The following is a 63,520-nucleotide window of genomic DNA, read 5'->3' on the forward strand; positions in this document are numbered from 1 at the left end:
CTAGAAACAAAATAAGAGAAATTACAACAAGAGGATAGGGATAGAAAGAAGAACCAAAGTGTAGCAATCATCAAGTGAAGGTAGAAGTAGAAGGAGACTTGAATTGAACCTAGAACTATGAGATCCTAATCTAACCCTAATTCCTAATCCTAATTCTAGAGAGAAGTGAGAGCTTCTCTCTCTAAAAACTACTTCTAACTAAACTATGACTAATGATGACAAGTATGAAAGTATGTTCATTCTCCCTTCAATCCTTAGCTTAAATAGCATCAGAAATGAGTTAGATTGGGCCCACAAGGCTTTTAAAATTGCTGGCCACGTGTTGCATTAAGTGGGTCATGTGCCACCATCGGCGCGTCCGCGTACCGTGCGTGTGCGCGCCCCTATGCGCGATGCAACTATGGCAAATCTTATATCGTTTCGAAGCCCCGGATGTTAGCTTTTCAACCCAAGTGGAACCGCATCATTTGGACCTCTGTAGCTCAAGTTATGGTCGTTTAAGTGCGAAGAGGTCAGGCTTGACAGCTTTTTGGTTCCATCATTTCTTCATGAGTTCTCCAACTTTACATGCTTTTTCTTCATTCCCTTGATCCAATCTTTGCCTCCTAAATCTAAAATCACTTAACAAACATATCAAGGCATCTAATAGAATCAAGGTAAATTATATTTAGCTATTTTAAGATCTAAAAAGCATGTTTTCACTCTTGAGCACAATTAAAGGAGAATATACAAAACCATGCTATTTTATTGAATAAATGTGGGTAAAAGGTTATAAAATCTCCCTAAAATCAATACAAGATAAACCCTACAAATGGGGTTTATCAGTGGCCCTGTTTTTTGCAAAAAGAAAAAAATTAGATTTTTAGTTTTAAACTGAATTTCAGAACTCTAAACCTCTATTCTCATATTGATTAGTTCTAAACTTGATTAGGAAGCTTAGTACTGATGTGAAGTTAGGAAATTAGGGTAACTTGAGGGTGAAGTAAAGGTTAAAATGATGAAACAATATGAAGGAGAAGTATGTTTGAAAGATTTATATATGATGCTAAGGCTTGAATAATTGATTTCTGTAATTACTATGAAATGTATGAGGCATACACATTTAAATTATCTGAGATACGGGTATCTCTGGGTAAAGTACCGTGGCTTGCCACCACGTATTTCAGGTTGAGCCCGATACTCTGTTGACCCTACGACGTAAGATGTGATCGGGCACTCTAAATTCCCAGGAAGGTTGACCCACATTAAGCAATTTATAATATGAGAAAAAGCTATGCATAGACTCTTGGGGATGCGCGTCGGGAGATAGTCCAAAGATTTAGCAAACCGGACTTGTCGGGTTGGCTTAATAACCGATATATGAGACTCATCAGCCATAGGACAGGCATGCACCATATGCATATTACCTGAATTACTTGTTGTGCAATAAATGAGAGTGCTTAAATGTATTTTTCATGCTATTTGTATAATTGTTATCTGCAGTACTTGTACCCTTCTTGTATTTGATTTTATCTGTTTAACTGTGTGTGGTATACCATCGGAGATGGAGGTTCGGAGGAAAGGTGGAGCGGAGATAGGACTAAGGTTAACATATTATAGGCTTGGATATCCCTAGAAAACCACCCCCGTTATTGTTTCTGTTTAAAACTTTGAGTCTTTTAATCTGAATATCGGCGTTCTAGGATTGCCTCTGGCATTCTCAGGACCTTGTATATTATATGCGTGGCACCTTTACCATGCTGAGAACCTCCGGTTCTTACCCTATACTGTGTTGTTGTTTTCTGATGCAGGTCGAGAGGCTCATCATTAGGCATCTGGACTCTGAAGCGGAGTAGTCTCTGGGTTTATTTTATTATTGGTACTTCTTAGAGGTTTTATGGAGAGTTAGGGATTTTAAACATGTTCTTTTGGGCTTTTATTATGTATATATTGTATGTAAATATTCTCCGACCAGCCTTAACTTCGCAGGTTGAGTTAGGAGTCTGTTATTCTGTACTTTTGGCCTTCCACTCCCGTTTTCTGCTTAGTTACCCCTATAATCTCTAGTTTTCTTAGCACGCAAGTTATCTCATCTTCTGAGCGTTGCGCTTTTTATTTTCGCGATTTTGTTTTACTTGTTTTTCAAGGCTCTTAGTTTATTGTATTTCTTTGCTGTTATATGTATATATTTTATTTCTTAAGTCATAATACCACACTACCTCTATTTTACGGCTTAAGCGTAAAGCTTTGTGTAGTAGGGTGTTACACATCACATATCAGCGTGTTCAACTTTATTTTTAACATATATTTTTAAAATGAGTTTAAAAATAGTATATAGTATTAATCATTAAAATAAAAATATTTTAAATACTTTATATAATTAAAAAAGATATTAAAAAACAATTTAAAATTTAATTTATATTTAAATATCAATAAAATACTAAAATATCATTATAATTTATCTAAAAATACTTTATATTTTATATATGCAGTATCCTCGAATCTTATAAAAATTTTAAATTCACATATCTGCGTATCCCATATCGTGTCATGTTCTTTATCTATATAAATGTCTGTATATCATAAGTTATAACCTCAGGCCAAAACAACTATGTTAAAAATTCGAAACAAAATTGTTTTTCAATAAATACGCATCCCACCAATTATTTTTGGTAACATTATTTTTTAAATTNTATATTTTTTAAAAATTACAAACAAAAATAAAAATATTTATTTACTAAACACAAAATGAAATTTTTGTAATTTTTTAAAATAGACACTATCTAAAAATGTTACCAAATTGGGTATAAGTATGCATTAGTATTTTTACTCGTCTAGAAACGGGTACATATTCATAATTCATTTGACATTTTATTAAATCTAAAGCAAAAATAACAAAGAAAATGACTATACATCACAAGAATTTCATAAATTCATTCAATAATAATAAGATAAAAAAAATTAAATTTGTCTAAATCAGATGCATCAATGTTAGATTAGATGGGCGTTGAATAAAAAGTGATTTGACATTTAAATCAAAGCACGTATAGATAAAGCATCTTCCTAATATGGAAACTTATAGTAATATCTATCTGTTACGACTGAACACGCGTAGCAGCAATTTTATTCGTCTGGGAAACCTAATTCCTGTATCAAGCCAGATGCAAATCACCTGTGTTTGTTAAGAGATTTTTGAAAATAACAAAAAGGGTTTACAAATTTTATTATTTTTAAATAAGGGTTTTAGAGTTTTTTTATTTTAATCCTCTAAACTTCTCTAATTTCCTTGTTTTCAAAATTTTCAAATTGGAGAATTTTTACCCAAGTTTAATTTAGTTTACGTTTTTTATTAATAAAATTATTATAATAATATTATAAATTATATAATTGCAATAAGTTATTTTCTTAAAAAATCATATAAATATATAATAAACATTGCAATTTGTTCATTATTTATTTTAAAGTCATGAGTATAAACGAATAAACAATTTTAAGTCTTCTCACCGTTTCTTCATTGTCTTTAAAATTCAATTTATTTTTCTGGCAACTCACAAAACACGCCTAAAAGTAAAGACCTTATTGCAAAAGTAGCACTCTATTTTATTAAGTAAAATAGTAGTGCAAATTAATATTACTATTTAATTATATACTTCCTTTTTTAATAAATTATACTTAATAAATCCTAAATATCTGCTTAATTAGTTAAAGGATTATATCAATATAGTAGGTGTGTTTATTAGAATATTACTACTATACGGGAAAAAAATATTTAAAAATTTCATCATAAGCACTCCATAACTATCTTTAGGAGAAAGTTAAAGTATGTTACTATTAATTATGATGTAAGTAATAATCCATTCATTTTAAAATAATAGTCATCACTCATCATCTTAAAATAAACTAATTTATTTCTCTTTTGAAATAATTTCTTATGTTATTTTCTTATTTTCAAACGAATATTGTCCCTAAATTAAACCCTAAACTAAACTTAGATACAAAAGGTGAATCAGACAAAAATTAGCAATCCAAGTTATTTGAGACCAAAAGAAATACTAAGTTCTGGAACAGATACAATTAACATAATAATAATAATAATAATAATAATAATAATAATAATAATAATAATAATAATTGATAACTAATTATTTCTCTATTTAAAAATTAAAAAAAGTAGAGAAATGTTATAAATTTCTCCTTTGACAAAATAAGTTGACAGTGCCGCCACTCTTGGTCATGAATCATGATGGCACAGCGCCGCTTGGGGATCTAACATTGGTTAAGATTAGATCACATTAGTTTATGATTATTGACTTTGATTGTGATTAATCAAACGCTAATCCGTATTTTTGACCGTTCGATTAGAAACTGCAGGTGCATGTGTGGGCCCTGTTTCACCTGTTCCGACATGAGGGAAGTAAAGACACACAAGACACAACACAACCATGTGAAACAATCCTATTTCTACATTACTTCTTTTGATATTTTATGATTTTTTTTTAATATTAAGAGTGAAACTCGAATCCGTGATTTTTAGATAAATATAAAAAAATTATATCATTTGAGTTATAATTCGTTGACGATATTTTATAATCTTTAGTTTGGGTATTTAGCTGAAAAATTATTATTATCTTTATGTGAAGTTATTGATAATAAAGAATTAAATGATTTGACATATGAATATTTATCGGGTATTTATTAATAATATTTCAATTAGAATATGTGTGTATGGTTTATTATTTTAGAAACGTTTTATTTTAGTAAATATATAATAAATATATTAAAATTTTAAATTTTGTATATTTTTTAAAAAGTTTTATGACATATATTAGTTAATTTTTTTATTTTATTTTATATATATTATATTATATTAAAGGTTATTGAAAATTAAATGTCTCGTAACTTCTAATAGAAAAAATAATTGCTATATTTTTATTAAGTATTCTTAAACCAGTCGTTAACAAAATTTTATATTCAAAGCATTGAATCTTCATGTGGTGGATAGATGGAGTTAGGCAAGTGTCATATGGAGCAATATTGTAATAAGCACATTTGAACCAATCATTGAACTGCCCAACATTGAGATTTGTGGTATATAGTTAATCATAGAAATTATTTCGGAAGATAATTTCATTACGATAAACAATTTATTTTTAGGTTTAAATATATATGATGAAAATGAAAAAATGCATTGAAAATTTAAAATTTTGGTTTTGCAGAAAAAATATTTTTATATTTAACATATGATGCACGGACACGAGACACGATACGACACAAAACACGCTGACATACTAATTTTAAAATTTTATAAGATACGGAGACACGCATACATATAAAATATAAATTATTTTTTAATTATATCAAGTATTTAAAATATTTTTATTTTAATAAATAATAATATATACTATATCTAAATTTATTTCAAGAATATATGTTAAGAATAAGACTGGATACGCTGACACGTAATGGTATTTAGGTGTGTCCAAGCGTATTCCACTACAAGAAAATAGAGTTATTTTAACACTTTATTTTTTAATATCATAATTAAATATCAAAATTAATATATATTTTTGACAAATATCACAAATGTCAAATTTTCTATATTTTCTTGATAAATAATTTGATCGTAGAAAATTACTCCTCAATTTTAATACTCATTTGTTTTCAATTTACTCCACTATTTTTCTTCTTCTTTGGGTTCTGTTAATTTTGACATTACACTGCTCTCAGTTTAGGATTATACTACTTATTCTTTATCTTCAAAATCTCAATTTATTCTTTAGTTTCAATATCTCATTTCATTCTTTGTTAAAATTTTTTGTTGAAAATATTTTAGAGTCAATAAGTGTCAAAATAAATAGTATTTTTGACAATTAATAAGTATCACAGAAAATATGTTCTCAAAATTTTCTAACAAATTATTTTTGACAGCCAATATTTATCAAAATAATATTTAAATTTTTTTCACAATTACTTATACGTTAAAAATACTATTTTTGACAAAATTTTTATTGACATATTTTCATAATTAAAATAGTGTCAAAATTTATTTTTTTGACAAATTTTAATTTTCTTTTACACATTATAACCCTAAAAAATAATCTATATTGTTGTAGTGTTCGAAAAATAATTTTTTACTTTTTATTAAGACACGATTGAATACAGCAAATATGTGTATCAAACAAATATCAATAAGTGTCGTATCCAAAATATATCTGACACGTAGACATGATAATTTAGCGAAGTGTCCGTAATTCATAAATCTAACTCTTTTAATATGTATAGTACTTTTAGCTAAACTCAAATTTTAAAACACTAACAGAACCAATCTCCTCTAATTTGTTCAGGCATATGAACCCTAATTCCATCACGTAGCTAGGCGGTGGTTCTTCCCAAATGCTCATAAACATCTTTCATAACGAACGTGAAATGTTACACTAATAATTCTAATATATAATGAAAATTAAACTTGTTAAGAAACTAAATTTATTAGAACATACATGAAGTTAAAGGTAATAAGGAAAATAAATTTGATGAGATCCTAATTTGGAACAAGTGAAATATACCCGCATGAATTACTCTATCTATTAGTAAATAGCAGCACATAGAGAAATACTAAAAAAAGATAAAGAATATCCAATTGGTATGAGTGTGTGTTGTCTCCTTCATCAAGTGGCACCTGTTAGCTTTAAACTCCTTTAACATCACTATATATATATCTATATCACAGATTCGCAGCATATATAGCAATTGATAATTATATTGCCACTATGATCATGACCCCTTAATAATATACTTCAGTTTTCTTTTCATATTGTTCAATAATGGAAACTTTAGAGAAAAGACACCAAGCAGATAGAGCTTTCGAAAGTGCTAGAGAGACTAACGTTTCCAATGGAGCAGGGACTTATACGTCATATCAAAGGACCAAAAAACGGTTCACTGAAAATAAAATAGCTCTCAGAATACCCTTCATCATCAATCTATGGAATTATTTGGGGGGAAAAATGTGTTCTTCTTTTCTTCTCTATTAAGAAATATTATGTCACAATTTAATAATAATAATAATAATTTTACTAATATATTTTTTAACGACACATTTTAAATATACTATGAAAAAATTATTGTACCAAAAATTATTAATTAAATTTTCATTGTGTTGAATAAGTTAAACATTTAAATTTTTTTTTGGAATAAATATTCAAATTGGTTTTAATTAAAGAATTTTAGATTGGATATTTTAGTTTACAACAATTTTTATTCACTAGAAGTATTTGAAAATTATTTTTATCAGATAAATTAATCATTTCGTCATTTTCAATTAAATTTTTTAATGTCCGTGTTAAACAAATAAAATAAATTAATCCCATCAAAACAATGACAGGACCAATATATCCGACATGAATAATTTTTGAGGAGTAGTTACAGGAAATAAAAATTTATTAAAGACTAAAACGTTTGAATTAAATTTTTTTAAAGACTAATTTCTGTGTTTATTTTATTATTATTATACTACTAAAATATATCTTTATCTTTATTATACCATATAGTTAAATTGTAATACTAATAATGTTATTAGTGCAAATAAATAATTCTATTATAAATAAATTACTATCTCTGATTACTCATTAAATATTAAAAAAAATATTCAAAGGTCAGCAAAATTTTGTTTTTTTTAGTTATTCATCCAACTCATTTAGTTTAGTAATTCAATAACATGTTTTTAATTAGTCTATATTTTTATACATTGATATTTAACTATTAGACAAAAACAATCCGTTATTAGTCAAAGATGGATACCGGAACAATACAATGAGTTCCCCAGAGAAGGACACAGATAAAATTATATTTGATTCAAAGAGCCACGTAGGTAGCAATTATATTATTATTATAGAAAACTTGGATTTTAATTTGCTGATCCTCCTATATATTTTGTCATTTTCACCCAAAAGTAGGATCTGCCTATATATATAGCCTATAGTAAATTCACTAAATTGATTGGTTTAAAGACATAGGTGGTTAGGCACAGTACATTAATTACTGATTAGCATGCAATATCTCATTTTTGTATTTTAATAATGTATTAATTAGTTTCAGTTCACCTCTCTCTCTCCACTTGTTACACATGCACTACAGTAAATTGCGGGCAGAATATGCCACAATTTCTGTTTGGTGTTCGTCACCCATTAGAACGAACCAATTGTCTTTTTATGTCTTAACAACTCGAATTATTGGATGATTCATGTCACCTAGCTAGGGGGATTAATTAATCCAACACTAAATTATTTAATAACATGTCAAGTCTAGAATAATTGTTGTATTGTATCTAGCTTACTTTAGATTATCTTCAAGATTATATGTAGGTTACATTATATTGGTTAAGGGTTGGGTTATTGTGGGACTCGTGAACATGATGAAATGAAAGGGACAAGGACCTAAAGGGTATTTCACAGAAATCGCTAGTATTGGTGTTTTTTTTTTTCCCTTTTTTGTGGCACCTAATCTTAAAAATCGTAGGGAGATTGGTGTGATGATTCATTGGTTTCCAGCACAACCGCAACTGACAATTGACATTAATATATAATATACAATATATTCTAAACGAATAACATGCATATGAAAAGAGTGGTCCAAACAAATTATATAGTTTATTATTACAGATATGATGTTTTTCTAAAGTCTGTTTCTTTTTATAGCTTTTCATTGTAAACTCGGGGATAAAAATGCTATGTATATGCATAGCATTGTGACATCAATAATTGAGAAGTAGCTAGTACTGACCATAGTAGCGTAGCAAATGCTTGAAATTAATACATGAAGGAATCTTGGATTCGATCAAATTCAAGATGTTACTTAAGATAATTTAGTTTGCGCACTACTTGAAGCTAATAGTTTTGATTGAGATATATATTATTTATAAATAAGCTAGTTCAAGCTTGAGTTATTAGGGCTACATAGTAAGGGCAAGGCCAACCCAACCTAGCTTCGAGTCTCAACTAAGTATCTTGTAGTACACAATAGAAAAGCTGCCAATAAGGTCGTTATAGATCGTAAAAAGAGTAAAATATAATTTTTATTCATAAAAATAAAAAAAGTCTGAAAATTAAACCAATCACCAAACCAATAAATTTAAAAATTCAAAAATTTAAAATTCAACTAATATTTAATCAGAATTGAATGAGATATAATAAAATAATATATTTATGCAAAATATATATATTTTTTAAAAAAAGTTATTTTTTATATTTTGTTATTTTTAACCAATTAACCTTTAAAAAATTCTACTAGTTTAATCGGTTAACCATCTCCGCTCCCACCATCGTACCCTCCACCACCGTCACCACCTCCTCCACCTCCATGACTGTCGTCATCACTTCCGTCATCCCCGTCACCACTATCGTCGTCCTCAGCACTACTATCATCCTGCCTGCCTCTACCTCTGCGTTAGGCTCCACCACCACGACCACGACCTATAGCTCCTCGCACTCCACGAGACCTCCTACCTCGCCTCCCATGACCCCTCCCCTCTATCTCTGCGCAACCTGACGGTTGTCTGGAACATCTGAAATTTGGTCCATCACAGGGACTCATCCAGGACCTCTCTGTATCACCTGCGCTGGAATTGCAGTTGCCCTGGGACCACCTAGGAAGAGCTCAGGCAACAAGAATCTCCTGCCGTATTGATACCACCAATCCAGGTACTCATGGAAAGGTCTTGGATCTGTAACCACGTCAAACTGCAGCACATGCTGCGCCCTATTGGCCCAATAAAGTTGCCAACTATGTAGCGTATCAGAAAACCACTGATCTTTACCTCTCCCATCTTTTGACATCAGAAAATCTATGTTTAGGATAGCATGAGGTCTACCCTGAATCCCACCACTGCAGCAGTACCCAATCTACCGGATGTCACTTAATGACAGCGAAATAGATCAACGCTGTTGCAGCCCTCTACAACGCCATATGTCGTGGCTCCAATATCTCGAGGTGCACCACCTGAACGACATCTGGCAAGCTATACCGCATCCACAAGAACTGTGCATACGAGTATTTATTCGTTAGTCACCATAACTAATAAAAGATGCAAACTCTAATCTAGTTATGAACAGATTGAGACCAAAAGATATTCACATCACTGGGCTGGAGTAAATCTATCCTAAGTGTCCAAGGCGCAACACAAGGCCCCTTGTCGCTCAACGTGAGCTAATAACCCGACCATCTGAAAACCACAACATTTAATTAATAATAAAGTAAATAGGCATGTTATTAAAAAGATGATGCATAACTAAAGGGAGAGTACCTGGACGCAAATAGTCAATGAAAGACATCAAATTCATCTGGCCGAAAACCAGGAAACCTCCAGAAGATCCACGATTGGAGGAGCTGTAGTGGACCGACCAACTTGACGACATTTCTATTCGCCACACGGCACATGCACCTGAATAGTCATGACAGTGCAGCAGAACCCCAGCTATACTGACCCATGTCCTCTAGCCTAGTAACATAGGGTAGCCAACGAATGTGGAGATGGGTACCTGACTTATCCTCGAACAGCTATGTGGATAGGAGCATCATGATATACGCACGGGCATACCTCCTAACCGTCTCATCGTCTGCCCCCTGCGGCAGCTCACTAAATGTCTCCTGAAACCATGTACAGTTCAACGTGAACTTGTCGATGCAGTTCGCAGGAGACAAAACACCCAACAGCTCCTTAAACCATACCCACACCGGGCGACCCCCCCACGATATGTCACGCAAAGTCTGTAAGGCATCTACTGACATACTGATCGTCGATCGGGATCCCTAGCTGATATGCCACATCCTGGAGCGTGATTATGCACTTCTCAAATGGCAATGAAAAGTGTGCATCTCAGGCCTCTATTTCTCCACGAATACGCTGACCAATGGCTCGTCCAGTCGAAACCATGTCTCGTTTAGTCTTGTAAGACGGTATAAACCTGCCATCTGCAAGTACGGAACGATCCTATCGTCCAATGGCATACCGTGTTGCCGTCTCATGATGGTGATGCATCGATGGAGCTGCACAACAATAGAAAATTTCTTATCACAATCGTCACAATACAATTTTCAATGCATGAAATTCTGAAAACAATAAACATTGCATGCTCTAATTTAAAAAAAAGGGTTCACTAAAGCATATAGTCCCACACGTTTACACAGAGAATACAAAGGATTAAAAAACTAAAAAAATCTAACATATTCTACATTTTAATCATAATTATCTAACTCAAAAAATTATAGTTTCAGAAAATATTTATATTAATTTTTTCAAAAAACTAAAATTTTTTTATAGTTATCACTACTCATCAACCAAGTCTCGTTTAATACAAGACTAATAACTTCAAAAATCTAACATATCCTACAATCCTAAATAACTTTCTTTGATACCATTTCAAGTTATCAAAATCTAACCACCTAATAGCTTACTACTTATAACATGCACATGTATTAACATCAGTAGAATACTCTAACTAACTACCACACGATTTATGTTAACATTACTCGAACGACTAATCTATGTTTAAAAAAGGAAAATTTGTTCATTAACCTTGAGGTGGATGGCGCCAGCAATATGCGCGACTCCATCTAGCCGGTATAAACGATTCGGGTTGTCCTCCATGTGTTCAGCTTCCAATATTCCAAGGCTGCTTTCTGATGATTTCAGATCTGGGTGGTGGGGTTGGGTATGGGATTTGTATGTTTTGTAGTTTGAATAAATGAAATTTGATTTATATATATAGCTATTTTCACCATAAATCGAATCCATTGGATTCGAATTACTTGAGAGAGGTTTCGCATGTAAATCGAATCTATGGGTTTCGATTTACTAAAACCACTAAATTAAAACCATTGACTTCGATTTACCATGGGCTTCTCTTCACGTCTAGAGATCGAATTGAATGGATTTGATTCACTAGCATATATAAATCGAATCCATTTGTATCAATTTATACGTAAAATCCATTTACATGCAATTCGAATCCAATGACTTTGATTTAGTACGTATTTGGGTAAATTGAATTTATTAAATTCGATTTATATAGAAATGCAACTTGGGACATTCAAGTAGCCTTTTACATTTTATGGGATCTACGTAATATTGGAATGTTGTTGGTTTATTAAAGTAAATTGTCCTAAAGTTATCGTCAAAATATTCTTGTCACAAAAAGATCATCTTTTATAAATATTAAGTTAATTTTGTTTAGAATAATGTTATATGACTAATAAAATTTATTATTTTTAACTAATATTTTGCTAATTAAAATATTTTTATACTAAATTTTAAACTTCAAATTTTAATAGTATAAAAATAAAAAATTAATCTGAAATATTGAATAATATTGATAAAAAGTATTAGCTCATTAATATATTTTTTTCATCTATACATATTATATTCATTCCTTATAAAAGAGCTTAATACATTAGAGTAGTATAATAGAATAAAATCATGCGAATGAGGGATACCCACATAAATAAAATATTGTTTAAAAATTAAACAACATTTTTTCTAGTAAACACTAATTTTCAGTTTGTCTCTGATACTCTTTCGTGAACTCCATGACTAAGGAGAGAATGAAGTCAATTGGCGTTTCTTTCTCTTGGAGGTTCCAAACTTGCCAATATTTTCAAAAAAGGGTAGCTGCCAATTGAATGCTTTTCTTTTAAATGGATCGTCTTCTTGTCTCCAAAACCATGTTGAACCATCTTTGCCAGAGCTGTTTTGACCAATCTACACAAACGTAGGAACTCATTTCTATTTTACTCCACACCAATTTAGCTTTTGGATATTAAATTGGAGAACACATCAACAATATAGTAGGGATTCTACTCTATTGAGGCATGACCATGTGGGGAGACCTTTATGAAATACTTTTTAGAAAAAGACTCGGATCTTTAGAGAATAACAAAACTCCTATAATAAATTCTAAAATCTTTTTTATCGATTGCTGATCTTTTAATGGTAAAATTTATGGAATGCAATTCTATAACCTAAAGTTATCGTGTACTTGCCACTTCTCTCATCCTTCTAGGTTATCACATCTTCCTCTTCTTTTGAAATTCGTGTTAGCAAAATTTTGTTTGCAATCTATGCTTCAAAATTACTTCTAATTATATCTTCATTCTACTGCCTATTGTTAATGATTAGTTGGCCAATCTATTGGAAATCAAATTTTGCATTGCTTTACCTATTAGTTGATATAGGACATATAAAATGAATCCATGAATCTTCAAATATTTTAATTTAGTTGCCTCTTTCAATCTGCCATTATAATCTATTTTCTAAAATTTTTTGTCATTCTAAAATGCTTCCTCAGGTCCAGGAGGGATTTTGACTTGGTGTTGCCCTTAGAACAGAGGAATATCGAAAATACTTGCTCTTGTATAATCTATTGATTAGAGAATCAGGTTTTGTCAGAGTCCTCCAACTTTGTTTAACCAACATAGCTAAATTAAAAACTTTTAGATTCTTAAAACTCAAACTACCCGACTTTTTAGCGCGACACATAACATCCTAACTCACCCATTGTAATTTTTTCTCTAAGCAAACCCTTTAACCCCATCAAAAGTTTATGGTATATTTTTGGATATCTTTTAGTAAGGTGTCAAGAAGTTTAAAACAACTAAAAGTATACATAGGTATTACAGTTGTCACAACCTTTATCAACACTTTCTTTATCATTGACTGATAATAAAAATCTCTTTTATGCCTGTAACTTCTTCTCCACTTTACCTTGATATAACCAAAGTCTTCCTCTTCAAACTCTGAATTATTGTCAATAAACCTTAATATTATTTTGGTTTTCAATATTTAAAATTTGTAAAATCTGTGCCAAAATATCGCGAATATGATTTGGAGTATTTCTATTAAAAAAATTTAATAATTTTAAAATATTTACAATTTGACCACTGATTTTATTATAATCATCCAAAACTTAAATATTAGCTTATTCTAGCCAAAACTTAAAACATATCTTATAAATGTGTATATTTAGATTTTTTTTTTCTATCGCTATAAACTAAAAGCATGCCATGTTTTTACTGGGTTTGATTAACATAAAAAAAAGATGCATATATCTAAAGGTTCACACTCAAATACAGTATAAGAAGGTACATAACATACAGAATAAATAATAAAAAAAACCCACAAAACAATATTTATTTTTTTCTTCCGTATTTTTGCACATTTTTAATATGTATCAAAATAAGCACCATTTTCTAAAGTCAAGGATAACATTAACATAGTTATCAACCCAAGTTATACAAAAAGAAAAAAATATACAGGTGTACTGTGCAACTTTTTTTTACCCCCTTCCCACTGTGTATAATCTTATATTTTAGCGGTTATTGTGTAGGCACATTTTATGATAATTATCCTATGCTAAAGTAACGTTCATATATATTGAGAAAATAACAGCAAAACTTAGATAAGACAAGATAAGAGTAATAAGGACTAGTGTAAGTATAACAAAGAGAAAAGTTCCATTGACTCCTAAGATTACTAACATCAAGTCATTAATATTACTCTCCTAGTCTCCTTATTGTGAATGTTCTTCTTAGAAACTGAGGGACCTGAAATAGTTGTTAGTGTAATGTGTGTCAAGTTATTAACAACTAACAAGCCAATGCAATGATGAACTATACTGTTCAACAAAGACACGCAACAAACTTGAAAGATATGTTGTGTCATATAAAGTTACAATGTGATTCAAAGGACACAAAAATTGCTTTCAATGATTCTCCAATGTTAGTTCACCAAATTCAAAAGTTAGAAGATATTCCCTTCCCACTGCTGAAAGTTAATGAATTTCAATCAATTGTCAACATTTGAGGGCGAAGGGGGAGAGAATGGAAAAGGTTTTAATGAACGAAAATATTTTATATAACAAATAACAATGCGACGTTAAGAAGAATTCTTGCTATCAAATCAAACATATCATCTCATAGATTTATTCACAATTTCGGGTATCTCAGTCATTTATGAGCAACGAATTTATTTAACATTGTGGGTTTGTAACAATCTTTCTGTGAGAATTAGAGGGCACGTGGGGAACTAAAGCCAATTTACATGCTTTTCAAGGCTGTGTTATGTTGGACTTGTTTGTCCTGCCCTAACATTCTCCTTTCATATATGATCTCTTGCCATTCATTTTCTTCTTAAGTTACATTTGAAATCACATTTAACAAAATCATAGGAAAATTAATTGAAAAATTAACATTTTAGCATAGCGTGAATGTAGTCCACATGGCTAGAAAAAGTTCCAATGGCAATTTCAAAATAGAAAATAATTTATTACCCTAAATCCGGTTGTTTAACTAATGTCACTCTTTTTTAAATTTATTACTAAATTGTCACAATTTTCAAATTATTTATTTATATGCCATTGTTTATGGCACAAATATTAAATTTGGAGTTGAAAAAATGCACACACTTCCATATGTTCTAATTTATAACCACCTCTCCCTCACTTCCTTCCCCTTAACACAAAGACCTCACAGACTGCTATTATCACCTCTGCCACCACCACCAACACCACCCTCTTCCATCTATCTATCTCCCTCCACTCAATTCGTTCTTTTTTACTATTATTTACTTTTTAAAGTTCTAAGTCTGATATTAATTTTTACTTGTATTTTATGGTGGTAGTTTGAGATAGTAGTGAAAGATAATGGAAAACCAGTGGTTGCGGTGATTGTTGTTGAGTTGAACAAGTGATCAATCATGTCAAGAACTAGTGAGCCAAGAATGTTGCAACAGATTACAAGCCTTCATTAATAACAACATAGATTGGTTTATTTCATAAGATTCTTTTGGAGCCCAACTGTGGTCAGACTTCAACAAAAGCAATCTTCAAATCTCCGTTCTTAGTTACAATCATCAGGCTTGTATCACATTGAATAGCAGCTCCATCCATGGTTCTTTTGCTAATCATCCTTGGCACCAAAATGATCTCCAACATGGTTAGAGAAAACAACAATGACTTCACCAAGGAAGAATAAATCAGAGGAATGTAAAGCAGGAGTGAGCTAACAACACATGCAAATAACAAGGACCAGTAAAAAGATTTAACTATATTAGATGGATGGCCTCAGAGGTAGTGACAATTTAAGATTTCATCAGATACATATATCTGATAATACGTGCAATAGAATACATCATTGGCCAAACCATTACTAAGGTGTCTGCATTAAGCAAAGGCCAAGTATAATTTGAAAATTGATTTAAAGGTTAAAACAATGGGTTTTTTAATAGAGTAAAAACAATAACATACATATGTTGAAAAACAAAATACATTTTAACATCAGGTTCATTGACAAATGAAAAATCAACAGAAAGATTGTAGATTTTATATGAACGCATCAGAGAGATTCCCATTTTAGACTAAGTCATCACTCTCCTTAGAGTGCTGATGTCCCTGTCTATTTGTCATCATTTGCGAATAGTAAGAAATACTGCATTTGCAAGCTTAAACATGGATTTTTCACACACTACCTCAGTTTCACTAATAACGAACCCAGAGATCGTAACTATAATTCAAGCAGAGAAATAATAAATGAGAAAAAAAAAAGAAAAAACTTGAACTTCAATTCTTCACACAAGTAGAATGCCAGTTTCAATTTTTAAAAATCCAATAACGCAGAATATGCATTGCTAAATAGATTAAAAAAATAGAGCTTCCTATTATGAAGATGTGAAAAAAGGGGGAAAAACAAAATAGTGAAAGAAAAAGCGGGTGCCTCAGCTCAAAGTTGATATCATCGAATTAAATCTCGAAGTATATTTAACACCATCACTGGCACATATCACGGGATCAAAATAATGTAGAGATCGAATAATAAGCATTTGTTGTTAAATGTAAAACCACGATACTAGTGTTCTTTTCCCCTGGTAAATAAGGGGTGAAATTAGAGACGGAGATGAATAAAAACAGCATTGAAAGAGAAACCAGTAATGAAGCTCAAGGAAAATCCTTGACGGCTTTTGGTTCTGCCCTGCAGTTTTAGGGATTTCAGATTCTCGGATTTATAGGGGAGAGAGAGAGAGAGAGAGAGAGAGAGAGAGAGATTAGGGTTTCAGAAGGGGGCGCGTTAAGTTGTTATGCAGCAGTTTGCTTTTGTTTTTCTTATCTTAGTAGGGAACTTGGGTTGGGTCCAAATGGCAATAGAAATTGAATCGTTAATTAACTAGGCCTGTCAACAACAATCAGCTTAATGGATAGCAAACATAAAAAAAAAAAAAGAACATGATGGAGGTAATTCTTTGGGCTATGCCCCTTCCTTTTACTGAAAAATTTAAAGTGAGTTTGAGAAGTAAGAACTTCTGCTATTTGAACAAAAACATTATCTTTTGAAAAAAAATCTTTATTTTAAACTCAATTTGATAGTTTAAAATGATTTTAGTATATTAGTGAAATCAAGTATGCTACGTGTACATTAAAATCAGTCATTAGAATAAATTATATGTTAAAATACAAAATACACATTAAATGTTACTTACAGAATCATTTAACTGCAGTTTGTTAGTTAGTTTCAAGTAGTTAGTATAATTCAGCAAGTGATAGAGTTAGTTAGAGCTAATTGAGATATTTATTAGAGTAGGTTATAAGATACAATGGCTGCATAATTAGCTAGGTGTACACATATGTATATAAGACAAATGAGCCTACAGTGAATGATGAGTTTTGCCACTTACTGATTTAGCTTCTATCTTGCAAAATTCTCTCCTCTGATCTTCTAATTTCACACACTCTGAAGCTACTCTTACGGCCCTTTCAAAAACATGTTCAATAATATATTTCAAGCAAGTTTCAATCAAACAAATACTAACTCAAATCAATTAGGATGTCAATGTCCTATCAAAAATATTTTTCTTGAAAAATTTCATTAAATTAACTAAGCTTATTATTTGTATGCAAAGACATGCAATAAACTAAGAAAGAATGCAATTAAAGCTCTAAAATATATACAAACTAAGAAAAAATAAAATGTAAAAGTGTTTAAGATTTAGAAATTGTCACCCAAGATTACTGATCGGTGACAACCTCCCCACACTTAAAGGCTTGCCCGGTCCTCCATGCATTCAAAGGTGACCAAGGGGGGTACAGTGACTTCACGAGTTGCCACCTTCAGCTGGTGGATCAACTGGCTGCTGCGTGCTCTTTCTCCCACTTCCCTTGTTGCTTACGATGAGTCATTCATGAAAAAGTGGAAATAACACCATAAGACGAGTAAATGCAAGAATAAGAAAGCATAGATTGTTGGAATGAGGTAATGATCACTAAATTGAGTGAGTGAGTTAGTTTGTGACATGAAGGAAACAAGTGTGTGAATTCTAAGTTACGCGGTTTAAAATACACATAATAGCAAAGAAAGCTATGTCACAATTACACAAAAGAAACATGCACTTTACTCATTCTAGTGTGCTTGAAATGCTTTAAAGAAAACTTGTAGGTTAAGATAAACAAACAAGTAATAAAGAAGCATAAAAGTATTCAAGCAAGAATCAAGGAATTGTGAAATGGATCATGAAGCAACACCTAATTGACATGAAGTGGAAAACATGGCAAGCATAGTCCACAAAGCTTAAAAAAAAGCTCAAAAAGTGTCATTAGGTAAGCTTATGATCCAATTTCACAATTTTTAATGTCAATGCATCAAATAGGTGACTTAGATAAAAATCAATCATAACAAGTATCACCTAACAAAAAATGCATCAACTAAGAACAAATTGCCTATCTATAGATAATGAGATCCAGTTACATGGTGGCCAAAACATGCAATTTAAAAATCCAAAAAGATTCTTGAAGGTAATGTCATAAGTACTTGGTATGTGCAAAATTAAACATGAAAAACTCGATACCAAATAACAAAGTATGACCTCAATAAAGACATCCAACAATAACTATCAATAACAACATCAGCAATTCAGCAATAATGTCTCAATAAAATCAGCAAATCATGGCAATCATCCAACACTTAGCACCAAAATAGAAAATTTAAACTGACTAACTAAATAAATAAATAACTAACTAACTAACTAACTAACTAAATAACTAACTAAAGGAGAGCATGGTAGGAGGTAAATGATAGTGGTGGGTGGTAGTTGGAAGAGGGAAAGAAGAGAGGGGAAGAGGAAAGAAGAAAAGAAGAAGAGAGAAGAGGAGAAAAGAATAATGTGAAATAGGGGAGGGGGTCACGCGTGCGCGTGGGGGACGCGTGTGCGTGACTTGGGTGAAAACGGGAATCGACGTGTACGTGTAGGGGACGCGTACGCGTGAAAGAGAGAAAATGAGGGGGGTCACGCGTACGTGTTATGGGCCAAATTTAGAGGTTGTGCGTTCGCACTATGTGTGCTAATGCCACAGGCAGAGGCCTTGAATTGAAGTGTGCCCATGCACAGGCCTGTGCCCACGCACAGAAAGGAAATTTTTTTTTTTTTTTGAGAAAATGTGAAACATCAAAATTCGACATCTCTGCGTACACACACAGGTCCTTGCGTACGCACAAGGGGCAAAAAGAAGGGGGATGCGAACGCACAAGGCGTGCGAGCGCTCCCAACAGAGGGGGTGTTCATGAGTTTGCATACGCACAGGTGGGTGTGTACGCACAAAATGCAGACTTTGGGGAGGTGTGCGTGCGCACAAGTGTGTGCGCGCGCACATGCTCTGTTTTTTTCCTAAAAAATTTTTAGTGCTCTAAGACATCAAACATAACATCCAAAATAGCTTTTCTAACCGCAAAACTTATTTTACCCTAAAAATGCAAGATCAACACAAAAATTCTACCAAACTAAGCTAACTAAAAGAAGCAAAATTTCAACAAACAAATGCTAAAGGAGAGGGAGAGTTAGAAAAATGTTACCAATGTGGGGTGTCTCCCACCTAGCACTTTTATTTATTGTCTTTAAGATAGACAATTGGGAGAGCTCTTGCTATGGTGGCTTGTACTTGACTTTCCCACCAATGCTTGAATTTCTAATGTCCTCCAGGATCCCAATCCTAACCATTAACAAAAACAAAAGACAACCAAAAAGCAAACTATTTCCATACTAACATATTTACAATAGCCCATAACATAACACCATTGCAACTCCCAGGCAACGGCGCCAAAAATTTGATGAAGGGCCTTAAGCAGGCTAGGAATTTTTCTCGAAATAAGTTTTGGCGTTGCAAGTATAGTCCCCAACCCAATAACTGGCCAAGAATCAAATTTAAATCAAAGGATTATCACAATTAATACAAAATAACCGGGAGTTTTAAATCCCGGGTCGTCTTCCCTAGGAGATGCAATGAAATGTTTAATTATTGGCTTTGAGGAAAATGAGGTTTGATGGCAAGAGAAGCAAGAAATGTAAATAGCAAGAGAGTAAATGATTATGTAAGGAATTAAATGAAAGCAATTAAATTCAAAAGCAATTAATCAAGAGAAAAGGGTAATTCAAGTGCTAAAAACCTCTTGGCGAAGATTGAGAGCTAAAGTTGCCTATCCTAGCCATTAACCACAAACACATGATGATTATGAAGAGTTAATCCTACTTAGACAACCCTACATCGAGGATAAGTCAAGTAGGCATAATTTATTTCAATCCACAAGTCCTAGTCAACTCTATTAATGAAAGACTTAGAGTTAGTGGAAACCAAATCAACTAACTACTCTAATGTATCAAACAAAAATGGACATCAAGGACTCAAGGGTCACCAAAGTCCTCAATTCCAAGTCAAGAGTGAAAAAAAAGCAAATATTAAGCCAAGCATTTTGTCAAACACTTGGTGTGCATGAAAATAAAATCAAATTGAATTGAAATGAAATTAAATTCTAAAGCTATCAAAAGCAAGAAAATAATAATAACAATTAAAGGAAGCAACAATTAACATGAAAACATAAATTGCATTAATTGAAATTAAAATTAACAAGAGTATCCATAAACATGAAAGTGACAAAATTGAGAAATTAACAAGATAAACTAAGGAAATTAAGGCAATAGAACAAAGAAATGTAGAAGAAACTAGATGAAAATAATAATTAAAAATAGAAATTACAAAGAAATTAAGCTAAAAACCCTAATTTATAGAGAGAGTGGGGAGCTTCTCTCTCTAGAAAATGACCTACATGATACTAAACTATACCTAATTGCTCCCCCCTTCATTCCTCTTCACTTTGGCTTGAAATAGCTTCAAAAATAAGTTGGACTAGGTTTTGGAGGCCCAGAATTTGCCCCCAACGATTTACAATTAATGAGCTCACGTGACACGGGTCACGCATACACGTGGGTCACGCGTACGCATCACCTGGCAAAATTCATCCTCACGCGTACGCGTGGGTCACGCGCACGCGTTGCCAAGCTCGCACTTGTGTGTGCGCACGCATCACTGTGTGCACGCATATATGCTGAATCTTTCAAACTCTATTTCCTCATGGTTTCTTTTCTTTTGCATGCTCTTTTTCTCACTTCTTCAACCCATACTTGCCTTAGAAACTTGAAATCACTTAGCAAATACATCAAGGCATCAAATGGGATTAAAGTGAATAAACTTTAGCAATTAAAAGGCCTAAAGAGCATGTTTTTACTTTCAAGCACAATTTAAGAAGAAATCATGAAACTATGCTATTTCAATGGATAAGTGCAAGAAAAGTTGATGAAATCCACCCAAATAGAGCAAATAAATATCATAAAATGTAAATTTATCACATAGTTTTGACCGAGTGTAAATACTTTTCTAAGAGTGGATCTCGTACTTGAAAGTACCCATTTACCTGTTGTACTACTAGGAGTGAATCGCATTACACCTTTAAGCTTGTGACTTCTACTCCCCTGGCTAGCCTTAGGCCTGCCAGTAGAGCTTCATATTCAGCTTGTGGTTGTTGGTTATTTCAAAGAGGAATTTGATTGATTGTTCGGCTCGAACTCCAGTACTATCTTTCAGAAGGATGCCTGCTCCACATCCGTTTTCGTTTGATGCTTCATCTATGTATAGTTCCCATGTCTTGGGTATTTCTTCTTTGTTTGTGAACTCTGAGATGAAGTCGGCTAATGCTTGGGCATTAGGTGATCCTCGTGATTGGTATGAAATATCGAATTCAAATAGCTCTATCGCCCATTTTGTGGGTCGGCCTGCTAAGTCTGGTCGTGACAATATTTGTCGCAGGGGGTGTCCAGTCCGAACTATTATTGGATGTGTTTGAAAGTAATGTCGTAGACGCCAAGCAGTAATGACTAATCCGAACGCTAATTTTTCTATCATCGGGTATCTGGTCCCGGCATCTTGTAAGACTTTGCTCACGAAGTATACTGGGTGTTGATCTTTTCCTGTTTCTATTACAAGCACGGAGCTAATCGTGTTAGTGAAAATTGAAAGGAATATGAAAAGTGGTTTACCTTGTTATGGTTTTTTTATTATAGGTGGGGACCCTAGGATCTGTTTGAGTTCGACGAAGGCCTTTTCACATTCTTCCGTCCAGATGAACTTGTAAGCTTTCTTCATTATGTTGAAGAAATAGTATAATCTGACGGCTGCCATTGGTAGAAATCGGGATAGGGCAGCTAGACGACCTTTGAGGCATTGCACTTCCTTGATAGTTTGAGGTGACTGCATGTTTATGACAACTTGGCACTTGTCGGGGTTGGCTTCTATTCCCCTGTTTGTAAGCAGGAATCCAAGGAATTTACCTTTTTGTACTCCGAATGCACATTTTTCCGGGTTTAACCTCATATTGTATTTTCTGAGCTGTTGAAAAACCTCTTGAAGATCGACTTCATGTTATTTTTCTGAGCTTGACTTGACAACCATATCGTCGACATAAATCTCGATGCTTCGTCCAACTTGATCCTTGAAGACTTTGTCCATCAGTCTTTGATAGGTTGTCCTTGCATTTTTTAGTCCAAAAGGCATTACTTTATAGCAAAAGTTACCTTGGTCAGTTATAAATGCCGTCTTGTCTTCGTCATTTGGGTGCATTTTTATTTGGTTGTAACTGGAATATGCATCCATGAAGCTGAGCACTTGATATCTTGAGGTTTCATCTACTAGCCTGTCAATGTTCGGCAGTGGATAGGAATCCTTCGGACAAGCTTTATTCAAATTCGTAAAATCTACACACATTTTCCATTTCTCCGAGCTTTTCTTGACCATCACTACATTTGCTAGCCATGAGGAAAAGTGAATTTCTCGGATGAAGCCTGCATCAAGTAATTTTTGTACTTCTACTGCTGCAGCATTTCTTCTTTGTGTGCCCAGATTTTGCTTCTTTTATCTTACAGGTCAGGTGTTAGGATTGACTGCCAACTTGTGACATATAAAGTTTGGATCAATTCCTGGCATATCAGCAGGGGTCAATGCAAATAGGTCGGCATTGGTCTCTAGTATGTCTACCAGTTTTGTTTTGTTCCTGCAAAAAAAGCAGAGCCAATGTTAGTGAACTGATTTATTTGTCCAAGTTGTACCTTTTTCAGGTCGTCCGTTGGGGCGGGGCGACTATTGTTGTCTCTTGGGTCAATCTCGGCCAGAGTTGGAATGCTTTCCAAGTTGTACACAGAATGGATTCTCGGAATGGTCTCCTTTGAGACGGTCTTCAAACCTGCATTGTAACATTGTCTGGCTTCCTTGTGGTTAACATGCACTGTTGCCACTATGTTATCCTGCACAGGGAACTTAACACACAGATGAATTTTGGAAACAATAGCTCCGAAAGAATCAAGGGACGGACGTCCCAAAATAACATTATAAGGGCTAACGCAGTCGACTACTAAAAATTGAATATCTAATGTTTTTGAGTTCGGGGTTCCCCCAGTGTCGTTCTTAGCCATACATAACTTGATACGGGAACTCTTTCTCCGGAGAACCCTACCAATTCTCCGCCTGATAGTTACAATGCCTTGTCACTTAGTTGCATCTTTTTGAATGTGGAGTAGAACAAGACGTCGGCACTACTTCCTGGGTCAAGCAGGACCTTTTTTACTGTTAGCTCTCCTACTCGCATTAAGATCACCACTTGATCGTCTAAATTCAGGGATTGATATTGAAAGTCAGCATCATCGAAACTGATCTGGATGGATAAGGTTGGGGTTGGCAGGCCTTGATAATATCCTTCCATTGTCATCATAGATCGGTAGCTTCTCTTTCTGGCTGTATTAGTAGCTCCACATCCAGCAAAACCACCTGAAATGTAATTTATAATTCCCTTAGAAGTAGGGGTTTCGATCGGTCCATGCCATGTCCCTTTTTCTTTGCGACCTGAGCTATAGCTCGGCCTCTCTGTATCCCTGGTTGGTTCTTTTTGGTTTCTAGAAGTGACGTATTTGTCCAATAGGCCTTGCCTTGCTAATCTTTCTAGCAGATCTCTGGCTACGATGCATGCATCTGTGGTGTGGCCGAACTTTTGGTGAAATGCACAATATTTTCTTCTATCAACGTATTTCTGGTATTGGTATGTTCCTGCTTTGCTTGATGGTTTTATCAGCTTGTTGTGTAGTATCTCCTTAATGATGTCCTCTCTTCGAGTGTTGAACCTGGTATATGAATCAAACTTTGGGGTTAGTTTGAAAGGCTTTTTGGAGTACTTATTTTGGGACCTGTGAGGTTTTTCCTCTTCCTTCCGAGATGGTGGTTTTCATTCCTACGAGCTTCGCGTAATTCCTCGATTTCGATCTGGTCAGTTGCTTTTTCACTAAATTCCTCCAATGTCTTTGGTTTTGCGACGGCTATTGCTTCCTGAAATTTTCCAGGTTGGAGACCACTTTTTATTGCGTGAAGTTGTACTTCCAAGTTGAGGCCTGAGATTTCCATGGCAGCCGTTGTGAAGTGCGTCATCTAATCCTTCAAACTCTCTTGTTGTCCTTGTTTGATCGTATTGAGGTAATCTGAGTCTCGCACGTAGATTTTGGATGCTGCGAAGTGGTTTATGAACAATTTAGTGAACTCTTCAAAGCTTGATATTGACCTTGCAGGCAAGATGGGCACAAGATGGGATCAGAGTCGTTATTGAGAAACATCATATATTCAAATTTAGTGACATGGAGTTTAGTATCTCCGATTCCCTTATATGGTGTCAAAGTCATTGGAAGTGTAAAATTTTTAGGCATTTTAAAACTCATTATTTCTTTCGAGAAAGGATTAGTTCGTCGTCTTCCTGTTTTGGTAGGTGTTTCCCCGTCTTTGCATTTGATTCTAACTGATGCTCCTCGTGTTGATCCTTATTGTCGTTCTTTCCTTCGCTGTTGTTCTACATTATTGCTAATATTTTAGCCATTCGTTGGTTTTCTGCCAGTAGGGTACCGTTAGCAGCCAAGAAGTCGGCATTGGTCGGATTGATTTAAGGGGTCACTGAATGATCCGTCATGCTACAATTCCTGGAAAAAAAAAAGAAAAGACAGGGTGGATATAATAATGTTTAGGTCGAAAAACTAGAAAGCGAGGCGTGGGTCCCACGGTAGGCGCCAAATATTATGCCAAGGATACTCTTTCTGAACTAAGTCTCAGCTGTGTGTTGATCCTGAAGCATTCGTAATTCGAACCGGACTGAGAGTATTTTCGTGAACTTGCACCTAAGCGTGGTACCTGCAAAAAAGACTCCGACGCCCAAATCAATAAAAAATTACTTTAAGAAAAGCGTGAATATATCGGTGAATTGTTTGTGTGATAGTCTTTTTTCTTGTTCTAACTATAGTCGGCTTTATGCTCGTTTTATAGTCTAGTTGGTGTTGAATAGGTCCTCGACTTCAGCCGAGATCTTCGTGACCGATCTTGTGGCGAGATCGTGAACGGTGTTCTGTTAAGATGGAGTCATTTATTTATTTTTTAAAACAAGTCGTGTCGAGGTATAAGTTAGTTCCTCCAAAATAATACAAGGGTACAACACCATATCTAAAGTAGTTCTTTATTACTTTATATTATTCTTTTACTGTATGTAAAAAAATAGAGGCAATAAGTTAAAGATCTAATGTTTGATGATCTAATGTTTTATATCAGATAATATGTTAACTGTCATGAAGTACGTATGTGTCGAAGTATGATTGTTATGAGTTTTGTAAAAGTACGTACGAATATATTGCTAGATATTCTGATTAAGACAATATGTGTGTTGGATTGGAATACAACAAGAAGCACCGTTAAATGCAGTAAAGATATAATAGCCACATGTGCAAACAAGGATTGAATTGTTCTAGAGGCAAGTAAAGAAAAAGAAATTGTACAGTGTTTGTGAATGTCTTCATTCGGAAGATCAGAATAATGATTGACTGACCAAAGTTGAAACAGGGAAGATATCCTTCAAGAGTTGTAAGATAGCGTTTGTTTTCGGAGACAGGACACAGAGATATGGACACCGAAAGTTTAAAACGTGTTTGGAGGTAGAGACATGGACACGGAACACATTGTCTCCAGGATACTATTTTATATTTTTGTGTCCACTCTTTTACGAAGGACAATGATGGACACGGGATTTAAAAAGATGAACACGGATTTTTTAATCAAAATTTTTTCCCTTTCTATCCTTAGATATTTTTTATTATTCTACTATTATCTCTTCTTATTTTTCTTAATTTTAGCTTCTTCTCTACATCGGAGTTCTTCTTTCTCTGTGTTCCTTTTTTAGATACTCTCTTTTTTTTAGAATTTTTTATTTGATTGGATAATTAATTTATTCCTTTTTATTGTTCATTCTCTTCTTTATGGCATGCTGTGTTAATGGAGATTTAATTCACTTCTCTATTTTATATTACTTTATTTATTTTTAATTTTGTTACTTTAATATCATTTTTATCTTATTGGTTCATAGACTAATTTTTCTTGTAATTTTTTGTACTCTTACGTACTCTTATTTTTTATTAAATTGATTTGTACGATGTAAAAAATTTGGAATTATATGGCTATTTCAGTCATTTTGCATACTATTTTAGTTTTGTCCATGTCTATCCAAACATAATACAGGACATTACATCAGTGTCTTGTCCATCATATCTAAACACAAAACACAAAAAATAATTTTTGATGTCTCCGTTCTATTGTCTCTGTCTTAGTGTCATGTTCTGTCCTGTCTTCAAAAACAAACGCAACCTAAGTGACGGTGGAAATAGATCTACATACTATGTTGAATATATGTTGATGAGTTCAAAGTGATTCCACACTTTATATATCTATTTTTTACATGATAATGTTTGATTTGTGTTCTCGATCGCCCAAAAAAATGGAAAATTAAGTGGTTGCTTCTTTTTCTTTTTCTATGTTTTTGTACCACATTCACATCGGTGCATAGCTAGATAGATATATGACCTGTCTTTGTTTCTGTCCATGTGCTGTCAACTATATATGAAATTATGAAGTATTGAAGCGTATGCGTACTAGCGTATTAAATATGAATTAAATAATAATATTTTATTTTGGGTCAACAAGCAACATGGGGATGTAGCTCAGATGGTAGAGCGCTCGCTTAGCATGCGAGAGGTACGGGGATCGATACCCCGCATCTCCACTCCAATAATTAATATAATTAACAAAAGAAGCGACTTTTTTATATTTTTGTTCTATAATTTTTCGATTCAGAAATCATACCATGACATGCTTCTTTGTTTTATATACCGAAAGGGTCAAGCTAGCTATATACATATGCACTATGCACTAAGATCCAATTGCCGTAAATATGGAAACACGTGTTCGTTGCTGATGAGTACTCATTATTAGAAGAAGAGAATCGAAAACGAAACAGGACTTTAAATTTTGCTGCAAAGATACAAACTCAAACTGCTATAATTAAATTTAAAATTACAAGTTTACAACCCATATATGGTTCGGTTAAACTAGCTTAGTACGTAGTTGCCAATATTTTAATAAATTTTCCACATGAAACTACTAACTACTGTATGCGCGAGGTTTAATTTAGTTCAACTAGGGTTTAATTATACGAGTAGTGATAGGAGTCAGAATCAACCGATTTTATGATTTGTAGTCATTATTATTATTTTTAATAGTATAAAATTATATCTAATAATATAGAATTATTCACTTTTTTTTTGTTGATTAAGTGATGGTCATATTTTAATAAAGGGGAATGCTAGGAGGACAATAACTTTATTGAATAATATGAACAATTACCAATCAAATAAAAACACACTACACTTTTAATTTAACTCCCTAAATTTTAATATTAAAATAACTATCCGTATACTAGTAAAATAAACATTTAATATATCTATTGTTTATATTGTTTAATATTTTTATTGTTCACCTATATTTTTTCTTTAATAAAAATGCTAGTCTCCTAAAACTTCTCTTAATTATTTGTAGGTAATTTCAACTTAGTAAGTTTCACGTTAGCATTAATTTAATGGAATGAAATGTAATAAATGAGAGTGGTCGTGATGGTCCTCTAATTTAACTTTTGTTGGTAGAGTTATTATCAATCAACCACCGCCTCACCCACATGATTGAACTTGTTAGTAGAAAATTGGACCCAATTTGATTGATGTTCCAAATCAAAGCATGGTGGTACATACTATTTAATTAATTGAATTTGAAACAAGCTTGCAACCTGCCATGGAAATTGTGTAGTACTAGCTAGCATTGATTGAGAGTTGAGACTTGAGAGGAGCTAGCTGCTTGTGTTTTTTCCCCGTGTCCACCTCTATAACTTCTAACGCAATATATATAAGCAAAAGTATGAGGAACCAAAAGCTTATCGGCCAAAAACTAAACAAAATTATATTAATTTATATCAATAATTAATTAATTTTAAATTTTTAAATTCAAAATTTAAAAAATTTTAAATTGATTAAGTAAACCTAATTAAAACCTATAAAAACCTTCCTCTTTTTTCTCACATTAATCTATCCACTTCTAACAATCACAAATTCAAAAAATATATAAAAGAACATCCATTTAATATGAAAAAGAAACATTCTAATACTTAGTAGAAGAAACATCCATATATATTAACTCGTAAAAATTTTGAATTCATCCAAAGATATTTGACTGAGTTTTGGCTGATATGCTTTTAGTTTCCTAGCTTTACTCTATATATAATCATTTACTTGATTAATTTCATTCCTATGATTCTAAACCATGCAATCTATCAAGCGTTTCAGGAATAAAAAAGGGGTTCAAATTCCACTCACTCTATGCATAGTTGGGTAACAAATTCACCAAATTTTGGTAACAATATATAGAAAGAAAGTAGTGTGTGGTGAGGACGCTTTGCCTCTCTTGAGACAGTGACAGTTTTCACTACCACATACAAGAGCAAATTAAATTATGCACTCTTTAACTCAAAAACAAAACAAAAAAAGAAAGAAAATGATGAAAACCACGTGGTTTAAGGAAAATTTGAGCTGTCTGACTGTCTCAGCATAGAAAAATAGAACATCAACACTTGGCAAGATTAGAGTCCGATCCCCACACTTGACACAGTTATTACTATTTGGCCACAATGCAGCATCTATTTATTCCACTACCTTTTGCATTCTTCTTCCATAGTTCCATTTATTCTTCACTCCATTAACTGCTGCATGAAAGATGGGATTTTTGGGAGTTGTGTTGATGGGGTTTATTTTATTAGTAGGAGTAGGTGTTCATGGGAATGATGCTAATGGTAATAGTTGGTTGGATGCCCATGCAACCTTCTATGGTGGGGGTGATGCCTCTGCCACAATGGGTATGTGCGTCACACTTTCCTATTTTTTAATGTTTATTATGGTTATATGAGTTATATTATATATATGACAAGGTTTAAGGTTGATTTGACTAATTAAATTGCTAGACAAATTATTCTTTCATTTCAATAATAAGAGAGGGGAATAAATCACAACACCTACAATAAAAGATTTTCAAAATCAACTGAATTTTGAAATTTTTACAAGGTAGAAGTGATTTCACAATATATTTCTAAATATACTCAATTCGAGGTATGTACTTTCTTTACTTCAATATCTAATATTATCATGAAACTATTTTTAGAAAAATTTAATTTATGTGAATTTTATATAGACATTCTTTTACTTTTTTTATTTGCTTTATATTTATTAATTTATTTTTGGATAATAAGAAACTAACTTTAAATTTTTTTGTCATAAAAAATTTAATTATATATCATAAAATTACTTACCTTATAAATTTAAGCATAGAGAAAAAAGCATTTGATTAAATATATCTCTAACAAATTACAAATATATTTTTAATCTTTTAGATAAGTAACACTTTTTCTTTCACTTAATAATTGATGTTATTAGAAATTAAGTAGAGGAATGGTAGGAGCTAGCAGATTTTGTAATTTATAGCCATAATTAGTTATTATTAATATTTTTAATGGTGTGAGATTACATCTAATAGTATAGGATTACTCGTTTTTTTTTACTGATTAAGTACTTGTCAGATTTTAATAAAAGTGTTGCCTCTAAACTTTCTCATACCATATCTTCAGTGACCCTTGAAATATTAGTTTTTCTCAATATTTGTGAGAATAACAACAAAATCTTGAATTTCTATTGTTTTGTGGTTGATTTTAGGTGGAGCTTGTGGATATGGAAACCTGATTAGGCAAGGATATGGGACTGAAACAGCCGCTTTGAGCAGTGCATTGTTCAACAATGGCATGAGCTGTGGGGCATGTTTTGAGGTGAAGTGTGTGAGTGATCAAAGATGGTGCCTCCCTGGCTCAGTTGTGGTCACTGCCACCAATTTCTGTCCTCCAAACAATGCCCTCCCAAGCGATAACGGCGGTTGGTGCAACCCTCCCCTTCAACACTTTGATCTCTCTCAACCTGTCTTCCAACAAATTGCTCAATACAGAGCCGGCATAGTCTCTGTAGCTTATAGAAGGTAACCTTTTTGCATAATCTATCATTTGTTGTTATTATATGATTGCAGAACAACGCAATGGTGATATTTTGCTTCAAAAGATTTTGTTAGAATTAGTGTGTCAAGTAAATTTAGGTTCCTTTTGTGATAAGAGCAGGGTCCCATGCCAAAGGAAAGGAGGCATCAGATTCACCATCAATGGCCATTCTTACTTCAACTTAGTCCTAATCACCAATGTTGGGGGTGCGGGCGACGTTACCGCGGTTTCCATCAAAGGATCAAGAACCGGTTGGCAACCAATGTCCAGGAACTGGGGTCAGAACTGGCAGAGCAATTCTTACCTCAATGGACAAAGCCTCTCCTTTAAGATCACCGCCAGCGACGGCCGCACCCTTGTCTCCAGTGATGTTGCCCCTCCTGGTTGGTCCTTTGGCCAGACCTTCACAGGGCAACAATTCCCTTAGGAGACACAATAACATAGATCCTTATTTCTCATACAATTACTACTATATTACCATTTATGGTTGATATTCAGTAGGATAAATTTATAATGCAGAGTAAAACAAATATAGGAGTAAGTCATTAAGAGAAAATGGGAGGGGATTATTTTAAATTGTTCCTTATCATTTGGATTGTATTACAATAAGAGTTATGCGCTGCTTTCTAAAGGCAGTGGGGAGATTATCACCGGCCATTTTATCTTATTTTTTTGGTCTATTGTGAGGTTTAGTCAAGTTTGAAGCATGATTTTTGAGCTTAGCCAAGAATAACAAGAATATATATAATAAGAAGCATTTTTGCTGCAATGTTTATCTTAGCTAGTTATCAGCTTTAATTCCTTAATTAGTGTTCTGTGATAGATTATCTTTTCCTTGTTTCTGGATACACTGCATAAATTCTAGTTCTTGGTGCAGTTTGGCAGAAAAACATTGTTGTTTACCCTGATCTAAACAATAACTTGGTAATGGACTGGTTATGCTCTAAATATTGGACCTCAAACAAAGACAATATCTTATTTATTTCCAAATAAGGAAAGAAATCGTGATTTTGAAAAATAATCTTCTAAACTAATTATCAAACACAGTGTCTTTCTCTGATTAGCATAGGTATTTTTGCACACTACTTTAGCATACACTATAGACTATACCTTAATATATATCCACTATCACACAAGCATAATGTTTTCTAATAACAAAACAGGGTAAGTTTATTCTTCTTTCAGCATTTTGTGGTAGTTACTAATTACATATATAAAATGCTTCTTAAGTCTTGAATGACATGAGTGAATATTGCAAATAGATAATTGGATGTGTGCTCTAAAATCATACTCATGTCCTTTGGTTAGTAATGAACATTTGACTTCAAGAAGCAGTTTCCTAATACTAGTAGTTACAACTGCACTCATTACTCAATGTAAATCAATTTAATTTTTCTACAATATTTTACATTCATGGCTTGGATAACTGCATCAACTCCAAGAATCTAACAGTAAACAAAAAGTGAAAAATAACAGAAAATATTTGTATGTGGACAAACTGCATCCTATTAAGTCATACAGTATATACAGCTAACACAACCAACCCTTATGAAGTGCATTGACCCTCATAGTTGGAGATGCAACCTAATCTGGTTTCTGGAGTCCTTCAAAGTTAACATCATCAAAGGATAAAAATGTTAGAAGCCAATCAGTTAGTAGGGGTGGCAGAGTCAATCGATTACTGCAAAAAGAATGAAAAGAATAGAAATTAGTTTCAAGCCAATCCAAGCCATCTTGTTTATAATAAAACTGAAGAACAAAAGCCAAAGCTGGAACATGGTGAAAATCAAAAGGACTGCATACCCTATGGTAGCCATTCTCGTTATACATGGCAACCCCACAAGGCCCAGGAGCAGAATTCCAGAACTGGTGTCCGTTTTCAAACAGTGATCTTGGCAAATCAAAGCCATTATGAACTTGGTAATCTGAAGTATTTAGTTTATCATGGCCATTCTCATTATACATTGTCGTGCGATGTTTCACTTCCTCATTATCTGGAGGAGGAGGAGGAGGAGGAGGGTATGCAAATTGCTCACAACGTTGTATATTTAAGCAAGCAGTGCCGTTCAACTCATTCAAGCCACTGCCTGCCTGACCTATGGTATTGACTTGGGGAGAGCTGTCAAGTTTGCCATTATTGGCAATGTAACTGGAGTATCCAGGGAGCGAAACATCAGTTGAGCGCTCAGCTTCTCTATTGGTATTATCGCTGTATGTTATACAAACAATTCGGTAATTAGTTTGGCAAATAAAGCACAAGGCCATCCATACCAAATAAAAGGAAATATTTGATAAATAATAATTACAATAGAACATGATAATTAAGGAGAATATTTTAGATCATGTGAATAAATTGAAATGTAAAGCTTTCTTAGAAGGAATGTTATTCAATTTTGCTAGAACAAAAGTTGCTCTACGCTCGGTAGAATTGAGTTGAAGCTTTATATAGCAGTTGACCCACCTATATTGCAGATATTTCGGTTCGCTCGGCAACATCAACTGATGGTTATCGTTATTCAAAAGCCAAGACAATGGTTGGTTTTCTTGCAGACCAGCCATCATCAAGGGTAAAGTCATTCCATCCTGTAACTACGAAGCAACAATATCCCAAATAAGATTTATCCCCAAAGAAAGGACATGGTATTCACATATGAACAGAGTACATTTTCTACCTGATTGGCACATTCAAGAGACATTATTTGGTGCTTTCCCAAATTTTCCTGCAGACAAAAATAATTTATAATATAAACTCCACTTCACAACTCATTTAACATGAAAGATGTTAGTCTAAGACGTGCATATATGCTAAAATACCGGTATGTCAGAAACTTGAAGATGTCAAAATAATATGACTAGACCACATCAAACAAAATCTTACCTTCTGTAAACACACTCGATTAATTGATTCCCTGAGTGATTCTTCCATTTGCCTAAGGTGTTCTATGCTATTGATCTTGTCAATATTATTCCAATAACTAAAAAATTGCAAATGTAAAACAAAATTAATATATGATGGCCTCAAACTTTCATCACCCAAGAGCATGCATGAGATTTATAGGGTTAGAAGAGGCTTTTGCAATCATGTTAAATGCTGGCAAATCGAAGGTCAAGGTAGAGGTTAATCACAGGAAATATTCAAATTATTAAGCAAGCTCTACCCAACTGCTAACAAAGAAAATCTGGGGCTTTCAAGAAAAGTCGACTAGTAAAGCAATATATTTTCGGTTCAAAATACTAAATAGTGGTCAAATTGTGACAAAATCCAAAGTATAAATCAACTTCATGATCTGCATAAAACGTCACATGATACAAATGGACTGTGGGTGGATTTATCTTAATCATTACTAAAAAGCTATACAATACATAACACATCCATTTTTATGATTATTCATCAATTTATAATATTTTAGTCACCATATCACTTACTAGCACAACTAATCCACTGAAAAATGACTCAGGTCACAAATAACTAAGCCTAGGTCAAATCAACAATAATTCAGTTAGAGGGCAATAAGATAACATCAAGAAGAAAAAGAAATACTTTAACAACCAAAAGCTCCAAAGTTGCACCTCAGTCTCTGATGTACATCTGTTAGCTGCGTTTGTAGAAGCCTTACTTGATGAGTTAATTCCTGCATGTGGAACATTTTTGTTGTTTAACTTCCAACTTAAATTTTCTGAAGCTATTTTAATCATGATCATTGTGATGTTTATGAAGAAATTGTACCTCCACAGTTTGACTGCTGCAAGATGGAAAAGAAGCAAAGTCAGACCCATCAAAAGCTCTTAAAAAAGTGACAATTCAACTATCACAATAACTTACCTTGAACCCAAGAAATCTTGTATTTTTACATCGTGATCCAATTTCTTGAAGGTTTTCTTTAGTGCCTATATTTTAAACACAACCAGAGTGTTTGTTCAGCATCACTGATAAAAGTTCAGAGGAAACACGAAATATGAACCTGATGCATCAAATGCACAATATATAGAAAAGACAAATGTGAGATGAAAAGAATGTCTTACTTCAAGACTTTCCAATTTCCTGCTCAAATAAAATGGCAAAAAGAAGATTAATTCATATATAATCAAAAAATGAAATAGAAAAAACACAACCTCAGCAGAAAGTTTTGGCAAACCTTTTGGCCCTTTCTTGTGGGGTAAGTTGAGCAAATTTTGCAATGACTTCCTCAATATTGCTGTAAATCATCATCAATATACCGTCATTAATAATGCAACAAGAATTTACTCTTTTTCATTTGAATGTTAAACATTATAAAGATGAATTTATAATAATATCCTCCGATAAACAAGATACTTACAAGCTGACATGTTCTATGTATATTAAAAGATCAATACACCGATTCCATTATTATAAAAACGAGGCTTTTCTTTTGTAAAAATAAAAACAAAGTAGCATCTTACACATATGAAAGTTCCTTAGTACCCAAGTGAAGAAAACAAGAAGAATGAGAAAAAATTGGCAGTTAAGTTAGTTAGAGAGTTGAAAATGAAATATAAAGCAGGACCAGCTGATGTAAAAAATTGGACAGCTGGAATGGAAAAGTTAGTGTGGATTTTGTGAGAGAGAGAGAAAGAGAGATGAATTTTGTTATAGGAGAGAGGATTGAGAATGTATATAAGAGGGATGAAGGGAATTAATAGGAAAACAGAAAGGATTTGGACTGGGCAGGACCTTAGGAGAGTGGTAGCCTTTCTAATGCAACCTTGTTCTCTACTTTTCAGGATTTTGTTCTTCAAATAATAATACATCAGAGACTAGGAGGGTATCACCTTGATATCTTTCAGCTTCTCTGTTTCTTATACACACTCTCTTCTACTCTTTCTTCTATAATCCTATTCTTACACCTCTTATTCTTATTCTGTTGCTTCTGCCTAGTCTTACAACCACACATAAAAATATCAATATATCTGTTCCAACTTCCAGGGTGGCTCTAGGCCTGGCTTGAAAGAATTTCAATTATGAATACGAACATTAAATTTAGAAGTAGGGATTCTTCCATGTTCTTGGCATCTCAAAACTTCAAAGGTGAACATCTATAAAGAATTCACCAGCTTGAAAAGAATTACAGTAACACGCGGATTTACTCGAATCTGGAAGCTAAAAAAAATTGTTTCTACACTTCCTTTTCGTCCCTCATACAATATTCACTTCATTGATTATCGTATAGAAGTTAGAATTGAGCATGTGACATTAGTTTTTCCCCGTGACGAAACTTCCTTGTTCAAGAAACAATACCTAATATATAGAATCACATGCAGATATTACGATATCTCATCATCCTCATAAAATATGATTTGCACCTATTGCAAATGCAAAGATTGTCTCTGATTCTTGAAACGATAAACTCCGAAATTATGAAAAAAAATGAATGCATATCACAGTACAGTTTCTGCTTTTTACTTCCTCTAGGAATAGATTTTGAATTCACTAGCAACAAATTCCATCTTAGAAGGAATGTGTCAATGATGATTATTACCTGCGCTCTCCTTGTAGCAATGTAGGCTTTCCTGTTGGAGAAAACATGAGAAGAACAATATCTATATCACATAGTATTGACAATTCCTTTGCTTTCTTCAAGATTCCGCTTTTCCGCTTTGAATAAGTCACTTGGCGATTGCTGGTGCTCTCCAATTTCTTTATCTTTAATTTAACTCTTCCCATCCTGCACATTTAGGAGGTAGGAGCAAACATATTTTCAAATCAATCATAAATCATAATCGATACACAAAAACACAATCGATACAATACAATATGTAAATACGACAAATTTAAGATAACAGAATTTGATGTAGATAGGAGAAAAACGAACCTCGTAAGGTAGTACTGAAGAAGATGCAGGGAGGAAAAAAAAAGAGAGGGAATTATTGAAATGTGGGAGGGTGGTGTGAGGTAACTGAAGAAAAGAAGAGAGACAGAGGGAGAGAGAGAGAGAGAGAGAGAGAGAGAGAGAGAAAGAGAGAAAGAAGAAGAAGGAGGAGGAAGGGGCTGAGCTGTGATTTCGGTAGATACAAGTTTTGGAGAACCACCCAAACGTACAAGTTATATACTGTTTTCCAAAAAGTACGGTCAGATTCCACACTGCTGCCAACCTCTGCAACAACAAACAATGACACCCTTCTTCTTCTAATCTCTATCCTCTACCAACAAACTATTTCCCCCTTTTCTCTTTCATTCAGTTTCTAGGTAGTTTGCCACGTCTTCTTTTTGTATTAACAAATAACAACACACCTTTCATGTATCGTGCATCGGTCATGCCATTGCCATTCTTCTTTTTTTCCTTCACCGAGTGTCTATGATGCCTTTACTCCTGTTGAGTATGTAATGATTGGTGCGCTCATTTATCAACCATGCTTACAAGACAATAAAAAGTAAACATTATTAACTCACTATTCAAATGTAAATAATATAAGTCTCATGTTATGTAAATTAATAAATTTTATCCAAGGATTTAATTTGTTAATTTATTATTTATCATCTATTTTAACAGAATAAATAATCAAGGCCATCTTTTAAATTTTGCGTATTCGTCAAATTCACTCAATTAAAATAATTTTTTTAATTTTCTAATGTCATCCAAATTCATTTATAAATTGTAATTAACTTTTTGTATAAACACTATTATTTTTGACTCATTTGAGGAGAATTTCTTTTAAGTTGTGATAATTGAAAACCCTACAAGTTAAATAAATCTCTTACCAACAAGTGAAAATAATAGAATTTGGTACAAAAAGAAAATAGTGATATGAACTGATAAAAAATGAAAAGAAGAAAAGAGAAATAGATATATTATTATCCATTGGAGTAGCGTAAGAAAGGAGAAAAGAATTGGAAAGTGGATAGGAGGCGATGAGTTCTTCTTCTAGGAGTGACAATAACAGAGAAGAAGTAGAAGAAAGGAGAAGAAGACGAAGCAGCCCAAGCAAGTCGCCCATAAGGGACCGATCCAAAACGACTTCTTCCAAGTTGTCGTCTCGCTCCTCAACACTCACCCGTTCCGGGCTCGACGATGACCTCGTAGCTGACTTCGAAGACCTTCGAATCTCTTCGGACCCTAACCCTAACCCTAGAAGCTTCCCTTACAGCGTGAAGCAGCAATGCTGGGAGAAAGCCGAGAAGATCAAAGGCCGAGACCCCGATCGGTGGCGCAGGGATGCCCTCGGCAACACCGTCTTTCGCAAGCTCGTCGGTTGCCCTGGTTGTCTCTGCCATGATTACGACCACATCCTCCCTTACTCTAAGGTCACACTCATTTCCCCTCTTTTGACGCATTTTATGTCAGATTATAGAAATGCATGTAGCATTCCATTGATTATTACATGCTCAATGTACAAAATTGTAGATGAGCACCAAGAGAACCATGAAGTAAGTTTCAAATTCACCTTGCACTTTCATATGTGTGATTCCGATACAGTTTCTGACATTAATGTATATGAAACTTCAATGGAAACTGGTGTTTGCTTCTTTTGATGAATTATAATAGCTTAACTTTTTCTAGATTTATCTTTTGGTGGGAGTACATTTAATCGAGATCTGCATCTACATATAATAAACCATTATCTTATTTGGAAGTCTGGGGATTAGATAGTGAGGGCTTTTTTAATGTGATCCTCCAAATCCCTATCTAACTATCCATTTGTATGAACATTTTAAAGTACCATAAGTCTTAGAGGATTATATATTTATAATTATCCATTCCAAAGAAAGGAAAATCATCACTTAAAACACCCCCCACAATCCAAGAAAGGAAACATTTTAAAGATTAATGTTTTACTAACTCAATTACTACTGTTCTGTTTGCTTATTCTTTATTTGGGATTTTTTGTGAACTACAGGGTGGGAAAAGCACACTGGAAAACTGTCAAGTTTTACAGGTAAGGTGTCTCGGTTCCTCTCAGTTTCTCAATTTCTCCGTTCAGTGCCTTATAATACCTTTCGTTTATTTGATGATGTGCTTTACTAGGATCCCCTTTTGAAAATCCATTTAAACAATAACATCATTCAATAAACGCAAACATATTTCAACTGAGAGCTGTGTCCTGTAATGCTATAATGAAGGCCAGTAAACTTGTTATAAGCATTTACTTTTTCAGTAGTATGTAGATAATTATACTGATGTTATTGGGGGATCATTCTTTAGCTATTAGCCTATTACAGCCATATGTAACTGATTTGTCCATGCTCAAAGGGAACTCCACTAACATATTTTTGGTCGTTGAACAACAAATCAAAGACTTGGACACCATTAACAGAACCATGTAGCCATATAGACGTAGTGTGAAACAGATTTTTTGTTCTATTGGAGAAGCATTTAGATAACTCAGATAATCTGACATTTTTCCTGTCTCTTCCATTACACTTCTTTCTGAGTGACTTCACACTTTCAAGCCATCTAAGGATGAGGTGTGGAAGGTTTACTGTTAATCCTTAAACAGTGTTCACATAATTTCATGATGGTAAATTATATGCAGTTTAGTTCTGCTGCTAAAGTTCATTGCTAGTTCCAATTCGGATGCAAATAATAAAGAAAGTTATGATGCAAGCTCGACTTTATTTTCAGAACAAAAACCAATGAGTTATTTAGTCTGTTTCCTTATTTGATTTTCTTAGCATTCATTTGATAGTTCTTTTCTGTTGTGATTTTCAGGCAACAGTTAACCGGTCGAAGGGTAATCGAACAGATATATCCAAATCTGAACTTATTCAGAAGAGTTCTTATTGCAGGGTTTCAGGTACGGCTATATGATTAATTGATTATACATATTTGCTGCTGTAGGCTTCCAATGGTAGCATGTATATTACCTAGAGTAGTGATGACAACTGTTGATGGAGCTCTGGATGCCTTACAGGTCGCGATATGGATCTTTTGGAACTGTCAGCATATGGCAACGTACGGCGAGGACCGGAGTCTGGGGGTTGTAGAATCCAATGAACAATTGAGCATACTAACTTGTTTTGTGGATGATTGCCAATGAGAGCTACATGATAACCTTGTAGCTAGTCATCCTGAAAATGATCTTTTGGAGCTCCATTTGTGCACAAACAAGTTGAAACTGCAAAGAAAAAATGACTTAACTGGTCTTGTAAGTCTATAGCATACTGATCCATTGAAGAGCCACTATTGCATTGAACATTTAGCCTATATGCTGGAACATCAGAACACTATTTATTGCTACAGAAGTGTAAAATGATTATTGTTGCACACAAATTATCATTATTCTTGTGGAATGAGTGTAAATAACTGATACCTTTTTCATATATATAAATATAAAAGCAAATGACCTTCAATATATAATTTCAGTTCAATGCAATTTCTCAATATCATATTACCCAGCCGTGGAAAGATTGAAATAACTCAATATGTTTACTTTTAATTGAATCAAAATATTCCAGTCATCCAGTGTACCACAATCTTGACTGAAGAAAAAGCAAATAAACTGAAATTAAGAATTTTGGCTGCTAGTGTTGAAGATAAACTTGTTTCCATTGAACATTGTTTATGGTACATAGAGGTAACTTTTGCAATTCAATATTTATTATTGAATCTTATTCTCGGAAGAATCTAGTCCAGAATTTTGGTGTCGTCCTAATAGCATTAATGGGACATTCCTAGAGTAACATATAATAAGGTACCAAACCATGTATTTCCATACATTGCTTCATTCTACAGTTGTGTATTGGAGCTTTTTCTCCTTTCCTATTTGACTAAAACCAGTCTTGGTCTCATGATTTAGTGTGAAAAAAAGGTTACCACACATTTATCTTTGTTGCCTTTTTATATCAAAAAGCAAAGCTTAATGTCCACACTTTCATTCAATATGCCTTCCAATCCAAACGAACAGTTTACTATCTCTTTCCTTTCCTATTTCCTTTTTCTTCATGCGCTTCCTTTTTGGTGACATGCCTAACTTTTTGCTTAGTTCCTGTAATGTCCACCACTTCAAGTTCTGGGCCACTTATTGCTCGAAAAAGTTACCAAAATACGCATGGTTTAATCAATTCTATGAACTAAATAAACCATTTTTTTTATCTACTTAAGGATGATTTGAATATCTCTGTAACTCTAAGTAGAAATAAGAGATAGAAGGATATACAAATATTTTCTATATATGTATTTATATTTTATATTCCTCTTTTTATAATCAAATGAATTTTTATGTTAGTGTCTATATATTTCTATGTCATGAATAGTATTAACACAATTTAAGTTAATCATCATTGCACGTTAAGGGCAAAGATATAATAAAGTTTTTTCATTATTTAATAAAGTACTTACATATTCATAAAATACTGTTATTGAATAGGAATATCCACAATTTACTTTTTATTTTTATATAATTATTAAATGGTGTTAAGAGAATAATTAGAATCAAATTATATCAATTAGTATTATTTGTATTTATATAGCGTATTTGTGTATTAATTGTAGGATTCTATGTTATTACTTTGATTCTTTTTGCAGCTATCTATACTCCTTGTATACTGTACTTTTCCTCAGACTGAATAGTACACACAAATACCTTTTTTAGACTGCTCTCTTATTTCTAACATGGTATCAAGAGTTTAGGTTACTTTTTTTTCAGTAACAATTGGTTTCTAGCTCTTTTTTTCTCATCCGGCAGTACTTTGTCCTCATTTTTCGACTGCTTCCCGACACCTTGGTTCGTCACCGTTGCCACCATCACCTTCTCCTCGTCGCAAGGTTTCCAACGCCTCCAGAATCACCGTCGTACACCGCCGAACGTGCCGCTCGAAGTTCCCTGTCCGATAAAAGCTCTTCTCCTTCCAGACGCCTCCAACGCTGTTGGATCAACGCCCACGGCTTCCGTCACACCACGTGTTAGGCAGCTTGCTCCACGGACCTGTGCTCAACCCGTTTTGCCCGACCCACGTGTTAGGCAGCTGCTGACATGTTCTCCTCCTCCAATCACGCAGCGCCACGTGTCCTTCCCTGTTGACGTGGCAGACAGTGGAACCCTCACTAAGATTTTTTGGTGAGCTCTTTCTGCTTTTGCTATTAGATTTCTCATTTTCTGCTTTGAAATTGCAGTTTTCTCTCCTCTCTTTGATCTGTGACTACTATTATGAAAAAGTCAGATGCTTTTGCTACCACAGACAGAAAAGGTAACTTCTATCGAAACTGTGACTGTTTCGGGCACCTTTTCTCTGACTGTCCCTCTGTTGAATGTTGCACATGCCACCAGAAAGGTCATATTAGCTACCATTGTTCACAGCTATTCTGTCATTATTGTAAACTCTTGGGACATTTAATTACTACCTGTCCTACTCGCCCACCACGTCCTGATCAACTCAAGTATCATTCTCGTCACACTTTCTCCAAGATTGTGCCTGCTTCTGCTGTTGCTGCTACTACTAAATCTATTACCTCTACTCCTCTCAACACGTCTCCTATCTCTCTATCTAATATTGTGTCTCTTCTTCAGCATCTTCTATCCCTTTCTGGTAATACCCCTACTGCTTTTTTGACTCCTTCGGGTAATTCTAAATGGTATTTTGACTCGAGTTGCTTTAATCACTTGTCTCCATTGCGTAATCTTTTCTCGTCTCTGTCTACCACTACAAATGCACCTTATGTCAATACTACTAATGGTTTCCTCTTGCACGCAACACACAAGGGTTCTATCTCCCAGTCGACTCTTAATCTTCCTGATACTTACTATATTCCCAAATTAAACTTTAATCTTCTTTCTGTTTGTCAACTTGTTGATTTGGATTTTGATGTTACTTTTCCATTTCTGGTTGTCGTGTACAGGATCGTCGAACGGGACAAATCATCGCAACTGGACGTAAGGTCAGAAGGTTGTTTGAACTCGAGAATCTCCATATTCCTCCTTTACCAAATCTTTGTGCTGCTTCTTCTCCATCTACCCTTCACTTATGGCATCAACGCCTTGCCCACAACTCCTTAGAAAAATTACGTCCTCTTGTGTCTCAGGGTGTTTTGGGTCAGGTTCCTAATGAATCTTTTGATTGCATTCCTTGTCAGACTGCCAAACAACCTGCTTTATGTTTTCATAATAATTCCTCTCTTGCTTGCTCTCCTTTTGATCTCATTCACTCTGATGTTTGGAGCCCCGCTCCCACTGCTTCTATGGGTGGAGCTCGATACTTTGTCATTTTCATTGATGATTATTCACGTTTTACTTGGGTTTATTTGATGACTAATCGCCATGAGTTACCTCAGATTTATATTAACTTTGCCATTATGATTAAAACTCAATTTTTTAAGGTCATTAAGGTTTTTCGACGAAATAATGCCTTGAAATACCGTGATTCCAAACTTTTAACCTTTCTTGCAGAACAGGGTACTTTGTCTGAGTTTTCTTGTCCTGGTACGTCTCAACAAAATTGTCGAGCTGAACGTAAACACGTCACATTTTTGACTATGTTCGTGCAATACTTCGTTCTTCTTCGTGTCCTGAGCGTACTTGGGGTGAAGCTGTTCTTACTGTTGTTCATGTTATCAATAGGCTCCCTTCTTCTATTCTTGGTAACATTACTCCCTTTGAGCGTCTTTATCATACCTCCCCAAATTATAGTTCTCTTCGAATTTTTGGTTGTGTCGGTTTTGTTCTTCTTCAGCCTCATGAACATAGTAAACTTGAACCTCGGACTCATATGTGTTGTTTCCTCGGTTATGGCACTAAACATAAGGATTATTGTTGTTGGGATCCTCTCTCTAAACGTATTTGTATATCTCATCATGTTGTCTTCTGAGAGCATCACATGTTTTCTCGGTTCTCCTCCTTTGAGTCCATTCCTCCTACTCAGTCACCTTTTATCACTAACCCCAATGTTGGTCTTTTTTCTAGTGATGATTCTACAGGTTCTATCTCGAGTCACCCTCTATAGCCTCTTGTTCTTCTGCCTTCTCCATCTCCCGATGATTTCAGACCGGACGACGATCCTGCTCCTACCGTCATGCCTCCTCCTTTCACTTGTTCTACTAGGTTAAGAAATCTACCTCTCAATCTTCTTGATTATCATTATTTTTCTACTATTCTTCATCAACTTGAACCTAAGTTATTCAGAGAAGCCTCCACAAATCCAAATTGGCAACAAGCAATGCAGGAAGAAATACAGAAACTTGAAAAAGCACACACTTGGGATTTGGTTGATCCTCCTTCTAATCAGGAAGTTTTGGAAAGCAGATGGGTATACAAGACCAAGACTCGCTCTGATAGTTCTATTGACCGTTATAAGGCACGATTGGTTGCTCAGGGTTATACGCAAGAGTATATTGACTATGAAGAGACTTTTGTTCCTATTACTCGTCTCACATCTGTTCGAGCTCTTCTTGCCATTGGTGCGGTTAAAAAATGGTCTCTCAATAAGATGGACGTAAAGAATGCATTTCTTAATAGAGATTTGAAAAAGAAAGTCTATATGAAACCCCCTCTGGGTTATCCTTGTCCTTCTAGCAAAGTTTGTCTCCTTCGCAAGGCACTTTATGGACTTAAGCAAGCTCCTCGTGAATTGTTTGACAAGTTCAACACTATCATATGAAATCTTGGTTTCACTTACAGCCCTCATGAGAATTCTCTCTTCATTCGTAAAAGTGAACGTGGAGTTGTTCTTCTACTTCTGTAAGTTGATGACACGATCATTACTGGAGATGATGTTGATGGTATCTCTTATCTCAAGGCATCCCTTCAGCGTACTTTTGAGATGAAAGATCTTGGTTCTCTCAGCTATTTTCTTGGTCTAGAAGTCATATCTACCGATGATGGCATCTATCTCTCTCAAGCTAAATATGCTTCAGATCTTTTTGCTGGAGCCGGCATTACAGATAGTCGCACTGAGTCTACTCTTCTTGAGCCTAATGTTCGATTTACTCCTATTAATGGCACTGTTTTAGATAATCCTACTCTTTATCGACAGCTAGTTGGAGAACTCATCTACTTAACTGTCACTCGACCAGACATCGCCTATCTGGTTCATGTTCTTAGCCAGTTCTTGTCAGCTCCTCGTACTATTTACTATGCGGTAGTTCTTTGTATTCTTCGCTACATCAAAGGCACCCTATTCCATGGCCTTTACTTTTCTGCCCATTCATCTTTATCCCTTCGGGCGTACTCTGATGCTGATTGGGCTGGTGATCCCACTGATCGTCGTTCCACTACTTGTTATTGTTTGTTTCTTGGCTACTCTCTCATTTCCTGGCGAGCTAAGAAACAAACATTCACTGCTCGATCAAGCACAGAAGCTAAATACCGTGCTCTCGCTGACACCACTGCTTAAGTTATCTCGATTTGTTGGCTTCTCAAAGACTTGGGTGCTCCTCAGTCATCCCCAACTGATATTTTTTGTGACAACCGCAGTGCTATTCAGATTGCCCATAATGATGTATTTCATGAAAGCACTAAACATATTGAGATTGATTGACACTTTGTTCGGCATCGTATCCTTATTGACACTGTTCGTCTCATCGCTGTTGGAACACTGGATCAGACTGCTGATATCTTCACGAAGGCTCATCATCCGACTCGTTTCCAGATCTTGTTATCCAAACTCAAGATGGTATCCTTAGCTCCCACTTTAGTTTGAGGGGAATGTTAAGAGAATAATTAGAATCAAATTAGATCAATTAGTATCATTTGTATTTATATAGCGTATCTATATATTAATTGTAGGATTCTATGCTTTTATTACTTTGATTCTTCTAGCATCTATATATACCCCTTGTACATCGTACTTTTCCTTAGATTGAATAATACACACAAATACTTTCTTTAAAAAATGTCACTATAAAATATGTTTAAAGCAAGTTAAATATAATCGAGAAAAAACGTAAAAATTTGTCATGTTGGATCGAGTTGTGGTGCCACAAAAATTGTGACCAAAATTCTCACTTGGATATCAATGATGATGTAGTATAAAGAAGAGTTGGGAGGAGATTGGAGGAAAATTTACTGTAGATATGATGGATTTCTTTGAGACGGCAAGACTACCAAGTACCAACAGATTCTAATATTATATGGGTAACTTTGACTCCAAAATTTGTTGGACAAAAGAGAAAAAAATTTCAGACCTATTAGCATGGTTAGATGTGTTTAAGGTTATATCTAAAGTATTAACGAAAAAAAATGAGGAGCGTATGGTTAGTTGAAGAATCACAAAGTATCTTTGTCAAGGAGAGAAAAATATATGATGCAGTATTAATTACATGTGAAATAGTACAATAGTTAAAATTGAGGAAGAAGGGATCAACGATCATCAAACTGAACTTTCATAAAGCTTATAATAGAATAAATTGAAGCTTTATTGATATTGTGTTCAGTAGAAGATGGAGGATATGAATTAAGGAGTGCATTAGGTTGGCATCAATCTCTGTTCTGGTAAATGGGTCACTATCGAAACCATTTAAGATAGTGAGAGGACTTCGTCAAGGTGATCAACTATTGTCTGTTGTCATTTTTGTTTGTTCTTGTGGTGAATGTGTCGAATGGAATAATTGGGGAGGTGATAAGGAATAGAATAATATCTACATTATTAGTGGGTAGAGATAATATAGAGTTATTACATATACAGTTTGCATGACACTATATTATGCTGTCTACTGGAAGAGGAGACAGTTAGAAATTATAAGAGATTTTTTCAGTGTTTTGAAATGATGTCATGGTTGAGTATTAATTTTGAGAAGTCTAGCTTGATACCAATAAATTATAATGAGGAGTGGGTTGGGAGAATGCGTCAATTATTGTAGTGTCAAGCGGCAGCACTATCGATAAAGTATTTTAGTATTAATCTGGGAGCGAATCCAAAGCTAGTAAAAACATGGAAGCTAGTAATAGATAAGGTGGAGGAGAAACTTAATTTGTGGAAAACAAAGGTTCTTAATAAAGATGGAAAGTTGGTCCTTATTAAGTGAGTTATCAACATTTTACCTATTATTATTTAAGTTTGTATAAGATGTCAAATGTAGTTGCACAAAGAATAATTTCATTGCAAAGAAGATTTTTTTGGGGGAAAGGAAGATGAGCGACTTGGCTTAATCCTTGTAAGGTGAGAGATGGTACAAGTACCAAAGAAGCTAGGAGGTTTAGGAGTGGCAGAGTGGGAGATGTGTTAGAGAAAGTCCGTGGAGAGATATATGTCATCTGCAAATAAATGAGCAATATACTAGAGAAAAGATGATTGATGGACTTGCCATGAAGGTAGGAGAAGGTAGATCAACAAGATTTTAGGAGAATACATGGTTATAAGCTGGAAAGTTGAAAGACTCATTTTCGTGACTCTTCTTGATTTCAAATAAAAAAGGATCCAAAATTGGAGATTTTGTGTTTTGGGATGGATTAGAGTGGGTTTGGAACTTCTAGTAGAGAAGAAAACTCTGCCAATGGGAGGCAGAAATATAATCTTAAATCAAATGCTTGATGTCTGAAAATCTGTTAGATTGATAACAGAAGTACAAGACATAGTGGTGTGAAAATTTGATAAGAAAGACGTTTATTCTACTAACTCATTTGTGTAGGTGCTGCAAAAAGATACTTTGGCAGATGATATAATTAGCTAGCAGATTCACAAATGAAATTTGAAAAGGACTAATGCTGTCTCAAGTTGAGTTGTTACCTAGTTTGTTTTAGTAGGCTATGTCAGTACTAAGGACTAGTTGAATAGGTTGAGTATCATTGAATATGTTGATAATGTGTGCATTCTATGTAAGAAGGATGTTGAAACTATGCAACATTTCAACACCTATTTGTTATTTGTGTATTTTCTTAGTAGGGATAGTACATATGAATTACTGACATTGGTCGTACTTGGACTATTTCAGAAACTATAAAAAAACACTTTGAGAGTGTGTATGGTTGGGAGAATTATAAATAATTCTTAGAAATTTTAAAATGGAAATATCATATTCCTATGTTTGGTTCAAAGTTTGAAAAACTATTTTCAAGCAAGTTTGATTCTATGAAATCAAAATATCATCATTTCAATTTTCATATTTTCCTGGGTATATTTGATTCCCATAGAAATAGAATCTGAATAACAAAGTAATACTTAAACCACACACACCTGAAAGTTAAAAGATTATGCCTTTAAAAAAAATGTATAAAACATAGTTAGTTTTTTTTGTTATATAAAATATTTAACTACACAGAAATAGTGTTGTATTTTAAAATAAAACAATAGACATGGTGAATTGTGTTATTAGATTACTTTATTACTCTAAGAAATAGTATAATAATTAATTTATGTTATTGATGCCTATGCTAAAAATGAGATATGAATTGATTTTGATTATAATTTCTAATTATTTATTTGTTTAGTATCAGTTATATACTCCGTTGAGATTTTCCTTTAAAAAAAAAAAATTGAATCCTTAAGCTGCAAATGAAACTCATGATAATCAATATCTGAAGTTGATACAACAGATACCAAGAGCATTGAATTGAAATGTAAATCTGTGTGCTTTATTTTATGTTATCTGACTTATCTCCAACAAAACTATAGAATTTAGATCAAGTGCTACCTTATAGTGGACATTGATTCAGAGTCTACTAAGGTTGACATTGGATTATTTTAGAGTTTATTTTGAAATTGTCATTATCTTAAGTCAACATTTCTAATTAAGTGGCCACATATACTTCCTTATACCGTGTCCTGACCATAGACTTTAGGTCTCTTAGCTTACCCTTTTTCACCAGAATTATAATTCAGATTATAAAAGCAATGGTTGACTAATTACATTTTTCAGCAAATCCAATACTAAAAAGTGTTAAGCACTTTAATCCAATAGAAATTGATGGACCAATTTCTTGATGGCAAGCAAGTTTGCCATCATTTGCCATCCAATTGCATGTGATGATCAAGATATAGCTTCCCATCTTCGTTCTTCTTTTTTCTTTCTTTTTGAAAACTCACTTTGACGTGTTAAACAGGCTAAGGTACATTGTTATTAGGATAAATAGTGACATGATTACTCTTTTTTTTTATGTATACCTATTTTTCATATATTTATTTTAGAAATCAAATTTGACTCCTCTAAAATGAAAGTTCTACTTTAGAGTGCAAAATATAACATTTAAAATTATTAATTCCTTATAAATTGTTTAGATTTAATAAATGTTGCATCAAACACCAAGTTTAACTAAATGAATAAAAGTTATTCCCTTGGTACTACGTACTAATTAACCTAAAACTTTGGTAATGGAATTTGGCATCCCTCTCTACGCTATCTCTATCTTTGATTGTTACTTGCTAAATAGAGGATTCTTTTGGGGTGATATGGTTAAAGCTATGTGTGGCTATTGGCTACCAAAAATTTAGGGCATTGGGATAAAATCACCAAATTGATCAATACAAATTAAGGGTCTTTTTCAACTCACGGTAATGAATACTACAGAATATCCTGAAAATGTGGGTGTTAATAATTGAAATTTTGGGTATGAAGGAAAAACGAAATGATGTCATTTTTATTAGTCATGGCTACAAATTGATGATGATGCTTACGTGCAACGAATTATCTTTATTATTATTTTGGTTCCCCCTAATAATTGAAATTGGGGCAATGGCATGGTTCTATGGAGGAAAAGAAATAAGCCATTGCTTTCTTGTATCTCAGTGAAAGGGCAAAAAGGCAAAAAATGAAAAAAGAAAAAATAATATTAAAAAAAAAGGAACAAAAAGTCAGAAATAGAGTGCCAAGGGAGGAGGATATCATATGAGTGGGTCATTTGATAGCATTTTAGGGTCCCATCACAACTCATTATAAAAATAAATCTTATACACTATATGTGACTTGTATTGGATGGAGGTTGAAAAAATATCTAAAATCTTTTTCTCGAGGGTGGTTGATTGAGGACACATGTCAATCTGGTTTTGATGTATCCATCAATTTTTTGCATAATATGGTAACTCTTTTTTTCTTTTAATTTTCTACTTTCTAGCAAACTTATTAAATTATTGATAAAGAATATTTGACAAAATTTGATTAAAAAAAAAACTAAATATTAGACTCCAAAGTTCCTTTGGAAACATTCCATTATTTTGTTTTTAAAAGGTAGGTTGAAGATCTAATAAATTATTATGTAATTTAGTTATACGATTAAGATTAACGACACTAAATTAGTTTGAGATTTTAATTTTTAAATAATATTTTTTTAATGTGAAAAGAGCAAAAGGAAAGGAAAAAGTATCATTGGTTGTGGAGTAAGGGGAGCTATTAAATCTGAATGTGATACCTTCAAATTTCATAGCCAAAAAAATATAAATAAATAAAAATTCATATCTTTTTCCTTTAAAAAAAAAATTCAGATGCTTACTGACTTTTGTTGCGATTATTATTAAATTATCATAGAAGATTGACAGGTATGACACGGGTATCCACTATCCACTACTTTATTGTCTTGCTCATAATGTTTGTGGTTATCTTCCTAATTTTGCACTCTTGAACACTCTTAACAAATAAAAGATAGACAGAGAAAAATAAGCAAATAACCCCCCTCCCCCTTTTTTTTCCTTCTAAATCGTTCATCAGAACTCAGAGAAAAAAAGTGTCAATGTTTTTTCTTATTTTCTGCTTAGTAAACCATGGTACAAAAATGGGGAAGACCCCATTTGATAGGAAAAGAAAACACAGCACCTCTGCATTTTATACATAGTAAATATCTTTCTCCATATCTAGCCAGTATTTCACATATGCTACATCATATATATTTACATGAAACTCACAAACTTAGCAAACTAAAAAGGCACCTATTCATAGTGTCAAATGGAAAGAAAAAAAGAAAAGGACAAAATTAGTTTCCATCTCACCAAAACTTCTTGTAACCTCCAACATAAGTTATACTCCACTTTTTTGCTGAACAAATCAAAGACTACCACCACCCTTTGTTTCAGCAGAAGGTCAATGAAGGCATAGTCAAATGCTCCATTACTCAAAGAAATGACTAATCTTGTTGCCATCAAGATTCAAGAACTCTATTAGATATTAAACCATTAACGTGTGTCAGCCCAATAGTTTGGAGAGACAGTTGTTAATGCATTGGTACCAAAGCCTCTTTATGCCAAGATAGATGAATGGTTTTATATCAGGTACTTCGAGTCTGGTCGCAAATTCACGAGCTCTCGTGAAAATTAAGGGATCTCGACAAAGCTGCAGGGTTAGCCCGCAACACAGGAGAAGCTTCGACTTGATTCTTTTCTTCTTTTGTTGATTGGAAGGCCTTAAACATGCCTCCCCCACTAATGGATTCATTCTTGATCCCTAGAGTTGCCCATATAGAACTCTTTGCAGCTTCACTTGGGTCATCAATTCTCAACGTTTTGGGAACCAAAACGCTTCCATTTCTCTGCTTTGGTGGCTCTTCTTTGCTCAAAGAATCTTGGTTACCCGTGTCACCGTCCCTAGAGTGCTTCCCCAGAGTTGGAGAATTCGGTCCGGAACTTGGAGATTTTGGGTTTGAAGGGGAGGACTGTGGAGGAAACCATGGAACATTCCAGTTCCCTGGCATGCTGCAGTTCCAAAAGGCCGCAGGATAGAATGGAAGGGCAGGAAATCCTGGAGGACACATAGCTGGTGAGGGAATTGCCGCATTCCACGGATAAGGCCAAGGAACACTAGCAATACAAGGAACTTGGGGAAGGTAACCGTTGCTTGGAAGCATTGGTTCTTGGAAAGTACTTTTACTGTTTTCCCCCATTGGATTTGAAACTGCAACAGGCGATGAACTCGTGCAAGCTTCGCTGTTTTCACCACTTTTGGAAGGAACTTTCAATCTTTGATCATCAAAGCCATGATGGAATCCATTTCTTGTGCCATTAAGAACCTTTTTCTCTCCAAGGTTAAGGACAGATGCCATGGAATCGCAGATTGGGGCATCAATTCCGAAGCTGAGGACTCTCCCATTGCTTTTCAAAGCAGGGAGATGAGTCCCGTTAGGAGCATCAATTCTAGCTGCTTGAAGAGCCTCAGAGATTGTGATGTGGCGATAATGGTTGGCAGAGTTCTTGTTTTTTCGCCGCCCTGCTCCAACCGGCACATTCCTCATGGTGCCACCTGCAGTCCAGTATCGTTGACAGGCTTTGCAGAAATAACGGGGCTGGTTTACATTGTAGTTGTTGTAGTAACAGAATTTAGTATCCATGCTATTGCAGCGGGGGCATGGAAGCAACTTATCAGGCTTCTTCAGGGGTTTCTGATCTTGTGGAATGGATGTGTCACCTTGTTCCTTATCTGACTTGTCACTTTTTGATTTTGCAGAATCTTCTTCTATGGCAGGTGTTTTCGGATTCACCATAGCCTCAGGTGATGTGGCTGATTTCTTGTCCTCTTCTACATTTGGAGGAGGATCAGCTTCTTGCTCTTGGGTAGTAAGATTTTCAGCTTCTGCATCCTAATATTTTGAGAAAAATGATTGGCTTAATCAATGAAAATAAAACCGCAGAAATAAAACCAAGATGCATATTAAGATGGGGAAGATCATGAGTTGAAATGAAATTATAAGAACATTAGCTATGACTAAGATGCAAGGTGGAAGGAGACTTCTAAAAACCTTGTATCAGTTTGTTGTGATTAATTACTGTTTAAAAGAGCAATTACTTATCTTAGTAATCCATGGGAGAGAGGTTGTATGCATATTTTCAATTTGTTGAATGAAATGAGAAGTATGCTATTCAAGCAAGCCCAAAATGAATCGCCATATAAAACAACTTTAACATACAAGAAAATATAAATTCTTCAATACAGTATCCAACATAAGAAAAAACTTATTCTAAGGAGATGAAAGTGCTAGATTCAAGAATTCAAGTAAGTTAACTAGGAAGTAGAAACTTTTTTACATTGAATACAAAGATATAGAGGAGTCAAAGAGATCCTTCTGGCTGCATAGTAGACTATTTACAGAGATTTAGAGTAGGACTAGGACCATGCCAACATAAAGTACAGCTCACTGTTTGTAAGTACTGATTGTTGAAAAGCTAAAATTTACTACTCAAAAAGAAATAGTCATTTTCATGTTTTCCTCGGACATACTGGACTAAAAACTGTTGAACAGTACTCATTAACATGTCAACCAAACTATGAAACAAAACAAAACAAAAAAGAACAAACCATGATCGGCAAAATCAGGAATTCAGAAAAGAGTGGAATCAGTTAAACTTTGTTCATACAAGGGAAGAAAGGATCTTGCAGAATTTTCCATATATTCAAAACTGATTGATTAGCAATGAAGTCCTAAATCTCTCAATAGGAATGAGTACGACCCCAAAAATAAATAAATAAATAAAATTCGTTTCTTCTTTTTCATTCGAAAAGAACAAGAAGGCAAAATCGACCCAGAATTTATTCCATCATCGGAAGAAATGGGTCATCCCCAAAAACAAAGCTTTGTCTTTGAAAGAAGAAAAAAAAAAGAAGATTTTTGTAACAATTTTACCTTGTCCTCGTGAGTGTCTTGGGTTTCTCCGTCTTCCTCGTCGTCATCCAGCTCCTCCTCCTCCTCTTCTTCGTCTTCTTCATGCAGGTCCTGTTCATGGTCCATGGGCGCGGCGGGAAGAACATCAGGATCTCCGGGAAGGGGAATCTTCTGACCAAAAAGCTTAATTGCAGGGTCCCTAATAGTAACAGTACTTTGGTCCTCCATTATCAAAAAAAAAAAAAGAGCGCGCGGAAGAGTATAGAGTTGAGGGGGGGTTGGTGGGTGGGAGTGGTTACAGTTGTTGCAATGTTAGGATCTGACAGAATGGAGGGCACAGGAGTAATGGGGGATTTTGATTTTGATTTTGCGTATAAACCAACGACGTTCGGGTGCCACGTCAGATTGTTGTTTCGATTTCTAGCCACAAGTTCTTGTGGCCTCTGTTAGATTTTCCTTTTTGCCTTTTTTATTTCCTTTCTTTTCTTTCTGCTCTGCTGTCTTGTATTTTTGGATTCTCTACCACTGTCCCTCACTCCTTTCCCTGCACCTGCTTTTGTCTCTTCTCTTTGGTTTTTCCAATCTCATTAAGCTTTTCCAATTATTTTTGTATAAAATTAGTAGTTAAAAATTATTTAGTTATTCACAAACATTAATTTTATATAAAAATAACTATATATAAATTTTTATTTTTAAAGACTTTTTAATTAAGTGGTAAAATCAATTAGGGCATAAGTATAGGTTAATGATCCTTGGAATAGGAGAGAGATTACTTTGGCTAAATTGAAAACTTGAAATTCACATTGAAAGTATAAAAAACAAGAAAGAAGAAAAAAATTTGAAAATATATAGTTATGCATGTATTTATTAAAAATGCTAAATATATATAAAAAATTAGTTATTAATTAAAAGTTTTTATTATATTATTATAAATAAATTTGATTATTCTATTATGTCACATAGAATTATTTTAGCAACTCGTTATTTAGCTAAAAAAAATATATAAATCAATATAATATATACAAATATATAAATATAGAACGAAATAACTGAATTTTAGTGTACAGTAATATTTTTGTTTTTACATTTTATTTAATCTAAAACATTGGTAAAAGAATAATTTTCATGATTTTAAATATTAATGATGTTAAATATACAAACATTATTCAACTAAGTTAGCATAAGTCTAACAAAAAAAATGTGTACGTTCGTTATGTGGTTTTTTATTTGCATGTTTCTTCATTTCAAAAATTGTTATATAACATAGAAATTGTTATAGAACATAGAAATTTTATTACATAATACATAATTTTTTACATGCAGCACATAGTACATAAATTTATAAATATAATACAAAAATTTTTTAACATAACCAAAATTTATTGACATAGCATATAAATTTTTTTATGTTGTGTACTAATTTTTTTTATGTTGTGCACTAAAAGTTTTGTGCTTAATATCTTTACTTAATACATATATAGGAATGGCAACGGGTCTTCATGGGGCGGGAACATGCCCCCGTTCCCCCACCTCTGCCAACCATAATTTGTCCCTGTCCTTATCCCGTTTTCATCACGGGTAACGGAGACCCGTATCTGTCGAGAATAGGAGTCTTCACGGATATCCGCAGATTTAAAAAAATTAAAAAATTAAAAAAATAAATTCCCAGCAAGCAAATAAGTTTAGAACTCAATTCAACCATAATACAAATTCAATTCAATACTTATACAAATTCAACTATTTTCATCTCACAGAATTATTGAGTTTTCTTCACATATACAATAAATTTAACTCCTCATCTTCATCTGTTTCTAATTTCCAAATTCAAAATTTTCAAACCCTGAAACCATAGCCTCTCGAAAATATTGTGTCCAATGGCCATTGCAACATTTGAATCCACCACAAATCTAATCATTTCAATAACAGACATCTATTATTACACAAATCTTATAACAATTTCATATATTTGGTTCCAATCTCATATCAATTTCATCAAATGTAAAACTAATTTCATCAATTCTTTGTTATTCCTTGATACCCAAATTTGTTAGAGTAATAAGAACAGAACATGCAATGAATTCAAATACTGAAAAAGAAAGAAAGAAAGAACAAATCGAAGCCTGAGGAAGTTAATACACTGGATTGTGAAGAAGCGGCAACGCCTATAGAGGTGAAGGTGAAGCAGCCGCGCAAGTGAAGATAGAGGCACAGGTGGGGGCGGCGACGCGGCTGGAGCCTCGCCAGCGACGCCACCAGGTGGTTTGAGAGGAAAAGAGAGGGTCACGAGTGGAGACAGAGGCGTGGGTAGGTGTAGCGACGCGGCTGGAGCCTCTCCGGTGACACACCAAGTGGTTTGAGAGGAAGAGAAGGAGGCACAAGTGAAGACAAAAGCGTGGGTGGGAGCCTCGTTGGCGACACACCAGGTGGCTTGAGAGTAAGCGACGGAAGAAAAGGGTCTGTAATTTCACATAAACGGATATTAAACGGATATCTACGGGGCGGGTACCTCTTCCCTTGCCCCCGCCCCATTTGTTAAACGGGGATCCGTATCCGCCACGCGCAGAGAAAAATTGTCCCCTAAATTTGTCTCTCGACTGATAAATCTCGCGAATACCTATCCCGCTAGAAAAAATTGCCATCCCTACTTGAAGCCTAATATTGCCATTACTACTATTTGCCTATTTGGTCATTATGTAGGTAAAGATATTACTAATTTATTTATTACCGGTATAACAGATATTTTTTAAAGAAAAATAAATGTGATACTTTTCGGAGTCAACTAATATCCGTCAATTTTTATATACGAAAATATATAAACATTTATATCCCTAGAATAAAGCATGAGTAAATAAAATTTTTAGATAAAGGAAGAAAAAGAGAAGATATTGTAGTAAATGGTAACTACGTTCATGGGAAGTGAAAAAAGAGATCAATTCGCATTAGATGCAAGAAATATCAAAAAATATCTTAACATCTATAAATATTTTTTTATACTGTATAATTTTACACAATTTGAATATATTCAAATAATACACAATTTTTTTTTTAAATTACCTCTTGTTTCTAATAGAAGAAAAAAAATAAATAAGAAAAAAAAGAGAAGAAAAAGAAGACAACAATAACGACAGCAACGACGATAATAATAATAGAAAATAAAAAGAAAAAGAGAAAGAAGAGAAAAAAAACAAAAAACAGCGTGTACCTGCGTATAAAGAGAAAGCGACCATTACATAATTAAAGAGTTTAAAAAATTTTGAACTCCCAACTTTATTGTTTAAATATTATATTAATTTTTTTGAAATATAACTTACATTTCAGGATTGTCAATTTTTTTTATCAACACTCTTTTTTTGTTTTCTCCTAAAATTAGTCCAAAAATTAGATATGATTTAAAAACAATAAAATTAACTGTTAAATCAAAGTTACCTCAAAAAGTTAGAAAAAAAATAAAACTAATGAGAATAAAAGGAAATAAATACAATAATTAAATAACACCAAAAAAAAAGTACAAATTAAATGTTCAAAGTGTGTCCCTGCTAAACTGGTAAAAAGTAAATGGCAACTTCATGGCTTGATAGCTTCAGAGTGGGACATGGGAATCAAATAACCTTTGCGACAATGATGACATGGCGTGATTTGGTTGGCAGAAGTGGTGCCAAGTGCACGGACGACTTTTCTATTCCTAAACATGTACAGTTGAAAAACTGTTTTAGCAAACAATTTTATTGAACAATTATTGTATGGCTTCATACTTTTGAGTCTTAATTAATTGTACAATAAAAACTGTTTATTTAATTTTAAAATAAAAGATTTCTTTTACTTTTTGTAAGACAGTAAATATCGACTACATATTTTTTATTAAGGAAAGAATATTGTATTTTTTTTATTTAAACAAATTTTATTATTTATTTATATCAATAGTTATAATTTAAAATATATCATTTAAGAGTTAGGATTTTACGTATTTTTTTTGTTTATCCTTTATTTACCTTAATAATAAATTAGATTAACTCTAAAAAAATTGAACTTCTTTTTTTTTTAAGGCGCATTAGCATTATTCGTCATAAGTAAATGTAAAAAAAGTACATTAATTTAATTCAGTGTAATTTAATTATCTCGAATAATAATAAAGAAAAATACAAGAAAATTAAGTTGTAATTAGGTTGAAAATTGAATCTACAACATCAAAATTAAAAACAATTTAATACCTCAAATATACATTAAATATACATAAAATAGCTACGAATTAATTATTTGTATAAAATATATTTTAGAATAAATATATAATATTATTTTATCATTCTTTATTAAGAAGATAACTGAATGATTAACTTGATTTACATCGATACTATTGTTCAAATGAAAAAAATTTTAAGTTTCATACATTAAAGTTATAAACTATATCTTTATATTTTTATATATTCTTAAAATTACTTTTAGGATATTTGTTAGAATATCATTATTTCATTTTCTTTTAATTTGTTTGCTAGTACAACCTTCTTATATTATATGAGCATTTATCTTCAAGTAATGTAAAATTTTCTCAAATCTTTACACATGCACAAATCACAGCAAATGTTTATCCAAAATAGTGAGAGTGTAGACCTTTACATTTTTTTATTTATTTTGGTGAGTGTCCTTTTCAGAAATTTTAAAATAGTTTAATTTGTTGTCTTATATATCTAAACGAAACTTGTCCGTTTATGAAAAGCCGAGATTGACCCTCAAATAACTCAGAGACCTGTGTTTTGGAAGCAAATGGAAGTGTCATGTGTGAGAGGCATTGATGCAAAGTTGAAAAAACAAGTGAGAAAAAGTAAGCAAGCATTATGGCTAAACCAACGGCTTATGCTAATGCTAATCTAAAGGGAGGACAGAGAAAACAACATTGATGGCTCTCCTTAAACACATCACCTCCATGTATATTTTTTTTTAATTTTATTTTTTTATTCTTTTCCTTCTTATCAAGTTTTTTTTTAATTCTTTTCCTTCTTATCGAGCTAAAAGCCTAAAAGCATTCATTAAGATATTAAAATATTATACCAATTTCTCACGTGGGTAGACATGTCTCAAGATTATTGGCACGTGTCCCGCATTATTCACCTCCCTCCTTTTACTAACTTCTAAGCAACTCCTCCCTTTGATTATCAAGACACGTGTCCTGATTAGCAAGAAATTTTAATATTGACTAAAAATGATATAGAAACATAACTTTTTTTTTATATTGTATTATTAGATGTGAAATCTTCTACGATGAACCAAACTATATATTAAACACTGTTATAATAATTTATAAAATGTCATTATATTTTGTGTTTTGACAATTAAAATAATATTTTTTAACAAAATATTAATGACGTTTTATATTTTAATAATTAAAATAATATTTTTTATTATAAAACGTTAATAAAATTTTGTTCTTTTATAATTAAATTTTTTTTAATATAAAACGTTAACGACGTTTTGTGTTACTATTATAATCGTGTAAAATACTAATATAATTAAATATTTTTATACTTTACATTATAATTATTCATATATAAAAATTTTAGCTATAAAAACACTTATTTAAAATAGAATAATATTATACATTTAAATTTTTTTATCAAACTTAATTAAATTAATCTAATATAACAAAAATTAATTATGTCTAATATTATTTTAAGTCTTATTGTTTAATTTAATTAAATTTTATTCATAAAAAAACTTAAAATATAGCATTATCTTTAAAAATATACAAATTGGGGTTTAGTTTTTCATTTTAAAACAAAATGGAACACGGATAGATACATACTTTTTTTTATTTTTAAATACTAATATTTTCTATTTAATTAGTGGATTGTATGAATAACTTACGATTTTATTACTGATAATAGTAAAATTTTATTTAGAAACATTAATAAAGTGATTACTAAAACAGTAAAACCCACTCAAGTCTCATCATGCTAGCAAAGTAAACATGCATCTTCTACTAATTAAAGAATGTTCTCATTGGGAGTACACAAATAATTAAGGAGAAAAAGTACAAAAAACTAAAAGCAGAGAGGAGATTAAACTGAGATTAATTAACAATAATGCTTTTTGAATTTGATAATGGAAGGGGCGGCCGAGTGGACGGTTGATAGGGTCACTTAAAACCACTTTTAATATTAATAATAACAATCTCCCTAAACTTTGATTAGGACTCACACTAAATTAGTAGTAGTAATAGTTGTAGTTTGTACGCACTTGATTTTAATTGGAAGCTTAAAACAAGAGCAACATAATGATAATCAAGGCAACATTGATCAATTAAATACTTTTTTGACTATTTAACTGTTTTTGATAAAAAAAAAATGTTGTTCAAAGAAGATCGACTATGTCACTACACAACAAAAATATTTTCCTGGGCCAGTCTTAATTATGGGCTCATGGTTAGAGACCCAAACAATAATGTTCATGAATATAGTGGAGACTATAGAATAAAAAAAAAACAATATTATACCAAAAAGAAAATAAAAAATATTATACAGAGTAAGATGAAAATTTTCATGGTTTAAAATTGTAGGTTTATCAATAATAAATATTAAAGTTTGAATTCTGTTTTGTGTATGCAGCAACATATTAGTCAACGATAAAATTTTTAATTGAAATTTCGATTTAGTTCTTGATTTTGATTGAGAAATACCATAAAAAGCAAAAAATTAAATTGTACGTTTAGCTTAAAATTATTGTATAATGATAAATCTATATATGTATTAAGGCTAGGCTTACTATTTCTAACTAATAAAATTCTGTTCACTAAAAAAAAGGACAAAGGAGACAATGGGCATAAAAATGACTAAAGTTGTAGGAAAATATATTTGTAGAGATAGAAAATAAAAAGTAGTTAGAAATTTTTTGGGAGGGCCAATATAAAAAATATAATTAAAAAAAAGACTAAACTAAAAAATTAGAAACTTATAGTTATACATATATACATCTTACTAATTTGGAAGGGGCAATAACGTGACTCTGCCACTGATAAAAATTATAAAGTTAATAGTGATTAAGTTATTATTTTATTATTTGATTAATTTTAGAAAACAGAAAATTCTAAAAAATGGTTGGTCGTTGCTCTTGCCTGAACTTGTTCCTGTTAGGGGTTGTTCATGGGTTAAATAAAAGTGTTTGTTTTGGTTTAGATTTGACTTTATCTTAAATATTAATCGAGTTTAGATTCTTATTTGATCTAAATCTGATAAAATTTTTATTATTTTTAAATCACAATAAAATCAGACCGATAAAAATCTGATCTAGATGAAGTTTAAAACTAAAATATTAAACTCTATATATTATGCTAAGTTTGTTGACAATAGAGAAAAATATGAAATTTTTTAAATATTAGTTCATTACCTTTGAAAAACCAAACATACCCATTAAATATCTGTATTGTCACAAAACGACACGTTAAACAATAGCCATAAATTTATAAAGAATATAAATAATCCAATAAAAATGATATATGTTCGAAAGGATAATATGCATATTCTAAGACAAAAGGGTAAAATAAAAATTTCATATTTTTTGAAAGGTTTTATCACTAAAGAAGTTTAAGGAAAGCCTTAAAAACTTAGCAGTGCTCATAAAATATATCAATTGTTAACTAAAGAAAAAAGTACAAGATTTATTGGATTAAGTTACGATGGTAAGAAGTTTAATAATATTTTTTAAGTTCAGTAGAAAACATACATTTGGTATTAATTTTAAAATTATTTAATCTATATTTCATTTTGTTTTGTTGTAAAGAATTGTCAAAAGATTTGATTTGGTTTTGATTTGTTTATTCGTAAGTTTAAGAGTTTTAAGTTTAAATCAAATCTGATCTAATTTAATAAGATAAAATCTGATTTAAATTAGTTATTATATATTTTAGGAGCTTTAACTTAAATAAAATCTAATTTAAATTAGTAGAGCTAATTTTAGGGTCATATCTAAAAAAATTTGACTTTTAGGCTAATTTGTTAAGGGTCTATTTAAACACTTTTATGAGATAATCTAATCACTTTTTAATTAATAAAAATTCTAAGTTGTTTTATGCACGTTTTTACCTTGTGTGATCAAGCGGCAAGATAAATGATTTAGTTTGTTTGTTGTATAAAAAAATTTGAAATATCCAACTTAATATAATTCTTAGTGTTAATTCTTTTAATTTTATCCTTTTGATCTAGATTGTCAAGGATAAATTTTTTGAAAGTTTAGTAGAAAAAATTCTTTTAATGACTTAAGTTGCTAAGAAACGAACAGATTTTTTAGAAATTTAATAAAAAAATTACTTATCTATTTTTTGTTTTTGTTGTGTCTTTTATATTTATTCTTATTTTTTATAAAAAAATTAGTGAAAAAACTTAATTGAGAGTAAGAATAGAAGAAGAAATTCCAAATGAGGAATAGCTTGGAGTGATGTGAAAAATGAAAATAGAGTAATGAGAGAAACAAAGATAGTAGAATACTGTTTTGATATAAAGAAAGAAAAAAAGAAGAAGAAGAAAATTGTAGTAGGTTAGTATAGAGTTTAGTTGCACTAACATGTTGGCATGGGTTTTAATTCATATTTTTTAATTTTTTTATTTAATCGATGGGATCAAATAATAGCTGAATTCAGAATATAATATGACCGGATAAAATTATTTGATTTCGAGTTCAATCAAATTTAAATGAAATAATATCGAAATTTAGTTTGAATAAACTAATTTAGTTCAAAATTTTCGGCTGAATTAGACCATAAATATCCCTAATTTTTTTGTTGGAGATGAATGTTTATTCCTTAAACTATGTTGAATATTATCAGATTTATGGTTGAATTTATGTCTGGTGCCAAATTTATTATCGAATAATTTTTAATGGTAACTAACATCAAATTTTTGTAATCTTAACATCATATTTTGATACTAATTTTTTCTGTAACTTAGCGTCGAAAAAATAAATTCGTCAGTAATAAATTACCAGCGAGATTTATACCGTCGGATTGTATCTGACGTAAAATTCGACGGTAACTAATTTATTGACAGATTATTTTTATTATTCCGCTGATAAATTCGACAGTACTCAACGTTTTAGTGTTTGATTTTGAGGATAGGATAAGACAAAATTTTTAAAAAATGACACACAGAGACTAAAAAATAATAGTTTTATATTTTATTTGGGAATAAACCACCAAAAATACACTTGAATTATTTTGACGCTAACAAAAATATCACTGAATTTTGTTATCGATAAAAATCTCTCAAATAATTTAAAAATATTCCAAAAGTACTCGGTCATGATTAAAAACCTTCTCTATTAATGAAAAAGTAAGTCATGACTCATTTGCTAATTTTAGAGTCTCACTTACCACAAAAAAAACTTCATTTGACATTTTTTTTGTTAATATAAAACATCTGAGTATATGAATATTTATTTTTATCACGTTTTTAAATAATTTGAAGGTATTTTTGTCAATAACAAAACTTAAGAATATTTTTGTCAACAATAAAATAATCTAGGTACCTTTTTAGTAATTTACCTTTTATTTGGTGACAAATTAAATATAAAATAGAACAAATAATAAAAAAGTTTAATTTACCTTTTTTTTTTCTTCATCCAAAATTTAAAATAAAAAATATAATTATAAAAATTTGATAATGACAATAAAATAAAAAAATGATAAAATAAATTGTGTTTTTATCTAATATATGTCTTAGATATAATATATACGATTTAGTATTCCAAGATATAATATCTTTATTTATATTTTATCTATCAAATATAATTATGTGTCTCTATATTTATATGTCAAGATCTTATTTTTATAAACAAATGCTTTGATTGCTAATTTTGTAGTAAAAATAATACTTATAAAATAATAAAAGGAGTAGTGTAGCTAGTGTGTGAAAGAGATAAATTTTGATTTTTTATTTTGAACTTTAAGAAACCAAATTTAATTAAGTGAATGCAGAAAACTATTGGTGTGCATCATGATGTCATGCATCCATGCACTCTAAACCCTAAAGATGAGTATATTGACTTTAAAATTAGTGTTCCATCAACCCATCACATGGTGGCTCGGCATTAGTTATATACTTTAGTTTGGCTTTTACCAAAAAAGGTACAAACGAAACAACTGTTCAACAAAAGTCATTGGAGTTAGGCATAACCCTAATAACCCTACATAATACATATACGACGGTGATAAAAATAATCTATATATGACCGAATAGCCAAATGGTCCAAAATAGGTTAAAAATGTAACAAAATAAAATCAAAAGTTAATGATGGACGCAAGAATAAATCAGAAACTTCG

General features: G+C 32.8%; 5 protein-coding genes and 3 non-coding genes across 10 annotated transcripts; 4 read left to right on the forward strand and 4 right to left on the reverse strand.

The window, feature by feature from the left end:
- Window positions 1–16,084: 16,084 nt before the first annotated feature.
- On the reverse strand, window positions 16,085–16,164 carry LOC127742584 (small nucleolar RNA snoR122). Its single transcript, XR_008003927.1, has one exon. It is a non-coding gene; the product is annotated as a small nucleolar RNA snoR122 (small nucleolar RNA).
- A 189-nt stretch (window positions 16,165–16,353) lies between these two features.
- LOC127742561 (small nucleolar RNA R44/J54/Z268 family) lies at window positions 16,354–16,440 on the reverse strand. Its single transcript, XR_008003902.1, has one exon. It is a non-coding gene; the product is annotated as a small nucleolar RNA R44/J54/Z268 family (small nucleolar RNA).
- A 10,952-nt stretch (window positions 16,441–27,392) lies between these two features.
- TRNAA-AGC (transfer RNA alanine (anticodon AGC)) lies at window positions 27,393–27,465 on the forward strand. Its single transcript has one exon. It is a non-coding gene; the product is annotated as a tRNA-Ala (tRNA).
- A 1,934-nt stretch (window positions 27,466–29,399) lies between these two features.
- LOC107468114 (expansin-A10) lies at window positions 29,400–31,577 on the forward strand. The gene is made up of 3 exons (XM_016087355.3): window positions 29,400–29,640; window positions 30,491–30,803; window positions 30,940–31,577. Exons 1-3 carry the CDS (start codon window positions 29,502–29,504, stop codon window positions 31,244–31,246), a joined length of 759 nt encoding a protein of 252 aa, XP_015942841.1. The 5' UTR covers window positions 29,400–29,501; the 3' UTR covers window positions 31,247–31,577.
- Window positions 31,578–32,118: 541 nt separating this feature from the next.
- Window positions 32,119–37,172, reverse strand: LOC107468091 (agamous-like MADS-box protein AGL65). Of its 3 annotated transcripts, XM_052258914.1 has the most exons (13): window positions 37,070–37,156; window positions 36,651–36,664; window positions 36,318–36,503; window positions 34,956–35,015; window positions 34,843–34,861; window positions 34,643–34,707; window positions 34,547–34,562; window positions 34,390–34,451; window positions 33,698–33,794; window positions 33,492–33,539; window positions 33,281–33,408; window positions 32,623–33,028; window positions 32,119–32,500 (listed from the first exon to the last, which is right to left on the reverse strand). In XM_052258914.1, the coding sequence occupies exons 3-13, from the start codon at window positions 36,500–36,502 to the stop codon at window positions 32,498–32,500; spliced, it is 1,089 nt and encodes a 362-aa protein (XP_052114874.1). In that variant the 5' UTR covers window position 36,503; window positions 36,651–36,664; window positions 37,070–37,156; the 3' UTR covers window positions 32,119–32,497. The 3 variants fall into 3 exon arrangements, with proteins under 3 accessions (XP_052114874.1, XP_015942830.1, XP_052114880.1); XM_016087344.3 differs by having other exon boundaries at window positions 33,281–33,402; window positions 36,651–37,172; XM_052258920.1 differs by lacking the exon at window positions 36,651–36,664 and having other exon boundaries at window positions 37,070–37,169.
- Window positions 37,173–37,583: 411 nt separating this feature from the next.
- LOC107468074 (uncharacterized) lies at window positions 37,584–40,121 on the forward strand. The gene is made up of 4 exons (XM_016087321.3): window positions 37,584–38,080; window positions 38,674–38,712; window positions 39,486–39,570; window positions 39,688–40,121. The coding sequence occupies exons 1-4, from the start codon at window positions 37,688–37,690 to the stop codon at window positions 39,768–39,770; spliced, it is 600 nt and encodes a 199-aa protein (XP_015942807.1). The 5' UTR covers window positions 37,584–37,687; the 3' UTR covers window positions 39,771–40,121.
- Window positions 40,122–44,527: 4,406 nt separating this feature from the next.
- LOC107470732 (uncharacterized mitochondrial protein AtMg00810-like) lies at window positions 44,528–45,100 on the forward strand. The gene has a single exon (XM_016090146.1). The coding sequence runs from the start codon at window positions 44,528–44,530 to the stop codon at window positions 45,098–45,100; it is 573 nt and encodes a 190-aa protein (XP_015945632.1).
- A 5,245-nt stretch (window positions 45,101–50,345) lies between these two features.
- On the reverse strand, window positions 50,346–53,572 carry LOC107468063 (cyclic dof factor 3). Its single transcript, XM_016087305.3, has 2 exons — window positions 53,242–53,572; window positions 50,346–52,200 (listed from the first exon to the last, which is right to left on the reverse strand). The coding sequence occupies exons 1-2, from the start codon at window positions 53,446–53,448 to the stop codon at window positions 50,923–50,925; spliced, it is 1,485 nt and encodes a 494-aa protein (XP_015942791.1). The 5' UTR covers window positions 53,449–53,572; the 3' UTR covers window positions 50,346–50,922.
- Window positions 53,573–63,520: the final 9,948 nt, after the last annotated feature.

This window comes from Arachis duranensis, chromosome 1, assembly GCF_000817695.3.
Source record: "Arachis duranensis cultivar V14167 chromosome 1, aradu.V14167.gnm2.J7QH, whole genome shotgun sequence".
NCBI classification, from domain to species: Eukaryota; Viridiplantae; Streptophyta; class Magnoliopsida; order Fabales; family Fabaceae; genus Arachis; species Arachis duranensis.

Excerpts from the sequence above, each read along its gene's own strand:
- LOC107468063 (XM_016087305.3), bottom strand. The coding sequence starts at position 53,448 with ATGGAGGACCAAAGTACTGTTACTATTAGGGACCCTGCAATTAAGCTT. Across the intron at positions 52,201-53,241 it reads AAGACACTCACGAGGACAAG|GATGCAGAAGCTGAAAATCT; the intron begins GTAAAATTGTTA and ends TCAAAATATTAG.
- LOC107468091 (XM_052258920.1), bottom strand. The coding sequence starts at position 36,502 with ATGGGAAGAGTTAAATTAAAGATAAAGAAATTGGAGAGCACCAGCAAT. Across the intron at positions 33,795-34,389 it reads GATGTACATCAGAGACTGAG|TTATTGGAATAATATTGACA; the intron begins GTGCAACTTTGG and ends GCAATTTTTTAG. Across the intron at positions 33,409-33,491 it reads CTCTTGAATGTGCCAATCAG|TTACAGGATGGAATGACTTT; the intron begins GTAGAAAATGTA and ends GTTGCTTCGTAG.
- LOC107468074 (XM_016087321.3), top strand. The coding sequence starts at position 37,688 with ATGAGTTCTTCTTCTAGGAGTGACAATAACAGAGAAGAAGTAGAAGAA. Across the intron at positions 38,713-39,485 it reads AAAACTGTCAAGTTTTACAG|GCAACAGTTAACCGGTCGAA; the intron begins GTAAGGTGTCTC and ends TGTGATTTTCAG. Across the intron at positions 39,571-39,687 it reads TTCTTATTGCAGGGTTTCAG|GTCGCGATATGGATCTTTTG; the intron begins GTACGGCTATAT and ends GATGCCTTACAG.
- LOC107468114 (XM_016087355.3), top strand. The coding sequence starts at position 29,502 with ATGGGATTTTTGGGAGTTGTGTTGATGGGGTTTATTTTATTAGTAGGA. Across the intron at positions 29,641-30,490 it reads TGATGCCTCTGCCACAATGG|GTGGAGCTTGTGGATATGGA; the intron begins GTATGTGCGTCA and ends GGTTGATTTTAG. Across the intron at positions 30,804-30,939 it reads GTCTCTGTAGCTTATAGAAG|GGTCCCATGCCAAAGGAAAG; the intron begins GTAACCTTTTTG and ends TGATAAGAGCAG.
- LOC107470732 (XM_016090146.1), top strand. The coding sequence starts at position 44,528 with ATGAAAGATCTTGGTTCTCTCAGCTATTTTCTTGGTCTAGAAGTCATA.